This window comes from Haliotis rubra, unplaced genomic scaffold (genome assembly GCF_003918875.1).
Source record: "Haliotis rubra isolate DU_JTF1 unplaced genomic scaffold, ASM391887v1 Scf137, whole genome shotgun sequence".
In the NCBI taxonomy this organism is placed as follows: domain Eukaryota; kingdom Metazoa; phylum Mollusca; class Gastropoda; order Lepetellida; family Haliotidae; genus Haliotis; species Haliotis rubra.
In genome coordinates, this window is record NW_025765303.1 from 1,904,320 (window position 1) to 1,976,408 (window position 72,089).

The 72,089-nt window shown below is 39.4% G+C and overlaps 1 protein-coding gene across 2 annotated transcripts; it reads right to left on the minus strand.

The window, feature by feature from the left end:
• Positions 1-838: 838 nt before the first annotated feature.
• LOC124268231 (period circadian protein homolog 2-like) lies at positions 839-43,550 on the minus strand. Of its 2 annotated transcripts, XM_046703268.1 has the most exons (23): positions 43,439-43,550; positions 37,375-37,468; positions 27,380-27,445; positions 26,881-27,041; positions 26,552-26,646; positions 26,133-26,219; positions 25,691-25,802; positions 23,611-23,674; positions 22,523-22,692; positions 20,422-20,500; positions 19,796-19,902; positions 16,362-16,515; positions 15,441-15,558; positions 14,627-14,681; positions 14,090-14,154; positions 12,950-13,038; positions 12,028-12,152; positions 10,694-10,764; positions 9,085-9,757; positions 7,117-7,304; positions 4,829-4,969; positions 3,005-3,262; positions 839-1,996 (listed from the first exon to the last, which is right to left on the minus strand). In XM_046703268.1, exons 2-23 carry the CDS (start codon positions 37,446-37,448, stop codon positions 1,088-1,090), a joined length of 3,861 nt encoding a protein of 1,286 aa, XP_046559224.1. In that variant the 5' UTR covers positions 37,449-37,468; positions 43,439-43,550; the 3' UTR covers positions 839-1,087. The 2 variants fall into 2 exon arrangements, with proteins under 2 accessions (XP_046559224.1, XP_046559225.1); XM_046703269.1 differs by lacking the exons at positions 37,375-37,468; positions 43,439-43,550 and adding an exon at positions 27,591-27,596.
• Positions 43,551-72,089: the final 28,539 nt, after the last annotated feature.

A 72,089-nucleotide genomic window follows, 5' to 3' on the forward strand; every position in this document is an offset into this window, starting at 1 on the left:
TTTAACATATAAACTTGAAAACTGTTACAAATGAAAGTTCTAACAGAGGATATTTATTTTTAGTGTCACAAATATCGCACACATCAATTTTGAAATGGACGGATTAGAGTAATGTGCTCTGATTCCTATGTTCATTAATTTACACAGATCTTATCCAATCAATAGATCAATTGAAAAACTGTTTTCAAAATACAAGCCATTTTCTAAATAATTATTTGGCTGACTCTCTAACAAATAACGGCACCTACAAAACAAACCATGTTCCACACACAGACGCACAGTAACCATCGAAACACTTAACACAATAACAAACAACTTGGAGAACGAGTCAAGACGATTAAAACACAAATGAACATAAATAAGTATAACATGTACAACAGTTTGGCAATGTAATGTAGTTATTTACGTGGCAATGGTTGCCATGGAAATCATATTTACACACATACGTATACAAAGTACATAAAGTGTTCAGACTTCACGTTTCATGCTTAACTGCTAGCATGAGATCAATAGCGGGCAACTTCTCAACAATAGCTTAGGTGGTAATGGAATCCTCACAACACATCCGTAGTCACAATATCATGGAAGCTATTGCATGCACCCCGCAGAGTTCACAGTGTGTACATGGACATAGAAGCCCCACACGGTAGCAGTCAATGCAATTTTCAAGTTGATCATGTTGAAGAAACAGCATTAGCAGTCTTTGTGAATGCTCACAACCACTCATAATACATGGGGATTTTCAAGTGGACCATTTCATTTGTTGAAGAGATTTTTTATTTTGGTCAAGAGGGTTTGGTTTTGAGTTGTTGCTGGGGTTGTTTTGGGGTTTTTTCCCCAGTAAATTTCATATTGACAAAGGGTGGGTTGATATGGTACGTTTAACCATTCTGGGAGGGTGGATCATTATATTGTCACAGGATAACCATCACCATGTCCCCACATGAACAGGCCCTTGATGGTATGCTAATCCAAATGAATTACTTGAGCACAGAGCTAAATGGATCTTCAACAATGTTAGTAAGTTATTCACAATGCCATTAAGTTAATCCAGCCCAGTGTGCAGAAGAGAATATGAATCAAGTGATTAATCCAACATCATCAGTTCTTCCTCACTCAAATCATTTTCAACTGGCTGAGTGCCTTGTGAGGCTTCTGTATCACCAGTAAGGATACCTCCGGTTGGGAGGAATAGGTTTGCAAACACACTGACATCAATGTTAAATGATGGACCGTCCATTACGGTTTCCTGTGTCGCACCAGATGTGTATTCACTAAGCTCCTTCATTTGGTCAATCACTGTTTGCGGCTGTTTAAGATGTTCCAGTGAACGAAGGTCAAGGCCCAAAATGTCTGCCTCACTTTTCTCACTTAATTGATATGTCTTAGCTATGTCTTCATTGTGTTGGGTCTCTTGAAGCCAGAACGGTTCTGCAAGCCGCTTCTTTGAGCCCTTTTGTCCACTCATATGAGTTGGCAACTTCACAAACAAACGATCAATAAGTGCACACTCTGTACGGAGCTCTGTGTCTGACTCACATGAGGAATATTTTTTATCTTTGGATGAACAGTCTGACAACTCTTTGAATGAGCTGCTTGCTTCTTCCGAGCTTCGTTGGTCACTCAGTGTTATGTCACTCGTATCCTTGGAGTTGTTGGATACATTGGAGTCATTTTCACCCATTTTCTTCAAATCATTTTTATCATCATCACTTGAGTTGCTATCTTTGTACTCAAGCGGAGAAACAGACACCATCATTTCATCATTGCACTCTTCTCGCCACTGGCGATACACTTCTTCAATGTCTGGACTATTTTCCTTCTTGCTTTCTGTAAGCGTTGAACGACGCTGGTGCCAAGCACCTTTGGAGTTGCCAGGCAACAGTCCCAGAAGTTGGTCAGCATGGTCGGAACAACATGAACTTGACTCGCTGTTCACAGAAGCATTGTCGTCCTCTGTTTGGTTCTCGAAAAGAAGGAATCCTGCCTCTTCATCCTGTAAAAAATTAGGAATGCATTAGAAGACAAATACATAAAATCACATCTGTCTCAAGTGAGACCAAAATGAAGACTGGGTGGTAAAAATAAGTGATGTAACACATGATGGCATAGACACTGGCGTGGGTAACCAAGATTCACATATCTACAGCCACAAGGGCAACGATTCAAAAATCCTTCCTGGCTCAGATATGTTCCATTTTGCATACTTTGATCTGACGAACAACACCCAAATTCAAGTAAAAAAAAAACCCATTCTAAACAAATTCATGAATTCTCGATTCTAGTGATTGCAAAATAATAAAATGAAATCATGAAGGGAGACAGTTTAATTCACTGAATATGCGAATGAATTCATATATACAATTCATTCCTAAAACTGATTCATTTTGATTATCCCTTTTGTACGTTTTTTTTTTTTTTAATGTTGTTATTTCCCATTTGAATGTTGTACAATCACATCTCAGTCGAATACAGTTTTAACATTCTATAGAGTACATTTTTTTTTGGCGTTACACACCCCTTTCGTGCAGTATGCATATCACATGTTACAATATTGCCGCTGCTTTGCTGATACATAATAGGGACACTGTTTCGTATACATACATACACTTCAGCTTTTATACTTTAGGTGCATGTACATATACATTCTTGTATACTTCCACACACATACATATGTTCATCCCTTTAGTACATGCCTGTGTTTTATGCATCTTCAATCAAATTGTTATTTAATATCCCAAACCTCTTGAGTTAATACATTCATTTATATGGAACAATCTTTCAGAAATGTTTTTAAATTCTTAAATTCCTTCCTCTCCTTCAAAAAGCTTCTCTCAGGGAACTGGCTCATAACATAAACACCTTACCCACTGTCTCAGGATTTTTGGTATGTCCTACCTAAACCCACTATTTCATACTTACAGCTTGTAATTCTTTTTTCAAGCTGATAAAGTTCATAGAATGCTTTGCAAGAGAAAGTTCAAAGCTGAAAACGTTGCCTCACCATAACCCTATCATTCTTGGCGATATAGGTTACAAGTTCTTCCAGCTGTTCCATCACAGTGCCATTGCCCTTGTCCAGTTTCTTCATGGATTCCCGATCCGCCTTCAGAACATTTTTCAGGATCCGCTTTGGAAGTTGATACCGCATTTTAACGTCAGTCGTCCACTTGCTCTTAGCTAACCAGAATGGCTGGCTGTATCTCCTGTTTGCTTTCACTCGCTTTGGAGGAATCTCTCGCTTTAACTCAGAAGTAGGGTCCTGAAATGAAATTAGATGTTGGAGTTTCAGCTGGAGTGAGCAACAAGACTGGTTTGATGCAGGTTTGACTTCTACAGGAAATACTGCTTGGTAAGATCAAGCAATATCTTCAAGCAGGTATCACAAAAACTATTAGTCAGGATTGTGACATCATCAGTAACCGTGGTGTCACAATCAAATGACATAATTAATCTTTCAGTCAATAAAGTTATTAGCAGTACTTTTTTTCATTTATGATGCTCAATATTACTGTTCTCAAAGTGAAAAAGTTGGAAGAATGATTAAGGATGATAACATAACTCTCATCCTTATGTCTTTTGATATCAAACTTTCTACTCTGAGAAATATCAAGTTCTATTATCCATCACAAGTTTGTTGGAAGATTACCAACAGTGATAAAGCTCAGTGTACCCATATCAGCCATGCAGAGATGTATCTTTACCTAACCAGAGGGAAAATTTGATCCCAAAGCCAAAATGTCAGTTAAATCCCCAAATTTAAAACAAATTCCTTCCCAGTTCATGCTCATAAAGTTATCACCAACATATGCACTTGTAAAGACTTGTACTTTACTAATAACATGGCCAACACACATGACAAAGAGGTAGTGGTTGTGATGTTTAGATGCAGATTATTACATTGAAAGAAGTGCTGAGAATGCAAGATACCCTTGGATTTCAGAAGGAAACAAGTCAAAACATGTGAGCAAGACTCACTAATAACTCTGAGTTTGACTCCCAATTTCAGCTGAACAACAATTACTAATGATTGGCAAAAATAAACAAAGAAACCATTATGTAAACCTGAAAACAATCCACTAAATGATTGTAAAGTCATTAGTTGAACAAATTTGACTATTTTAAGAGATGTAATTTGTGATAATTCTTATAACATAAAATACCCAAATAAAATATTGCACTGCACCTCTCCTATAGATATTGAGCGTGGTGCCCAAATTTGAAAACAATCCATTCAAATATGTTGAAGTTTATTTTAACAAAAATTCCTTCTTTTTTTCCTTTTTTTAAAGTTAAAAAAATGTACATTGATGCAACTCTCTCAAAAATTAGAACACTGAAACCAAACATTGCACTGAACCTCTACTTAGACCAAGAAGGTGGTATATTGAAAACAATCCAACCAATAGTTTTCAAGTTAGTGATTGAACAATTTTTATAAGTTAAGATTTGTAAATTGATGTAATTGGTCATAAAAATTAGACAAGGAAGGTGGTCCCCAAATTTGAAAACAATCCAAAAAGTTGTTTCAAGTTATAGGTTGAACAAAAATATTTTGGACAGATGGAATTCCTTGGCAACACTATGGAATTCCTTGGCAACACTATCAATAAAAGCACTTCAGCAAATCACAATAGTGATCAAAGTAATGAATGTTTACGAAACTGCTTTTATAACATTTCATCAATATTATGGCAGGGGACACCAGAAATGGGTTTCACACATTGTACCCATGTGAGGAATCAAAGGTATGACCAGCTAACACCTTAACCATTAGACTACCACACAGGCCCAGAGCACATGTAGAAATAAGTGAAGTGGCCAGTACCTCTCTGGAGCTGTTGTTGACACTGCTTGATGCTTCAAGAATATACATCAGGGAGGAGTCTGTGTCGTTGCCAGTGCTGGAGTCGAGACGACTTGACTCCACACGACTTGACAGATCATTTTGTGCTGTTGCAGCTTCTCCCTGCAAACATGACAATTCATTAAGACATATGAAACAACATTCAATACTTTAGAAATGAATGTGAAGGAAATATATTACATACTAAGAAGGTTCTGGGCATGCCAGTGTGTGCTGTTGTAAGTGACAGTGGTTCTTCCACTAAACCAGATACTCTTGTGACTCATCAATATAACTGGCCTGTGAGTGAATGAGTTGGGTTTTATGCCGCTTTAGGCAATATTCCAGCAATATCACGGCAGGTGACACCAGAAATTGGCTTCACACATTGTACCCATGTGGGGAATCGAACCCAGGTCTTTGGCGTGACGAGCAAACACTTTAACCTCTAGTCTACCCCACTGCCCCAACTGGCCTGTGTGAAAAGTTGCCAGTCTGCATTAATATCTTGTTCCTCCAGTAAAATAAAGTGACATCTAGTCACAAATTGAGTGGTCTGGTTTGACACCATTCTTAACATTATTCCAGTATATATTATTCACACTTTCTAAGGATTAAATCATGGATTCAGCAGAAAACTATGACATGGGGTCAAATTTGGTTTAAATATCTGAGCTTATTGTAAGCACAGATCCTAGGTTTCAGTATGTCCTTTCATCTTGTGGAACCCATACCTGCTATTGACAGGTGTTGTGTACTTGTCAATGACTCGTTCCATGATTTGCAAAATGGTTGATTGGTGCCATGAAAACAATTTCTATGTTTACTCATGTATCAAGTGCATAAGGTTAGATTAAAGTGACTGTTTGCCTAAAGAGGGGTTACCATATTATTATTTATCCAATTTCAAATGGATACAATTTCAAATTATAAATCTACGTTTAAGTAAAGTTGTGAATTTTGGTGATCCTTAGCAAAGTTTGAGTAGTATATATCACAGCATGTCAGCTTACTGCGGGAGGAGAGTGATGCAGGCTATACATGTTTACTACATTGGTGTAACCAATCAGCATGGATATGGTGCTCATAAACCCCGAAACATAATCAGGATCATAATCATTTGAACACAGATTTATATGTTTCCGTCACGTCCAAAGGCTGCTAACACACTGTACAGCAAATTACTGGGCAACCCATGACCTCAGTTTAATAGATTCAGTGAGTGAGTGAGTTAACAGTTACCGTCACCTCGGGAATGTTTCAGCCTCAAAGTGACAAAGATTGAGTGAATGTTATATTTAGGATAACACTTTGCTCTAAAGTACAGATTCTAGCTTTTGAATCTCATCAAAATTCTTTTGAAAACTTCCATTTGATTGGTTGGTTGGTTTGTTGTTTAACGTTGCACTCAGCAATATTCCAGCTTTATGGCGTTGGTCTGTAAATAATTGAGTCTGGACCAAAAATCCAGTGATCAACAGCATGAGCATTGTTCTACGCAGTTGGGATACGATGACATGTGTCAACCAAGTCAGTGAGTCGGACCACCCGATCCTGTTTGTTACCTCTTACAACAAGCCTAAGTTACTGAAGATCAATTCTAACCTGGATCTTCACGTGTTTTGAAAACTTCCAAAAAGTAATCAAAGCTACACGGGTAAACTGTAGGGATGTCACGATACATAAGTTTAATGAATCGATACGTATCACAATACCCTGGGTAACCCATGTCAAGATTTGATATGTATCACGTTACCTATTTTCGAGGCATTATTGCATAAATTTAATTACATTTTGAACAGTAATATTTCATATTTTATAATTGTCCATGAAAAGATCAACATTTTTTATTCTCAGAGATAAAAAGGTTCTAATTTCCCTTCTTTGCGCAAGAAAAATAATCATTTTTAACTCTCAAATAACATAAAAAAACATGATACAATTGCTAAATGTGAACAATACATAAACATATTTAAACCGACACTTTCAAAACTAAATATCGATACAGTTTACACTGACTGAGTTTAGTTTTACGTCGCTTTTAGCAATATTCCAGCAATATCACGGCAGGGGACACCAGAAAATGGGCTTAACACATTGTGCCCATGTGGGTAATCGAACCCGGGTCTTCGGCGTGATGAGCCAACGCTTTAACCACTAGGCTACCCCACCGGCCCCGATACAGTTTAGAATGAATCGATGTATCGTGGCATCCCTAGTAAACTGTATCCGAAACTGATCTTAGGGTCTCATGATTGTAATGGGATTACCATGGGAAACTGAGGGTGTAGCTGTGCTCCTGTTTGCATGGGTGTCGCAGAAGATGTGGGGATTGGCACAGTAGATTGGCGCTGTGTTTCTGACATCTCCATGTTCATCCTTGGCATTGGAAACGGCTGGAACATCCCGGTGAGGGTCTGGTAGAATCCCCCCATAACTTGAGGCACAAATGACACACCTGGAAGAGTTGCATATACATACATATACACAAAACCTACGTTACAACACCAATGTCCGCTTATTACCTATCAAAATGACAAACTTATCAAGTCCAAACTTCAAACATAAGATACAGTACTGTCAACACGCCCACATCTACTTGACACAACAATTAAGTAGTGTGAAGTTATGATCAGCAGTAGACAGTTGCATTTACGCATGTTCAGAAGTCTTGAGTCATCCTGCTTCATGTATTCATTTTTTGAGACAGTGTAAAGGTTTTGCTGAGGTAACTACTACTTCATCACAAAGTCTGAAAGAACAAAGAATTGGTCCTCAGGCAATGGCTTTTGATAAAATGTGTGGGCAGGCTGCTTTTTGTTTTTGTCCAACCTTAAAAAGGGGCTCCCCACATAAATATTCCTTGATTAGTCCAATCATCCGTTCTGAAGCAGCTTGTCATTTCATGCCGAACAGCCAGATAGCTAGCTGTGTGTGTGTAGATATGAATGTCTTTTTGGTAATCTTTGCCAAATTTATATTCGAATATACAATGAATCGAATATCCAATGAATTAGCATTACTTTTCTTTACATTTTTGTACAATCACAATATAAAACTATGAATACAGAAATTGTGCTCATGAAAATACCTCCAAATACATATATTGCTTTTAATATTAGATTATAAATTCACAGGGATACTTGTCTAAAAGCAGATTACAATGTTGAGATATTTACGTCGAATATACCCGTAATCTTAATTTCTTCATATGATAAAGGCCTGGTATTCAGAACATAAACACTATTAAATTTGTAAATGTTCATATCTAATCATGTTTCATTGCAAATTTGATACTGAGTGAGTGAGTGTCATTAATCAAATTAGCGAACACCACAACTAGTTCAAAAAGCTACGGCTGCCATTACCTGAAGCTGGTTCACGTCTCCCTAGCATATATTGTGATATGACAGGCCGGGCCCACCTTAAGCAGTGCACATGTAAAAGGAAGTAATTGCTTGCTATATTGGATCCCCTTACTAATAGCATTGCAGCATTTCACTGCTGGGTTGTACTTTCAAAATGCAGCATATTTATCAAGTATATTTTTCAAAAATAAAAAATAACAAAAAACCTGTGCCATTTACTTAAAGTTACCAAGCAGTTATATTGTTTCCCCTTTGAGTGGCATTTCAGAAGTTGGGAAGTACAATACTGAGCAAACTGTATGGATAAAAGAAGTTGTTATCCATAAAGTTTGTTCAAAATTATATTGTTTGTTGTTTTCTGTAATATCTGCAACATTTCAGTAATATACACAAGAAAATATGAATTGTCTAATACAGTTGGTCAGGTGCAATTATGGCAACAGAGTGGCAAGAATGGTAATAAGAATATGAATACATGTGTTACAGAATGGTAACAGTGCTAAGAAGATATGGCAAGAATGGTAATAGTGCTGGTATCATATCCAATAAATAGAAACCCCCACTTCTCTCTTCCTTTGGTTATAACAGCATACACTGCAACCAATAAGTGATACATGTGGTCTCACCTTAGGCAAGAGAGTTTGTTCAAAATTGCCTCTGTTCACCCAGCAGAAAATGGGTACCCGGTGAGATAAGTCAGGTGACTTTTAACCTGCTAGCACCTCACAGGCAGCTTCGGTTATCCAGGGTAATAATAATCAGATTCTGATTACAGCATCCAGTGAGCAACTAATCAGATGGATACTAGGCGCTATATATAAATGAATTATTATTATTATTATTATTATTATGTACTGAAGCTGTTTTTACCTGTCTGCTGGAAGTAAGGCCACTGCATGCCCTGTGCTGAGCGGGGTTGTTCCATGGGAGCTGTGTTTTGGTACAATGGCATAACAGGCGTTGCCAGCCCTGTGTTGGGGTCCACCTGCATCATTGGAATCTGCTGCATGTACATGGGAATGTTCTGTTGTATCCCTGGGAGACCCACTGACAAGAACTCAGGAGGTGGGTTCTGTGAAAAGACCGGGTGCGACTGTGTTGGTGCCAGACTCGTTGGGATCATGTTCCCTGTGGAGATTGGCAGCATGGGGAAGCTGAACGGCGTTGGGAACACATCTCCAGATATTACTGAGGTGTCAACAGGCTTTCCGCGGTCCAATTTTGAGATCTTTGTTTGAGATGGCTCGTTTCCGTTACCCTGAGATGCAGAGTCTGAAAGGCATCGTTTCTTGTCTCGTAAGTCATCCTTTTCCTGCTTGCCTAGGAAGAGGATGTTGTCATCATGCTCGGCTTGTTGCAAGAGTAGCTTTTCCTGAAACTTTGTGTGTTTCTTGAGCACTTCCTGAGTGAGTTCCACCTGGGGATACTGGGGATACTGGGGCAAGATCATGCTGGGGACCCTCCATGGTATGCTGGGATCCTCCACGGCCTCCGGTTGGGGAGGGCTGGGAATGGTATCCTCACGGTGCTCAGACACATGCACCTGCAAACATACAAGTTACTTCATGATGTAATTTCTTTATTGCCTAAAACCACACTAATCAAATTTTCCACCTGTGGACTATTAATAAACTCGAGTGGATCAATAATCTCTATAAGCAACATCCCAGATTGTCAGGGTATAATGTTAACCAGTAGTGATACACAAGGTCGCACTGCGATACTTATATCTTGCATAATTAAGTGACTGCAATGTTCTTTGAGACTCGGATATTGTTGATGGAAGTGCAGGAATGTGCATGCTCATAAGGGAGGCAACTGATGTTAACTTCTTATCTTCACGCACTTGCATTTTGGAATAACAGAAACATTTCAAAATTGTTTGGCAGGTGTGTAACCTTAAACACATGATAAATAACAGCATTTAAATAAACCAATATACCAATCATTAAACAATAATATTGAGATATACATGATGGAAAGAATGAACCTCAATAAAAAGATATATACTAAGAACAATGCAAAACCCATGACAGATAGAGTTACCATAGTTAGAGCTGCAGACCTCGATTCGATTCAATTTATAAGTAAAAACATCAGATTTCATTTTACTCTCAGAGTCGGCTTTTTAGCATGAAATCCATCGTCAGCTTGGCAATGTCTATTAACAACAATTCTGATTGGATAATTAGCCCGGCATCAACCAATTATGTTTCGCCTTATTTCACAGCTCGAAACTGCTTGAGTTGGGGTCAAAATTACATTCTGGTTGTGTGGAAATAATTAAAATAGTTATTCAAATATCGAATCGAAATAATGATAATGGTTATCGAAAATCGAAACTAAGGTGTCAGATTTGATTTTTGATGAATCAAACCGAATCGTTCAGCCCTACATAACACAGTTAAGATTCTGCCTCTTAGAGAGGAAATATGGAAGATCAAAACATACCTGTATCATGTAACAAAAATCTACTTACAATTGTACTGCTGCCATAACTTGGAGGTTTTGTGAATTTGATGTTGACTGGGAAATCTGGAGGTTCAATAGCTAAAGGAAAAACAAAAAAATACCAATGCTGAAGTTTCAAATAAACACAATTCAGGGTTCAACTAACACAGTGGTTCATTCACCAAGTGCAGAGATGCCAACCCTACTTTAGCCCAATTAGTATATAGTCCAAAAACTGATGCAAAAATTAGTAAGACTTTTCATATTAAATAAAAAATATATAGATATTCTAAGAACCTGTTATTAACATTGTACTCACCTAAATCAGTAGTAAGTATCAACGTATAGTTTGATACTGAATAAAATGTGGTTGTAATTGATTGTGTCTGGTACATAGTGTATTTGATATTTTAATGTATTTTTTTTTACATTTGTATATTTTTACTGCTATCGCAGTCGCATATTTTGTGCTTTTTCGTAACGAATACGATAAAATCGTACAGGTTGGCATCTCTTAAGTGTCTGTCAGCAATAACAATGGTCAGTCAAATTAGTATGGAGGTAGATGGCATGAAGCACTCTGTCAACCCTGTGAGAAAACACATACTCTCAGCTGCAAGCATGCACACATGTATGCACACGCACAGACATTCACTCTTTTATACTCCCAAACTTTCTGACAAAGCCTGAATCTTCCTCTGTACTGAATTGCAAACTTCATCCAACTAAACATGTATCTATGCAGACTTGCAAAAGGGATTTTTTTTTCTTTTTCTTTGTACGTTTACCATGTAACAAACGACAGATGTAACCTTTTATGAGTGAATGTATGGTTTCACGCTGCTTTCAGCAATATTCCAGCAATATCACTGCGTGGGACACTAGAAATGGGCTTCACAAATTGTAGCCATGTGGGGAATCAAACTTGAGTCTTTTACGTGATCAGAAACACTATAACTACTAGGCTATCTCACTGCCCTGTAAAATATCTAATATGAATATGACATTGAATAGTTGTCTGGAGAAAGTAACATAAGGTAATTATATTGTTATCTTTGTACATTCTCACACGTTGCATTGTGTAAACATGCTTTATCTACATTTTTACTCTGAGCACTGACTCAGGATTCACCTGATGAAGGAGCATAAATTAGCTCTGAAATGTCTTATGAAAATAAAACGTTTTCCATAAAAACGTGCCAAGTATTCAGATCATCAATAGTCACCCCTTGCAACAAACTGTGATATTGCTGGAATAAGCAGCGTAAAACTACACACACACATTCCCTTGCAACAACTGTGATGGACTGGGACCTATTCTTGTCAGTAATAATACCTGGGATGTTAAAAATTAAAACTTACCCTCAGCAATTGGAGCCATGCATCCTCCACTGACTTGAGGAATGGCCTCCGACTTGGGGAAGACGTGTGGGAGTCCTTCTGCAGGGTTGAACAGATTTGCTGGGACACGTTGGCTCATCAGATACCTGAAAAGTCAGTATTCCATTATGCTCCTGCATAATGCATCGTGTATTCTGGACTATTTTCACATTTACAAGATGTGTGTAATTAAGCATGAATACCCCACTCAGACACATAATACTGACTCCGAGCCGACCAGTCCTTGTTGTACCCATTAATGCCGAGAGCCAGGCAGGGACCAACAAGTACCATATTTTAACATCTTTTGGTATGATGCGGCCGGGGATCGAACCCGCGACCTTCCGCTCGCTGAGCGGACACTCTAACCACTACACCACAGAGGCGGTCCTGTAACCATGTGAGATACAATCATGAGTTATATTCCGAAAGGCTGTATATGTTTTACAATATTGGACTGTTAAAAAGACACATGACAAAGAACACATTTCTTGTAAGCTGGAGATGCATAGTATATTGTTCACGTGAATATTGACTGGCATATTCCTCGAAAAACGTAACTGCCTGGTATTATTCATATAATGTTGTTGGTTGTAATTGAAGATATCTGCATTTTGCTCTCATTCATTTGTTGTGGCTTTGAACAGAATCTTTCCACTTCATTTATGTACTCGTTGAGAAGACAACACTAAGTTGTTGTTTTCACTAGCTTTTATGTTGCAGACGTGTATGCGTAACATATTATCTGCTTATCAGCAATTCTTGAAATACTACAACATTTGTTCCTGTATATAGCTGATTGACTAAATTATTTAACTTAAAACGTTCATACAAAAATAACAAAGAATAACTGAGCCACGATTCTAATCCCCAAAATATATACAAATGAAAGAATGTACCCTACCTTTTGATGTTATGAGAGTAGTTGAGCTGGTTATAGAAGACAGTTGTATCCTCCTCGGACTCTTCTGTCTTCCCCGCTTCCTTGGGTTCCTGAATCACAACAGAAATGGACTGAACATGTACAGTCAACATAGCCAGTGTAGGAAACTTAACAGAAAATTCTACCAGACACCAGAACTGGTAATTCTCAAAACTTACCAGCCCTTTCCAAACGACCAACTTTAATTTCACATTACAGCTCAGTAATAACAGTGAGTGAATGAGTGAGTGAGTTTGGTTTTACTCCGATTTTAGCAATATTCCAGCAATATCACGGCAGGGCGACACCAGAAATGGGCTTCACACATTGTACCCATGTCTTCGGCGTGACGAGCGAACGCTTTAACCACTTGGCTACCCCACCGCCCCCTCAGAAATAATAAAAATACTATTAAGTATCTTTGCTTTCATATTTATTGAAATGCCCAACAAAAGAAATAGTTTCATCACAGTGCTTTGAAACTAGAATACAATAGTCTCAAAACTAGTGTTATCAATATTATGCCATTGTAGCGAGAATGTGTTATGTGTAACTGTAAATCATCCATAAATATGAGCCCGACCATCAGGCTGGTAAGATGTATTTTTGGCCAGCCCTCCACAGAATTAACTCGTCTTGGACTTTCGGGTGAGCAGTAGTTTCCTACACTGCCATAACACAGCCAAGGATTGGAATAAGGCAAAAGCCCCAGTTGTTATAGTATACAAATAGTTGCTATTATGTAACACTATTATGTGTAGCAAAGACCTGAGGACCTAATCCCTAATCTTTACTTTTGCAAACCGACCTCATCAAAAGTAATAATCGTTTTGTAGCACCAAATTCACTTTCAACCTATTGAGGCAATTCAGTTACCACCGACACTCCATTTTGCTTTCTAGCATACACCTAGATATTCAAACAGGGCATCACTAATTATGTGACAAGTCAATATTCAAGGTTTGTGAAAGTCATTTCAGTGAAGATATGGCAAAGTACTGACCATAAGACATTTCAGTTTTCAGTCTAAAGTGCAAATACTGAAGGTCCAAATTAAACAGAATGCAAAAACAACAACATATATTGAGCCTAACAACTAGCCCAGCATCTAAAGAGGCTTACCCTGCTCTTTATAACCTCTTTGTCTGGCACCAAGAAAGTCTTATCTTGGGTATGTCGATCAACCGCTGAAAAACAAAAAAAGAATTGATTAGTCTTGCATACTGTATGTATTCAATAGTCTTAAGGATATTGAGGGTAGCCAACAACCTCAGCATTTCTTAAACACTGCTACCCTCTCGCTTGCTCTCAATACCTTGATTCAAACCCAAATCATAGAATACTGACATTTATCAGGGAGGCTGCAACCTGCAGCCACTCAGACATGAAATATGGTTGGTTGGATGGTTGGTTAGTCTTTTACGCTACACTCAGCAATATTACAGCTATATGGCGGCAGTCTGTAAATAATTGAGTCTGGACCTGACAATCCAGTAATAAACAGTATGAGCATCGATCTACGCAATTGGGATACAATGACATGTGTCAACCAAGTCAGCGAGCCTGACCACCCGATCCCGTTAGTCACCTCTTACAACTGGCATGGGTTACTTAAGACCAATTCCCAGACTATCCCTTATCAAAATTAACTGGGCTTACCTAAGTTTGTAATTTGGGGTTCAATCTTGATCTCCAGCGGTTCAGTTGGTGTGTTCTGAAAAGTAAGAAGTGACTTGTTAATAAGGCATTACTAACATACTTTGTTCACAGACCATCCAGAGTATGGATAGTGGGTTGAACTGATATAAAAAACATGGCCACATGATTGTGTGTACTGAATACACAATTGTAGATGTAATATAAACACAAACTTATCAGAATGAGGTCCAATTTCAAAGACAACATGAGATAATTTTCACTGGTTTCAGTAATACAAGTCAACAGTGAGATAAACTTTAATGGCAAGAACCTATGGATGACAACTTCTTTATTTTGAGGAACACAACGATTTGCCTTTATGTGTATCACTTCTAAATATTGTTTAAAGACTTTAAAACAAACTTTGTTCTGGTCATCAGGGTGTTTTGTTTGTGCATCATTTGAGAGATGGTAGGGGATATCAAAAGACTGCTGCAAATGTATTACTGATTGGAAAAGATATTTCCAGGTTATAAGCAGTGTTCCAGTAGAGGTGCCATAGCTGCGAGCTTCAATTATGAAAGAACATCATGACATGACTGGGTTGAAAGCATTGCGTCTTCCGAACAAAACACTGGCATTTGCTGGATCCTGGGTCTCGATCCACAAAGCATTCATAGCGTTACAACTTGCCGTAACTCTATAGATTATCACAGGCTTACGAATGTCGTAGCGCTATGAATGTTTTGTGGATAGGGACCCAGAGTACTATCATAAAACAATGAAAAGACAATACACATGATCACCAAGGCTGGTTCATAGTCACAACACATACCTTTGTTTGTAGAAGGTTACGGATCATCTGTTGATATTTGTGAGCTTCTGAGAGTAGTTCAGAGGACAGTCGGCGATTAGTGCAGCTTTCCTCAAACACATCAATATCAGCAGGGCAACTGAGGAAAAGTATAAGTTGATCATTCAAATAATCAAGTCATGTCCAAATGCCAATCATAAGGCCAGACCAATTTTATTTCTTGTTTTATGGATTTTTGTCCTCAGAAAATCTCAAGGCAGGAGGAGAAAAAAGAAAAGAAGAAGAATCACCAGTCAACGTAATATTCCTTTTAAATACTAAAAGTATTTTACTTTTGAGTTCGTATCATACAACTGGTACAATATGCTGTAATTTGTTTTAATTCAGTTATAAATATGAATAATCATGATAAAGGAACAGTGTTGTTACAAAAGACTAAAATTATGCCAATGACTAACAGCACCAGTTTACAATTTAGAAATTCAAAACAACTAGTTCTGGAAAAACACATTCCTATTTTTAATTTTACGCCACACTTAGCAATATTCCAGCTATATGACGGCGGTCTGTAAATAATCGAGTCTGGACCAGACAATCCATTGATCAACAGCATGAGCATCGATCTGTGCAATTGGGAATCGATGATATGTGTCAACCAAGTCAGCGAGCCTGACCACCCGATTCCGTTAGTCGCCTCTTACGACAAGTATAGTCCATAATTAAATACGAGCAGAGGGACAAGCTGATTACAATATCACCCTATTCTTTTAGAATGATTCACATGATTGGTGCATTTACAATATTCTGTATTTTAGGCATGTAAATATTTCATGAAATTATTTGTAATAGAATCATATTTTGGCAAGGACAAGCATAATAGCACATATATTACGCCAAAAGCATAACAGTTGGCATCTCTGAAAAACCTTGAACAAGTCTCACCTGATTACTGTGTGCTGTCCCATGATAAACTCGAGCTTCTTGGTCCAAGGGTCAACAAAGCTGGACCACTTTGTCTGCACCTCAACCCATTCACCATTCCGAGCCTTAAGCCTCATTCTGCTCTCTTTGATTGGGTTGCCTTTAGACTCCAACACTGAAGTGATAATATGATACATTCAAGACTTGCCAAGATGATGTCTACGTTTCACAAAGGGGATAGTTTACCTTCGAAACCTTCACAATCAGAACAAGAAACAATTTACGCAAAATATGTACAATCCCAAAATTGTGCAAAGTGTAGACATTTCACACTGTGGTGTAAAAAATCCTGAAAGTAAAGGGAGATGGGTTGAGATCCTGGAATCAAAGGGAGACAACTCTTCATAACTTAAGGTAGGCTTGAAATGTAAAAAGTCTTTGCTTTACGTCACCAACACTTGTCATTTTTTTTAGACTTCTTTAGGCAGAGTGGGAAAACACCATAGAATTAACCAGCTAACTAGTCAAGTTCATTTTAGCAGGGGTAGAACAGGTCAGATCGACGTATTCACTTCCAGTTCACTGGACTGTATCATGTTGTTTTAACCTGTAGGCAGTTTGGAACTGTAGACAGTAAGGGAATACACCATGGTATGTGCCCAGATAAAAAAGACAACATTTAGGTATAAGTACAGTTTTATCAATTATGTAATGAATCATTATTTTTAAATTAAGGCATATTGCATCAACATATATTTGCCAGATCACATTTACTTGTGAATATTATCAAAAGCAATAATTTATATACATGTACTTATCAAACATATGCGACGATAGCAACTCACACTCAGTTGGGTATTTTGCCATTTTCCATTAATTGTAAAAATATAATACAGTTTAAATGTTGGTTTACGTGTTTGTTATTTATATTTGATCTGTGATATGAGAAACGATAAGAAAGACTGCAAGTTGCCAAGTGCTGAAATAGAACCTCTCAATATGCCTCAGTTATTTTATCTTTTTTTGTTTATACGCACGTAAAAACAAGTTTATTGAGTATTTACAAAACTTCAAGCGTACTTGTACGCAATAGACTTAATAGGAATTGGGTTTTCACATAAACATTTGCGTAATTTACGCAGATATGGAGCTTATCTGTACCGCTGATGGTTGATAGCTTGGGAGTTAATGGCTAAACAATAGGGAGGTGAAGAGTAGCTTGGGTACAGGAGGTCGGTTTAAATAGTGGACAGGGCAGTAATTTGTACAGTCAGCCAGAATCAGGATCTCGTGTACATTGAGTTAAGAAATTCACTGATATTGAGGAAACATCTCATACTGGTTGGTGGTTTCATACAACATTGAGTGTATCTAAGAGAATTTTGTATTATTTCTAGATTATATATCTTCTTTTTATTCTTTATACCAACTAATTTGGTTAGTTGTTTTAGCCTTTTTTAGAATTAGTTAAGGGACATAATTTAGATGGTCAAGCGACAATACAGTCAGACCTCGTTAATATGAACACTTTGGTTTTTAAATAAAAACGCTCGGATAGTGAAACGTTCGAACTGCTGAAACCACAGTATATGCACCGAGTTACTTCACCTTGATATAATGTTATTCAAATAATACAACAATAACTTAAAATAAAATTATTTTTGAATGAAAATGCAAGCTTACATTTATAACGTCCAGATAAACCACGAAAGAAGCAAAAACTATGGCGATTTTTTTCCATTTGTGACATGTCATAACATGCCAGTGCCTTTTTCTTTTATATTTTCATTTTTACGGCATCAGAAAAATATTATAAAAAAGATTTCTTAAATAATATGTATGGTCGTCTATTTCCCGATATCTGTGGCTTTCCGCTCGGTAACATGACATAACAACGGAAAATACCTCCGTTTTCGAAGCGTCGTATGAATAACATGGGAGGCGAATCGTTTGATGTCGGGTATCGTTCGAAAGCTCTGAACATCAACAACATCACTAAACCCTTGCCGAGAGTATTTTCACAGTTGTAAGAAGCGATTTTATTGGATAAAAATTGGTTTCTAATGATGCCTTTTCGCTGCAGTCTGCTATAAGGGTCGTGATTGGTCAAAATCAGACACATGACCTAAGGCAGCCAATCATATTACGGCAATGGATACCGTCCTCGTAAACGAAAACTTTTAGATTTAGACGAAAGTTTTGGGGAAAATAATGCTATTTTGAACATATTAAGCAAGAAATCGCTACCTATACGTAAATTATGGAACTTATTGGACGTATCGTGCTAGGTTATGACCTGTGACAAAAATGCTTCATGTATATATTTTGTTGATTTTATTCATTAGTTTATTCAATTTATTTAATGAATTCCTCGAAACATCGTTACTTTGCTCTTTGACAATGTTATTGTGGACCCGCTGCCGAAGCATGTGTCCGAGAATCGTTGTTTTCAATAACATTGCGAAAAATAGTTTATAATTCTAATTCATGTTGAAACGGTACCGAGCATATATTTCTGGATTGAAGTCTTTCCCCAAACAGCGTGGTTGTCGAAATTTCCCTATCACTATGATAAAGGGATCAAAGGGATGAGTCGCTAAGTCGCTAAACAAACAAACGTTTCACTTTGGGTGGACCAGTCAGCAGCGTGGTCAACTTCAATCGTTCGGATTAACGCAGCTGTTTATAACTTAATTAGTCCAATCCGTTCCGACTGACCAGCATTCGGAGGCGGAAACTGAATCATCGGACTAACGAGGTGTCAATTATATACAATATATAGGGAGATGATTTGGTGCCCAGTGAGTAGCGTTCGGAAGTCGGTGAATTCGGATTAACAAGGACCGGATTACCGCGGCCTGACTGTATATACACATGTACATCTTCAAATTTAGGGCTGGTTAACTGGCTGGAAAGTATGAATAAATTCTTGTTTACTCATAAGAGTATCCTTTGGATATTTCACATATCAGTATTGTACTAATTCATGCAGGTGTCCCTTGAAACACGTTTGTCTGCCTGCACTATTTTTGTCAAAAGCTATTGTCTGAGAACTACTTTTTAAAATCTTTTCAAGCCTTAATTAAACTTAATGTTTATTGACCGAACAGGTGTTTATTGCTGATTTTAACACGACAGAATTCTTTTGAAGCTGTAACAATGGACCTTCTGGATATATTCATTCAAGACACAGAACCAATGTGCAAAACATTGTGTCCAACAGTTTACTCAAGATGGGTCTTTTTTCAATACTTTGAATCTTCTCCATAGGCAACATAGGGAGTTCTGAATTTTTACTGGAACTACAAATGCACGGCAATGCAATATTTACTTGTATTATACATGATTTATTTACATTCTGTTCTACAGTGTCTTGTTATACTATTACACTATTATTTGTACAAACAGATCCTAGTTATACATTGTGTAAAATCAAATGTCATAAATGTCATTACCTTGTTGGTGGACTTGGAAAAGTACTGGCAAATCTTCTGGGTGGAAGACTTCAAAGATTGACAGCCCAATGATGTCTTGTGGTAGATACCCAAGCAATGGAATAGCACTGTAATATATGGAGAGACATAAGATCTGGATACATTCAAGAATACAATCTGTAACTATAGTTTGAGCTTTTTTAGCCATATAATAATCTTTGTATTTAAAAATATGAAATAAACACACCTGTAATGCCGATCTCAATGGGAAACAATTCTGAAGGCAGCCTTATGTTCATTCATGTTTCTAGAGACACCTTCCTAGTGACAATGACATTTTCTCTTTGGTGCTTCCACCATCTTTCAACCTCTTTCAGTTGGGCATGACTCGGCACTCTAACCAAATTGCATGGCTGCCACAAATGACTTCACAATACCGGACCAAGTGTACAACCATGCTCGGCTGTCATAGCTGTTGACAGTTATAATAGTTGACTAATTTGGGGACCATTCGAAAAGGTATGAAACATTGTTTGTCACAGGAAGTACTAAGGTCTCACAAAGTGCCATGACGGGCCCTATGTTTACGAGTTTGGTAGCACTGAAACTCTGTGGGTGACAATTCTGATGAAATGAAGTGTGCTTACTTGGAATGGATGTGAGAGACTGCACAGAACATTGTGTGCCTCATGCAGAATGTCCTCTGTTCTGGCAGCTGACCATACACTGGAATAGAACATTAAGATGTAGGAAGGCTTGGTAAACAGTCACTTTTATGATGCTGTCAGCAATATTCCAGCAATATCAAGGCTCAGGAAACTGGAAAATGTTGTACCCATGTGGGGAATTAAACCAAGGTCTTCTACGTGATGATCAAAGACTCCAATGACTAAGTCAGCCCGCTAAAGCTCTGCAGTCAGATTTAATCAGGGTTCCTATACCCCTATTTATCCATAACTTTCTGCTTCATATTTATCAGCATATCTCCATCCCCAGTCACACTATGCCCAGATTCCTGGTGTACAAACTGACCCAGCACTGAGGTGGTCCTAACTGCCAAACTTAAACACAGGCTTTGGTTGTGAAGTCTTGCCAGGCCTCTTGCCTCCCTTGTTCTATGAACGCTATTGTGTATACTACTGGTTGTCTTAGTGCTAAGACCGCTTTGTGAAAAACATTTTTTGTGGGGGATTTTGGGGGATACAATCCAAAACTTGATTTCACTGACCATTTGAAAGACTTTATATTCTAGTATTCTAAATGCTTACTCCACTTGAATATGTGCAATTTGCATGATTTAATATTTGTCCTTCCAGCTTGTGAACCTTTAGAAGCTCCATACCTTAAAGGGTTCTTGCTTCAACACTGTGCACATAACACTGGAAATTACATCAATTCAGACACAGACACACTGGATGATAGTGGATCTATACTCTGCATCAATATTACAAGCTTTTAATTTACTTGAATGAATTTAACTTTATGCCACGTTTAGCAATATACAAGCAACTGCACAACGGGGACACCAGAAATGGGCTTCACATATGGGGAATCAAACGCTTTAATCCCAAGGCTACCACACCGCGCCTAATTTACTTGAATATATTTTAGTAGTGAAATCAGTCTTATAGCACCTTATGGACCTGAGATGGATGTCATAGAGAGGGATGACTATCAGATACACCAAGTTGGAGTGAGTGAGTTTACTTTTACGCCGCACTCAGCAATATTCCAGCTATATGGCGGCGGCGGTCTGTAAATAATCGAGTCTGGACCAGACAATCCAGTGATCAACAGCATGAGCATCGTATCTGAGTAATTGGGAACCGATGACATAGTTGCCTTTACCAAGTTGGAGAAACAAGAAGCACATGTATTGTCTTGACAGTAGTGGTGGTTCAATTAATTGAAATAATCGAAGATTGATCGCAATGACTAAATGACCAAGCAATCGATCATGTTTTCTCATTATGGAACACCAACCATGCAGGAACACTTGTTTTCATTACCAATATATTTCTTACAAGGTTGGTTGTGTCTGTTACATTTCATAAGCTCTACTAGCTCGTTTCAAGTCATGATTGAATTTATCTTAAAGATTCCAAGAAATTTATGTTCCTAACATACTAGTCATCCTTTAAAGATGTGAAATTTCGCCCCCCAAAACCCCTAAAGAACTACATGTATTTTTCCTTATTTTTTTTTGTGCACTAACAAATCTCATAAATGACGCTAACCAATTATTTTCAATGATTGATAGGTTGTAATGAACCAATCATCAATTATGAGATTTTAACCAATTCCCAACACTACCTGACAGGCCTAGAAACATACTCAGGGCAACTTGGAGATCAAGCCCCAAACCAAAGGTGCCTGACTTACATGCCTGAGGGACATGCTTTTGATCATACATTTACTTGTACACTGTGAGTATTTGTTATTGAACGAAATTATTTTTTCTCCACCCTTATTGACAAAATGGATGCTTATAGTTGAACTTTGAAGATTTAGATGACAATCATATGATTGCACTACTTTGGGGATAATGATACAGATGATAATGATAATGAATTTATATAGCACCTGCTCAACGGCTCAAAACACTATCTTTTCATCTGCTGTGCCATGGAAATCATACAACAAACAGTAAAAAATATGTGTCTGTTAGTCATGTCATTTCTTTTTAAAGAAAATCAGAAATGCATCCATTTTATCTGCAGAGGCAAATGTATGAGCGAGGTGTCTCACCTTTGTAAGGTGATTCCAGTTCAACTAGTTTTAGCATCATCAATCTCCTGTGTTTGGGTGCCGTGTCTATGCCAGATTTGCTTGCTGAAGTAACAGAAATGTTCACTTGGAATGGCTGGAAACTGGCTGGTCGCTTGAGATTGTACCCTTTCACAATTGTCTTAAAGCACCTGAAATAAACATATATTTAATACAAAATTAAACTGCAATCTCATCAAAATCAAATGTGAGTTACCACTTTATCAAATTTCATTGGCCCACGCTCAAAGATAACATACATTAATTGAATGACAAGGTGCAAGAAATTCACTTTAACACAAGTCATTAATCATTCAAAAACATTTTTCTTTTTAACGTGATTCTTTAATCAGTTTTTCACAATTGTTGAGCAAGATGATATTTTCAGATGTTAGTAGAGGATTAAATTTCCCGATAGTGGTTTGTTTCATGATCTTTTCTTGTGCATTGGTTGAATAAGCCCAGTTAACCATTCCTCCTGAAAATACCCTGCACTTAAGATTCAATTATAAAGTATGGAGATATAGCTTAGTAACACGGTTTCACAACACTTCAGCAAAATTACGTCAGGTCCAGCTGATATTCTTTTAAATTTGTGATTTGTGATTTCATCATCACTTATGTTATGGTTCAGAATATTATTTATTATTTACAACCACTGAAGAAACATCCATAAATTGTTTGTGGAATAGGCCCTTGGGACATACCGTTACAATTCATAATCAGAATGAATTGCTAATTTTTACTGATCAATGAAATGACTCATAAGGAGACATTAGCCAATTAGGAAGCAGGTTCCTGCAAGAATACAGCACTCATTTCAAATTTCCATTCCAGACAATGTTTTTAAAAAATATTTTTATGAAGGTCTAGATTCAAAATTTGGAAAGTGAGCTAAAGAAATTTAGCCAAACCCAGCGGGGTAGGGGTTTTCAATTCTTTGAAGAGAGTCTTCCTTGGCGTACATATATGCATTTTCTGCGACTGAAAATGTCCTGTGATAGTTGTAACAATGTTTTATCAAATTGACAGTGCTTTATAAAACAAGCTTGTTTTAAACATTTGCTTACCGAAACCTTATGTAGAATGTTTTTGAGGGATTCTCAACATCAGCTTGGCTGTCTTCTGTTGTCTCTGAAATGTACAAAGAAGTCATGCAATAACAGCGTGAAGTCTGAAATTCAATAACATTTGATTAGATAACAAATTTTCTTGTTTGTGGTTTTTAGTCGAACTCACATCTTCGCTGAAACTAGTGGTTTTAGAGTGTTAACAAATGTTAGTGGGTGTCATCCAGTTGTCATTATTATCTTTCCCTTGACAATCTACAGGTATAATAAAAATGTTTTTATATGAGTCACACTAGATAGGTAGTGAGCAGTAGACAATGATGTCACAAATAATAAGTGTTGCATATCAATACACCACTCTGATCATCATATGACAAAATATAGGTTTTAAAATTTTAATGCTGAATACTGTCTATTTTCTGGGTGCGTAAGAAACAGATTAAGTTCTTAAAGTTCTGCCCTTCGTCCCACAACTCGGTATTTCAACACTTATAACTTCTTTCTTCTTTCTTGCTTTCAATCATCAGACACATTTTCATGAAGCCTGTTGTCATCTAAGATACATGGTACGCCACACAAAGATCTGTGAGCATCTAACTACAGGTCACAACAGATTTTTGGCAAACCCTGGTGACGAGTGAAATGACTCACAAGAAATCAACATTAGCCAGACTGAAAGGAGCTTTCTCAACCAGTATAGATCTAAATCCAAACTGGCTACTTCCATTCTAGACTTCTTCATTAAAATATTCCAACAAAGTTCTTTATTTAAAAGATTAACAAATTATATTTATATTATATGTTATAGATGGCTGAGATTGTATGTTGTACCGCTCATAACATGTTAGGAATATCTCATCTAACCAACTCGAGGTTACACAATCAGTGAAGACATTCGGCTTTCACTTTCTCAGTCAGGTAAGTGATGCTCTGATTGATCAGATGAAAGGTCATTCTGACATAAACCATCCTAGGATGTCCTCAGATCTTTGTTTACCTGTAGCAAGAGCTCAGATCTCATTTTAATGAGGTTGTTGTTTTTCACTTTGACAAAACCAACACGCGCTGACATTAACTGCAAGGGGAGCGTAAGCAACTCGACATTGTTTCTGCACTGCACACGATTTGCTTGTAATGAAATGACTGAGTGAGTGAGTGAGGTTAGCTTTCAGCAATATTCCAGGAATGTCACGGTGGGGGACACCAGAAATGGGCTTCCCACATTGTACCCATGTGGGGAATTGAACCCGGGTCTTCGCATGACGGGCGAACGCCTTATCCACAAGGCTACTCCACCCTCCAGCTGATGATAAAAGTCAGCTATACAAAGACACTGCTAGAACAGTGAAGCAGACTGTAACCATTGTGGGGAATCCCACAAGCATGTGTATGTTGCACACAAATCAAGCATTTTCACTTGCACCCCATAATACACTCTTTGTCAGATCTCACAATACATTATTTTTCTGAACATCCCATATTACACTATTTGTTAGAACACCCCTTAATATACTATTTGTCAGAACATCCAAGAATACACTTTTATTCAGAACACCCTTCAATACACTTTTGTTCAGAACACCCTTCAATACACTATTGTTCAGAACACCCTTCAGTACACCATTGTTCAGAACACCCTTCAATACACTATTGTTCAGAACACCCTTCAATACACTATTGTTCAGAACACCCTTCAATACACTATTGTTCAGAAGACCCTTCAATACACTCTTGTTGTTAACACCATTTAATACACTATTGTTCAGAACACTCTCTAATACATTGTTCAGAACACCCTTCAATACACTATTGTTCAGAAGACCCTTCAATACACTATTGTTCAGAAGACCCTTCAATACACTATTGTTCAGAACACTATTGTTCAGAAGACCCTTTAATACACTATTGTTCAGAACACCCTTCAATACACTATTGTTCAGAATACCCTTCAATACACCATTGTTCAGAATACCCCAAAAGAATTTTTAACGAGTGGCCTTGAAATGGTGCAAATGTTGGATTCAAACTCAAGATCAGCAGACCTTGCACAACCACGCTTATATTGGTCTATCTCCCTTACCTGACTGTTGGGTAAATTCATCATAATCCAAGTCCACCATCATGTTACTGTTGAAGGTCAGGATATCACGTCTGCAGATGAAGTCAGTGATGATACGTCCCTTCCAGAAATCCTGGAACAAACCATTTCTAGGTATCATACAGGTGGTTGAGCAAGACATTTCTCAAACAAATGAGTTAGAGACACATGAATTCTCGCTGACCATTATCATAACCAAAGTACATCTTGCAATGCTGGCCTCTCTAAGTGAGTGAGTGACTTATATATATATTCCAGCAGCATTCACGGCGGGAAACACCATAAATGGACATGTGGGGAATCGAACCCGGGTCTTTGGCATGACGAGCAAATGCTTTAACCACTAAGCTACCCCACCATCCCTGAAGCTTGTGAAAATACACATATTGTACACTCATAATATATTACCCTCAGTTATACTTACAGTGGGGTATTCCAGTTTCAGCATCAAGGCAGGAGTTACCTGGTGGACAACATGCTTCTTCATTGACATCAGGATGATGAGGCCATGCTGCAAAACAGAGTTAGGTCCCTTGCATAACGTTTCATTAAAAAAAAATCATCCCAATCCCCACCCCATTTATATTTAAAAAACTTTCCAATCCTTTCTTACAAATTTCATTCTGCCAAATTTTACCATATTTGTATTTGGTATGTTGGGAAAAACTTTTTCCTGTCTGATCCCCTGAGAAACATACATAGAAACAACAAGTGCCATCTTTTGATGTCTTTCAATGTGATGAGGCCAAACGACTGAATCCCTGACTTTCTGCTTTCCCTGCAGATGTTATATCAACAAGCAACAGAGGCAAATTCATGGAGTTGAGAGTTTGGGGTACTTACATCAGATTTTGCAAGAAGTCTGCTGTCAATCTTTGGAGTGGGCAGGATGATATGTTCATTCTGACACATCTGGCTCGATGGGACACTCTTCATATCTGAGACGCATATTTATATATCAGGTATATATATAAAAGTATCACAGGAACACACAAATACAACATACAATAGTCAATCTACAAACCATACCATTGTGTTTCAATTTCCTATTGATTTTCAGTACTGACATGGATGTGGTCTGGTGAAATGACACAAGGAAGATAACTGGGTAAAGATGGTCAAATTATAGGGGGAATAACTCATAGGGGGACAGATCAAGGGACGTAACTCACCAGTGATCTTGCGGACACTGTCTACTACATGCTGTAGTGTTGAGAGAGTGCCCATCTTGCGGTGGTTAGATGGGCCAACCATGGACACGAGTGTTTTTAAGTACTGTTTAACCTTCTCCTTCTTCATCTGGCTGTTGCGCGCACCATATGCCATGTCGCTGCTGTTGAAGGAACAAGCAGTACTGAGAGAATTGTTTCACATGCATTCAACAACATTCTGGATTCATTAAGGCACGCTGCAGAATCAGGAATGACCACTTAGTGAGCCAGGACAGACATCAAGATCCTCATATCAGACATGCTTACATGTTTGGGATATCGTAAATAATTCTGCTTTTAACATGAGATATCTGAAGCCTCAAGAACATTTTGAACAGTTTTTTAATTGAATGACAAGTATACAGATGGCAAGGTAGACACAATATACGCATAACAACATCCTTAAAGCAATAATAGAATTGTTATGACATTTTGGCATAGATTCTTTCTGTTGTCTTACCTGCAGCCGCTTGTAGAAGGTTGGTCGTCCATACTGCTGAAGGAGAAACTTAAGCTGCTGCTACTACTGCAAGAAAGAAAATATAGACGTCAGTATCAATCGAAGTGAGCCAGTTTGTTTTTCCAACAGTATCACAGTAATATTGTGTACATTTCAATCAGATGTGAGAGGAAAGCCCTATGTGATACAGTCCTTACCATTTTCATAAAACCCATTGTGCCAACAAACTTTGAACAACCCGGATTCACAACAATGGTCCTTGGTGTTTCACATGCCACAGCTCTGCTTGTTGTACTGCTTGGTTTTGTTGCAATATCAAGACTAAGACAATGTCTAACACTTGGCCCGAATAATTCTGGATCCAGCTCAAAGTGATAAACAGGAACAATAACCATTAGCATGATCATGTATATCCTGGTTTTGAAACATAAATCATCTTTAGCACTATTTATCACACTAACTCTTCAAAATCTAAAAACCTTCACATCACAAGCTGAAGCAACTGAATACAGTCAGATCCATTATTTATTAGACCTGTTGTCTCACATGTACAGATATGTTGAACTTATTCTACTGTCCCGACCACCTCATGGTATATATACACAAAAATGTGACTGCTTTTCCTTAATTTGAAATAAAAATACATTGTTGTTTCTTGAACCTTGATTGCCCAAATTTTGAAATAGAATCTCGAAGTGGGCATTTGTCACATGAACAGTTTGGTGAAGCACATCTTCACTGAGTGAGTGAGTTGGGTTGGGTTGCATGCCCCTTTTAGCAACATTCCAGCAACATTCCAGCAACATCCCAGTGGGGATCACCAGACCTGGACTGACTGAGTTTTACGCCGCTTTTAACAATATTCCAGCAAAATCACGGCGAGGACACCAGAAATGGGCTTCACATATTGTGCGCATGTGGGGAATTGACCCGGGTATTCGGCGTGATGAGCCAACGCTTTATCCACTAGGCTACGCCACTGCCCCACCAGACCTGGACTTTACATAGTCCGCATGAGAGGAATCGAACTCGAACCCAAGCCTTCAGGGTGACAAGAGAATTCTATAACCACAAGACTATCCAACCACTCCCTCAATATCTTGAATATCCAAATACTTTTAAGGTGTACAAATATATTTATCAGCTAAATAATTATTGGGTGATAATTATTTGAGAATTGAAGAAATCTGTGTTCATGCAATTTGGTCGCTGTTGAATAATTTTATGCTTAAAAACACCAAAAGCACTATGGTCTCCTAAAGACACTGAGCCCCAAACATTGAAAGGATATCTTTGTGATATCTGTTCAGTGTTGTTTTTGAGGAGTATTATATTGAAAATTAACATACATTAAGGTAAAATTGAAGAATTACACTTTCATTTCAGTGAGCAGTAACGTGAAATTGAATTGCACTTGTCCTGTAACTGTAAACGGCATGTACTAAACGCGCAAAAAAGCAGTTGTACTCCAAGCAGCATTGACTAAATGCGCACACCACCAACCCAGGCTCTGCATTGTGGGACAGCATATGTTATCATGCCGATTTGCATATCTAAATAAACACAGTTAACTAGGCCAAAGAGGTAGTGCAGTCACATCCGGTCATATCTTAACAGGTCACAAAATGCTTCGTAAACAGGCTCAACTATGACCTGACCGACTGCGCATGTTTTCATTGATAAAGGTCAGGTAAATATTAACTCGGGAAACGACAAGGAATACCTTCACTCCCCAGGCGAATTGAATTTTGTTTTTCAAAGCAGTCTAGATTCCTTTTATAAAATGTTTGGAAAGATATTGTTGACTGGCAGTTCTTTTTCTGTCTGCGTGAACAGCAATGTGGGTAAGTTTTCAAAATGTGTACTATAATGTCTGCTGGCTATAAAAATAGAACACCTTTACATTTCGAGGTCAGCTAGAGTACAGAGTTTTTTGGGCAGTGTTGTGGGTGATGAGGGGCACTGACGGAGAGGGACAGGTTTGCTCTTTTTTCCTTGTGTCATCCCTAAATTTTAAGTGATCCATTCAAATAATTTTCAGAACCCTTTTTTCCTCTATAATCAACGGAGCAATAGAGTCAACAGATTATCAAGGCTCTTTATTCAATGGTGCTGACATCTATTTCCGATAGAAATGTCAACAGAAAGGTTTGCTAATAAAATAATGGCTTATCTTTGTGGTCTGGCAGTAAATGGCTTCAATTTGTCAAAGATGCCTCATTTTCACCAAAAGCATCAAACGCTGGCCCAAAAATATGGCATGTCAGGTAAGCGTGTAGGTCCACAATTGTGTATGAGCTAGTGTCGGATGGCATCTGATGATGATTATGACTGAGTAGAGAAATATAATACACAAAATCAAAGGTCCACTTAAAACCAGTTCTTTGAGTGAGAGAGCATGGTCTTACGCTGCTTTTAGCAATATTCCAGCAACATCATGGCAAGGGACACAAAAAATCAGCTTCACACATTGTGCCCATGTGGGGAATCAACCCTGGGCCTTCGGTGTGACGAACAAATGCCTTAACCACTAGGCTACACCACTGCCTCATCAGTTCTTTGAATAAGCATGGTGTACTGCCTATTCTGCACTAGAGTGGGTGATAGAGCTCTGTTTTACACTGCTTTGGACAGTATTCCAGTAATACTATGTAGTCGGCTGAATGTGGAAGGAAAGATCAAAACAATTCTGGTCTTAGGCTGTGGAAACCTCGGACACATAAAAAATATGGTGTGGTTCTTAATACATCAATTTTAAAATTAGTTAGGTTTCTTAACTTTCATTGACAATTTAGAATTGTTCCAACAAGAAAACAGTTATTAGTATTCTAAAACGTAATACTGTACTGTGTCACCATAAAATAGTGTGATTTTCATTGATGACGTCACGAGTTTACATTGTGTGGACGAGTTTGTAAACAAACGTGGTTGCCCCCATTATCAAAATTGGTGATTCTGAAAAAATTGATGAAAGAGGTTCTGGAGTAGTTACTACAGTAATTGACTTTCGAAATGAAACGGAGAACCTTGTTTAAACTAACAGATTATGAGGGACGAGTGACAGGCTATCGTCTAAAAAAGGTACCGACCAAGGATTTTTATCTATCCATCACAACAAAGAAGTAGACGAATCGATTCTGTCATGTATCAGAAACTGATGTTGATGAGGTGATAATCCTCAATAAAAATAGAAACACTACAAAGAAAACCCTCCCCGATTTTGTTGTTCTTTTTAGACAGAAAGATCTTATTTTAGGCATGAGTTATGTTTGCATTGTATTAGTGACTAGTCACAACACTACACCTTGGTGTACCGCTAAGTATTCTTACACAAATGCTCAATTCCCTTCATATATATTCACATACGATTTGCTTCTTTTTTAGAGTAATTTTAAGAATGACATTATATGATAAAAAGATTATTAACCATCTTTAATATCATATATTAGGAATAAAAATTGTATTATGCGAGGATTTGGCAAGCATAATACATATTTTTCATTCCTAATATATGATATTAATGATACGAAAAACACACTCGTTTAATAATCTCTATGTATCACTTCATGAATTTCAGAACCAGAAAATGAGGCAGCTTTATAATATATGTGTGTGAAATATATGAAAAAGAACTGTAAGATGTGTAAGTCTTGGAATTATACTCAAGCCATGCACACTTCATTAGACCTTCCCTTCTTTCATTTCTATTTCACAAGGATCAATGGCGATTTACTTTCCAGCAGTCACAAGGAAGGATGGTTTCACCATGTCTTCATTGGCATCCATCAACGCAGAATCACGCCCACGAGAACAGTACATACCAATGCATGTCAGTCACCATTGTTTTCCGCTTTGGTGAAATGATCACATTTTAGCTTAGCAAAGATGGAAATGTCCCCTTGCAAGATGTCAACTAAAAAAACAGTACACATGTCCAAAGTTCATAAATTTGCTCTTCATACACAAAAATCATCCAGTGTAACCAAATCCATGTGCCAGTGAATGGAGATGTAAAAATGCTCAATGAAACAGTGAGTGAGTAAACAAGTTCAGTTTTAATCCGCTTTTAGCAATATTCAGCAATATCACGACAAGGGACACCTGAAATGGGCTTCACACATTGTACCCATGTGGGAAATCGAACCGGGGTCTTTGGCGTAATGAGCGAACACTTTAACCACTAGGCTACCCGACATCTCCCTAAATGAAACAAACAATTAGTGCAGTAACATGAGTCTCATTATTACTGTGGAATTCATTTTGGAAGAGACAGTGACCAAATGCGGAGAAGATAGAGAACAAAAGAAATCACCTTCACAAATTGTTTAGGCTGTTTAGATGCCATTACTCAGCAGGTAGTATATACTATAGATAATTGATCAGCTTGCTACGTGACAAATATACTTGCTGATGTGAAATGTGACTGACTTTGTTTGGTTTTACGCCGCTTTTAGCAATATTCCAGCAACATCACGGCGGGGGACACCAGAAATGGGCTTAATACATTGTGCCCATGTGGGGAATCGAACCCGGGTCTACGGCGTGACGAGCCAACACTTTAACCACTAGGCTACCCCACCGCCCTGATGTGAAATGTGAACAAAAGAGGAAGTTACTTTACTTTGGGGTGATATGGGATCATATTTTATGGTATAACAAAGCACTTTTTATATTCCTTACTCTGTTTTTCTTTCTTCATTTAGGGGCGGTGGGGTAGCCCAGTGGTTAAACCATTCGCTCATCACACATAAGACCCAGGTTCGATTCCCCACATGGGTACAATGTGTGAAGCAAATTTCTGGTGTCCCCCGCCGTGATATTGCTAAAAGTGGCGTAAAAAACCCACTCACTCACTTTCTTCGTTTAAACAGAACATACACTGACCATGCTGACAACTGTTTCAAGTAAATGATAAATAATACCATGTAAAACATCGATAATGACACTGAGTTTCAGCACCTGTAGCTTCCTACTTTCTCAATAAGCAGCAAACAACATTATTCCTCTAATATCAATGAGTAATTTCTTTAATACAGACCACAAAATTTAAAGGTAAAACTAAGAACAAGTCCATTCATTTTGCCTCAGGTTCTCCAAATGAAAATTCATGTTGCTGTTATTGTTACCAAGATCAGTTGAACAGAGGCCATTCAGTTTGGTTTCTCACTTCTTTTGGGGGTGAACAACACTACCTAACTAAGCTCAAGTGTCTATGAAATCATTTAAGGTTAACCATCATATTTCCATCTTATCCTACTGGGTACCCATTCAATTTTGGGTGAACCAAGGCACTTCGATAAAACACCTCATGTAACAATTGTTTCAGATAGCTCAGGTCTTGAGGAACTCGGGCCTCTCAGCACTTATGCTGACAAAACATGTGTACTGCTGTTAGCATATTTACTCAAATAAATAACTATCCTTTGAAAAAGGACTTTAATAATTTTGCAATATTAAAGCTGTGATCTTTTTGAATGACATTCAACCTCATTTCATCCCCATTTGAACAGTCATTTTAAAAAGGCTTTTGGCAAATTGTTTTCCCAAGAATATCAACATGAGTGAGTGAGTGAGTATGGCTTTACGCCACTTTTAGCAATATTCCAGCAATATCACAGCGGTGGACACCAGACATGGGCTTCACACATTGTACCCATGTGGGGAATCGAACCCGGGTCTTCGGCGTGACGAGCGGACGCTTAAACCACTAGGCTACCCCACCGCCCCCTATCAACATGAAGGTGACAAAATATTTGTAAAGATTACTAACATCAGGATCACCATCTTGGGAGCAAATACAGACAAATTATACAGGCAATTGTTGGTCCTAGTTTGAAGCACTATACAGCTGCTACAAGCAATGACATGGAAGCAATGCTGGAAAAAACAAACCGGTCAAAACTAACACTGCAATGTACAACAGAAACTCAAAGGTGGTAATTGATAGCATCTGAATTTGTCTTTACTCCTGACAATCCAGATTGGCTTGTAACTCAGAGATGAGAGTAGACAATGTAAGCAAGTTACAGGCCCACGTTTGAAACCACATGCTTGGGCGAGATAATCAATATAATTTTTCTGCTCTGTGCCTTTAACATTTACAGGCTTATGACAACAATGGAAGCTCTTGCTCTCTTCTTAATGAATCAGTAGCATGTGACCATCTGATTTGACATTTCCAGTTTTAAAAGGGAAATTTTTAAGCAACAGTGGGGCAGGCTGAAATAAATTACTTCAGTCCTGACAGATATGTTCAGTGCCATGGAGAGCTAATTCACAGATAGATAATCTTACCAGGAATAAGTCTTTTTAACACCATTTCATGTGTATTTAAAACCTATGACATCAATCCATTTAACAGCTCATGATCACTTTTTCAATCCATTTAACAGCTCATGATCACTATAAGTACATACTGAAAATGTTTCAGTTTAAGACAGGGCACAAATTACAGCATCAATAATTTCATAGGAAATATCGACATGGCAGTGGCACGTGATCTCCTGAGGTTGAAGCCAAGAAGGGATGTTTCAGTGTTACCTGATGGAATAGTCGGAGTAAAAACTCCAAGATGCTGAATCTTCGTGGTCGGAGAACACCCTCTCCAATAGGTCAGTCATCATCAATTGTTGAAATGTCACACACCAAGGTAATATTTTTGTGATCCAAGTAGAATGACAGTTGACTGGGTTCAAGTTTCACAAATATCCAAGTCCAAATGAGGGTTTCTTTTCAAAAGGCAACTCCAATGGAAACACACAAATAAGTGCAGAAAGCACTATCCGAGTAGCCATTACAATAATGGATAACAAACTGTCACAAATTTCTTGAAGAATACAAGTTGGGGAAATTCAATAGTTCAACTCAACATGGAACCAATAACATCCTTGGCTGCTGGGACATTTGTCATTTCAAAAAAAGAAAATAAGTAGGTTTCCTTCCTGGTACAATGCTTCACAATAACTGATTTCATGGAATAAGGAAATCTTGACAGCCTTTTTGTGGTACACCTTTCCCAGTATACAGGCTTGTGACTGACATGACTGAAGGAAGATAGACTTCCAGGCTCAAAGAATGGGCTGAACCCACCCAAACCCCACAAGACAATAGGTGCAAGACCGTCTGACTAGTGCAGTCTCCGTGTATGTCAATATTACAGCTTAACCAGGCTTCCATGCCTCGGACATTACAAACCATTACGGTAATTTCCTGTCAACAACTTCTCTCGACCCTATTGGTGTATTTTCAAGAGGTTATCTCCCATTGGTTGCAACATGTTGGTCGGTTTCAAGTTTGTTTGTGAACTGGGGTACATGTAAACAAACATGGCTTTGTCTTCGACTGACAGAAATATCTGAGGGCTGCAAACAGCACAGTTTATGCAAACAGCTTTGTAGAATTTGGACATGACTGGTTTGCTTTTGAATTTGTGTCATACGTTTCTTGCCGTCTGCTTCCGTACACACCTGTGAGGAGATTCTCAACGGCTGATTAACTGTAGAATTTCTTTGCCATATATCAACCAAGAAACTCTCCTGAGGGACAGATGTGACCAAACGATGTTACCCAAACAATCTACCTGTGAAGCCTAAAACTCACATTTACTAAAATATTAAAGCATGCAGTCTGTGCCAAAAACCTTTGCATCTGCTATTTCAAATAGCATCTTGACAAAATTTCCAGTGTACTTTAATGGTATTATATGGAAGATTATTTAGGACTGAAATTATACACCAATGCATCAATCAGTACATTGTGAGTTTGCATGCAAAGATACTAGTGGTGTTCCGTTCACATTTTCTCATACTTGAATACAAACGATTTTGGAACTACTGTTTTTAGTGTTTGAAACATTTGACGATGGAACATATCTGTGAAGTTGTGAGCATGTTTAATTCTTAGAAAACTCATTTCACTTAATGAAAAGTCATGACTTGAAGGCTCCAGAAAGTTTATGTTCATGATATATTAGTCATCACTTTAAAGTAGCAATTTGCATCATGTTATATTTATCTGCAATAATAACCTGAAATTTTTTTTATTTTTTTGATGACTGTTTACTGGTGATGAACCAATTATCAATTGTGACATTTCAACCAATTCCCAACACTAAAAGATACATAACACTACACATGTATGTTTCTGTATCAATACAAAACGATGCACATGCTAAAATACTAACTGTTCATTTGATGACACTCCCCATCCCATGTTTTGTCTGTCAACTATCTCAAAATAAATTCTAACAAGAAGACAAAGCCATCAATATCCCCTGCAATGGCAAAATACTCTTCATGAATATGTCTACGAGTTATGATTATGTCAAATGTGTTGGCATGTATATAGCTAAGTGGAAGGAGAGTACTGATAGGTTTCAAAGTTCTGCTCCAGAAAGGAGCACTACCACCAAATTCAGTTGAAGCCAAAATTGTTGCCATGGAAACATATTTTATTCAGAAATCCCAAACTACCAAGAGGCACCAGTTCACTACTAGACCTACCGCAGTTTATGTAGAATCCACAGAAAGAGTCACGCCGCACTCAGCAATATTTCAGCTATATGACGGCGGTCTGTAAATAATGAAGTCTGGACCAGACAAGCCTGTGATCAACAGCATGACCATCGACCCATGGAAACCGATGACATGTGTCAACCAAGCCAGCGAGCCTGACCACCCAATCCCATTATTCGCCTCCTACTACAAGCATGGGTTACTGAAGGTTCATTCTAACCCGGACCTTCATGGGTCTGATGTGAACAGAGTCTATCAGCTGGAAGAATGCAATCACCAGATCCAGGATCCTGATGAACCCACCTAGTTGATGTAGCACACCTCCATTGAGTTGTCTGATTGAATGATGACATATGGCTATGAATAGCAGCAAGGGGTTTCAGGCAAGGGACCAAGCAACTTGTTAACTTGTCTAATAATATACCTACTGAGCAATGGCTGAGCCTGGGGATATACAGTACTCATTGAGGAGGATCGACAGTAAGGAAGGGTTACCCTAACAACTGCAGATGAAAACCCTGAAGAAGCATGGTGGTGATGAAGGTGTCTTCCAATATGGTCCAGTTGCTGACAAATGTTTCAATCCTTTTGCCTTCTAGCAAGTCAAAAATAGACATGACTGGAGGTATAAGGCTCCAGATGTGTGATTGTGACAAGCAGTCATTGTTTACAGCGATCAGCTGCCCCAGCTGACTCCTTCCTTTCTGTAGGGGTGATACGGTATTCCACGGTATTAGCAGAACCGCGGTATCTTGCCTTCTGTTCAGTATACAGTAATGCAATCCAAAAATAACGTATTCTCGGTTTTTGTACCGTCATTTTATTAACCTTTTAAAACCTTTTCTAAAATGTCTGTTCTTCTGTCTAGTCATCAAACGCCAGTTTTGTTTATTCAAAATAACAAAGATTATGGTTATATTTTTCCATGTTATTAAACAATGAAAGGTTTGGTATTTGTCAAATTTCTTCATTATGATCATATCTCATATACCGAGCCGAAACGGACAGAACTGAAGGCCTTGTACCGCAATACGTACCGTACCGTGGAAGAGCGAAACATTTCACCCCTACCTTAATGCTGTCTTGGAAAGGGTGACTTTCATAGAGCTGGTATAGGATGATCTTGGTTTTGACCTGTAACCTTCCTTTCCACGAAAAAAATCACAAAGGTGAGGACTGACCCGTGTTTAGTGTGCAAGAGGTAATAAGTCCTGCACCTGCGTCATTTGAAGCTTTGAAAGTTCTACCATCACCTATAACAATTTTTGTAGTCCAGGACCCCTGAAATCTAAGAGTAGGAGTCCCAGGGACCCTCAAATACAGGACTCAAGGTAAATCCCTGGTGGTGATGACATCTCAAGCTTATTTTTTACAAAAGGTGAAACAGACAAGTCAAAAAGCTATTCTTAGTAATCTTAGAAGATATTTTTTTTTTTATATTTCAGGCATATATTATCAACTTCTAAAAGGTATATAACTTACCCTTGTGCCAAGGAACCATAGTTTGAAGAACTTTGTTTGGATTTGTCTTCAGGTGGTTTGTCACCCTGGTACATAATGGGACCAGGAAAGTGAACTGGAAAAAACAAACAAAACAACAATTGTTAAAGTGACCATCAATAGATAATACTAAATAGGATATTACCAGTATACCATGTCTCTGCAATATACTTTTCAAATGATAGTATTGCAATATGTTTAGTCTGAGAATCGGTATATTGGGTAAAAAAGATACAAGGTTGAAATATTTGTGATTATATCTATGGTTAAAATCTACACATTTGATGATGTTTCATTTTGACTACCAAACTTCATTTTGAGACTGATGTTATCAGGATAACATATATGGTTTAATATTGTTTATGACCTAATTGTGTAGAAAATGCTTCTGCATCTGCTTGTACAATCAGTGTCAGTCTCTGTCAAATTCTCCAGCTCCCAATATATCACAATACAGACAGTGTTCATTCTAGCCTGCACCATTGCGTCATTCGCGCGCTAACATTTAACATGGTTCACTATCCAGGTAACAGCAGGTCGCGTCGGCGCATCCGTAAATGTAAATCTGAAACGCAAGCAAGCAAAACTCCAAACTAAGCAGGTCTGGGGAAAACCAAAACCAAAAAAATGCCTGAATTGATTGAAAGCTATAAAAAAGTAAGTGAACTCATGCTAGTAATTAGAATTGTGTAGCTGCAATTTGACATGACCATAATATTTTCTAACTGACCCATATAACAGAGCTGGTGGGCCATGGACCCACTTTTTGGAAAGGCTGGATTGAACGATGTACTGTGTACAGGTAATTTATATCGGAATGAATTTAGCCCTGATAAACAATTTTAAGATTACAATAATAAAGAAAAAAAATGTATGATAGCAAATAGCAGCAATTAAATTAGATCAAAATAAGTGAACAAAGAAAATGAATATTTATAAAAATGAATATATTGAAAAAATAACAAATAGATTATTGTTGTCCATAAATGACAACAAGAAAAAATTATGAAAAAAAGCAAAAATCAATAAACAAAATTATGCAAGCAAAAATCAATAAACAAATATAAGACAACAATAAGAATTATTTACCATAAGCCAGCAGCTCACTTCTAACCAAACTCAGATTTTTCAACACAAAGTAGCTGGTTGTTTCTGTCACAAAATTATATATTTTCAGTGACAAGCATTACTGGTAGTTAAGGAAAATGTCTGCGATTAGCCTTAGGTAACCACTAAAAAACTAAAAATTGTATTCGTATCAATGGTGATGAGGCCTCTGTAAAATAGGTCACAACAACCTGATACAGAGTTGTCATGATCTAGTCCATCAACATAGGTAGTTAAACATATGCGCATACTACACACTAGCCTTGCACCAAGGCTGTACTGAATGGTATGCCCATGGATGTATTAATTGTATCCTTTACAGAGGCAAGTCAAGATAAGGTGACAGTCTAAGGATGCCAGTCTGTATGATGTATATTTTATATTGTTTAGGAATTTTCATTTAAACTATTAATTATTACCTAAAAGACTTGTGCAAGTCTAACTACACACCAGTCTGGTAGGAGGAAGAGATAGTCAATACATGCACCAAAAATAGACTAGCTGTGCTAGAAATAAGTGTACAATCTCAAACTTAATGCACAAAGGCCTTAGTTAGTCGGTCTCACAGTCCCTCGGTGACATTATTTTCCTTTCTGCTCAGCCCTAAATCAGTAAATGCAACTGTATAGTCTGAATAAAGCAGCACTTGATCTTCCAGAGTTTTTTTTCAATGAGGTTCCTCTTCATTTTAAATATATGTGCTTGTTACTGTTTAAATGGTAATTTACATAGACTAAAACAAGTACATTTGCTGTGAATTGCACTTGGGTAAAGACTCAAATATTTGCTCAAAGATTTTATTCTTTTCAACAGTGTTGTGGCCTATCTGTAAAATAGGTCAGAACAACAGAATGGCTATGATCTATCTTATCAGAGATTATCATGAGAACAATAGATGGGCTTGATTGGAGGATAGAATAATCATATACCTTAAAATAGATATGCTGTGCTTGAAATAACTACACAGTGAGTGAGTTAAGATTTAATGTCACATCGGCAATATTTCAGCCATATCGTGACTAAAAACAAGTAATAATTTTAGAATAAATAATGATAAATGTTAAAAAGCCTGTCGGTGCAAGACAGTAAAACAAGCTAGAATATCACAGAAATGGATATAAAACTAGTTTGTAAATCTAAAACAGTTTAATTACAGAAGACAATACAACATAAAAACAGGCTATATATTGCAAACAACTGAAGGTAGATCACCATAAAGGAGTAGGGATCATGGGGGATTTACATTTACAACATCCCTTCCCATCAAGCTGGATTTACAACATCCCTTCAGCTATTAGCAATGTTTGACAATCCAGCCATAAAATGACATATACACTGAGTTTTGGACTTACGTACCCACTCAGGAGGACAATAATTTCAGGGGACAAGGTGGATGAGCTGTAAGCCACTGCGCTAGTTAGTGCAAGGTACCTTGATCAATCATCCCCACTTGTGACATGATGTAAAAACTTTGGTGCAAACATTTCTTGCAGACTCTTTCAGTGATGTCACAAACCAGTGTGGGCTAGTAAAAGAACCCACTCATCTTCACCAAGCTGCAATGGGTACTGTGTGAGGATGAGGCTGTGTGATAACTTGCTGCGCCTAACAGGCTGCATGAGTTGAATACTCCCCAGGGTGTTGGTTAAAAAAGAATGCCAGAAAAAAGACATCCATTGATCAATGGAACACTCCAGCACCTTGAGCATGTACTAGTTGTGTGGATATGTGCGCCATATAAATATCCTATTCTATCCTTCCTAATTTTACAGCATTTTAACGCCCTTTGAAAATACAGCACTTATAACTGCAGAAAAACAAAAATATTATGCACATAGGCAACACTTAGTCATAGTCCCTGGACAGTGTTATCCTCACATCTCCTACATCACAGGCACACCTTAATGCCAACTGAGTTTTTGTTTCTATCTGAAGTCAATCCCTGCACAATCAGATCCTAGAGCACAATTTTTATTCTTCAACTGTAAGCAAACGTACATGCAATAAAGGCAGGATACTTTAGGGATGACAATTTTTATATCACTTTATTATATCATGATGTAATGTTTCCACATAGATTCATATACTCTCTGTACACTGTTGCTTGACAAAGGTATAGGACTTTTAGGAGCCTTTACCTAAGAAGTTATCCATAAACTATCTTGCCCTAATGTCCCTCACCAACTTCTAAAATGTCAATCAAACTGATCACAGTTTACAGGTGTAAACAAAATGTTTAAGAGGCATTGATCTATTATGGGGTAATAATGCATACAAAAATTCATTATTAATTATTACCACAACATGCGATAATTCAGATATTAGGAAAATATAAATACAGAATATTAGTTCCATCATGATCAGTAATAGCTTAGAGAAAGACACCAGTTTAAAGTAATAAACAATCAGGTATACTATACAAAGACAACATAGTTTTGACTGAGATGTTTTCAGATAAATCCTAGCCTATGGTAACAAGGGCCCGCCTCTTGGACACACCTTTCAGGAAGACAAAAGCTGTTTACATTTTTTTATTAGTCATTAGTCAAGTATGCTCGGAAATCAACATGGTACCTATGTATGAGCAGAAGGGAAATTAATGCGGCTCGAGGACTATGAGGCTAAAAGAAAAATATGTCCTTTTCCGGTAACCCGACCGACCCGACCCAAAATCATGACTGGAGTGCATCTTAACTCATCATTTTCATCCAAATCAAGTATGAAATTTTCTCAGTGTACATAGGGCTAAAATGGATTGCATTGAAATGGCATAATGGGCTCTGACTGACAAAACCTGCAAATAAATAACACAAACAATGATTTGATATAGAAAACTTTCAATGTTTCATCACAAGGCATTGTCACTACATGATATGGTACTCCTGAAGACCTCAGGTGCCCACCTGATACTACTAAAAAATAAACAAAACGTAAAACAAAAAAACCCCATAAAACCGACCCACCTACGCTATTTTTAAAAGCATATAATAGGAAACAGACATATATTTTTTTTGGGTGTGTGTGTCTGAGATAGACTATGCAGTGAGCGTACATGTCGTGGTGCTTGAGGTGAGGTGAAATTGGGTTTAACGTCGTGCTTGAGAATATTTCGCTCATATGACGATGTGCATGCGTGTGTATGTGCGGCTGCTTGTACTAGCCCAGACTGAAGCTGGTTTCATAGTGCTAGCCCACTGAGATACCATGCCGCAATGAAGCATGAATACCCCACTCAGACACATTATACTGACTCCGAGCCGACCAGTCCTTGTTGTACCCATTAATGCCAGGCAGAGACCAACAAGTACCATATTTTAACGTCTTTTGGTATGATGCGGCCGGGGATCGAACCCGCAACCTTCCGCTCTCCGGGCGGATGCTTTAACCACTACACCACGGAGGCGGTCTTGTGGTGCTTGAAACCTGTCTTTTGACAAACACATTTTGGGGGCTTGGGGCTTGAACGCCCACCCTTTCTTTGAAAATGACTTCTGGACCTATATTTTCATTTTGGACTCCTTGCATTAAACTGATAGCATTAAAATTACTGCTGCATGCATCAACTTTCATGGATCACATTTTCCAAGATATATTTGCACAAAGACTATAATAATAACCCCAAAATATAAATACAGACTGTTAATGGTTGTGTCAATAAAATCTGTTGGTGACAAATTAGAAGAAAAGGTCCTAACTTAAGTATGTTCGTATATATTTGTCTGCTGTATTCATGTTCCCTCAATATTCCACATAATTTATCATGTGTTGCAATGATATTGATATGAATGGTATGATAAAAATAATCAACACAGGGTTTACAAGCAAATGTTCAGTTGATAGCATGATTGAAGGCTCTTGCCATTGTAGCAGACCGACCATGGAGTCATCCTTGTGATAACATCCTTACCATGTCAGCTTGCTATCAGCACCTCTTAATCAAACCACAACATCGGTTAAATATAACAAAAAAGTGTTTTCAAATTTATTTCAATCTGAAAAACGTTTGTAACATGTGGGAGTTCTTTTTAATATTGATACGGTGAAGTTGTGAATTCTAAGAAGTCCGCCACTTACCAGCTGCTTACAACACATTATTTGGAGATTACAGTAAATTATATATATCATTGGTTTTTAAACAGCAAACATGCCATGTTTATGTCTAGATATAAAAGAATATGAAAGCGAAATCGGCATAGAAACTGACTCAAAGGTGCACAATTTCATCACCTGTGTCACCAAATACTAACAATACTCCATAATCATAAACAAAATATTCTGTTACGATAAGCCCAGAAGGTAACCGTTGACTCCCCACCAGTTCATAGTCTCACGATAACACACTATTTTCAAAAGAATCCCATCCTATTAAGAAGTAAGCCGAAGTGTATACGCGAATGTATGTATGTGTGTATGTATGTATGTATGAAAGATCGTTAATTAGGTCAAGGATTTCCCGTTCTAAAATGGCCGCTTGAAAATAACACCATATACTGCCATATCCTTCAAAATATCAAAAATCCTCACAAACCGTTGCCAGTAAGATAAAATACCACCTACTTGTTTAAATCCGACGATATAATTATACCATAAGGGAATACATAACCCCGTCAGAGGTGAAAACATAATGGAACGAGTGACACTTTTCTATACAAATTCTCACCTGTCCGTGAATTTGACAATAATGCTATTGTCACGGCCAATGCGGGCCCGAATTGTGCCTCAGTACACCCATTTTATGCAGAAATGGTTTAGAGCATGTTCATGTTGCTTCCAAACCAGGAACCATCGAACACAAATACATCCCACTTACTTAACATATCTGCACGATGTTGTCAACGTGACTTCTGGCTACATACATTTACCTCGTCACACACAAACAATATATCGTGAATATGTTACACATGAGCAATTGTAATGGAATAAAAACGTGAAAACTTACTTTACAGACAGCAAACATGCAGGGAATATGTAATTTGAACACAAACACTCTCCAAACGAAGGTTATTTCACCGTTATAAGTCCGCGTGTATCGCGTACGTCGTACGCTCAGGGGTCACAATCTTTATATTAACCTTTATGCTAATCGCGGGAAAGTGTTTCCCGAACGACTGAGTATACATGTGTGATAAGACCGCGTTGTTGAACGAAAGGATGCTAAAATGCTAGTACTTGTACAGTGTTGTTTGCGTCAATTTCAACTAAGCCCATCATGCTGTAAGTGCAGTTTAGATATCAATGATCAAAATGATTATTGAAATTGCATGTAAGGCCGGTAATATGGCTCAATATCTAAAGAGTACGTCGGGATAAATTTCTGTTTTGCTCTGTCCTTCAGAATTTAGATCTATTGTTCCAGTAAGACAAGAATAACTATGTCACTGAGCATTGTGCTCTGTATCACTGTAAAATCATGCATGTGTCATTTCATGAAATGTACTGGATCATGTGGGAAGTTAAATATATTTAATATCAAACATTCCCAGAGTGACGTGAAAATGTGTTTATTTGTACTGTTTTAAGGGACCGTTCATAATTCATGGCAAGGGGGGTGATATGATGATTTTTATGCAGAGGCAATGTGAATGCCCCCCCCCCCCTATAATTTACGTACAAAGTAAGTGATCCCCTTGCATATCATGTACAAAATCAATGCCCCTTCCCCTCCCCAAAACTTTTAAACATTATATATGACATAATAATATTTTATGTACAAAATTGCTTACCCCACTAATACACGTGTAAAAATTGCTGGACCCCCAACCAGAGCAAAATGGATCATCATCTCTTTCTCTTATTGAATGCACTCTTTAAAATAATACATGTTGATGCGATGATCTGGAGATTTTACGCGCGCTTTACCATGTGCTGCAAATGCATATGCATTTTTATCTCCCCTGATTTCTTCATGGGCTTCACACATTGTACCCATGTGGGGATTCGAACCCGGGTCTTCGGCGTGACGAGCCAAAGCTTTAACCACTAGGCTACCCCACCGCCCCCTGTGCTATCATATGAAGATGTCTCCTCTTGTTAAAATTTATCTTTTTACACAGGAATCCCAAGATTTACACATCGTAAATAGAATCATAATTTATAAACCTGGGAAATTAAAAAAAAAAAGGTTAATTGAGAACAAGTAGACACATGTGATCACGTGTGCCACATGAAAAATGTAATGACCAAAAAAGGATGCCATTAAGTAATTTTTTACATTATTTTTGTTAGAATAAGCTGTGTTTATTAATATAAGGTTCCCGCACAAATCTGGAGCTTGGCGCCTGACGCACGTTAAAGGGAGATAACTCCTATGTATAGCGCTTGGGGCTGATCTCGTTATCTTTAATAACGGTATAAATGCAAGAATTAATCCTGGAAGAGAGTCATTCCGAGATTTTCGGACAGTGTCGATGTTTACCGAAGGGCGACCAGACGTTTGTTCAAAACGGAGGGTAGTGCTAATGCGAGGGTCAGTGGTCAAATATGAAATGCAGTTAGACAAACTGAATAAGAAGAGCAGAAGGCCAAAAGAATAATCTACAAGCTCAACACATTGGTTTTTTGGAAAAACGTAAGGTTTGATTGAACGCGCGTTCAAATAGTCGGGCTGTCCGGTTTTCGATAAGGCTTTTAGCACCGTGAGTGTCACCCCTTGTGTATTTTATGCAATGAGTGTAGCCCCAGGTTGTTGTTTTTGTGTGGTGTTTTTGTTGTTTGTTCTTAACACCACACTCAACAATATCCCAGGTCTATGGCGGCGGTCTGTAAATAGTCTGGACCAGACAATCCCTTGAGCATCGGTCAGATGGCATACGATACCACGTGTCTGCGAGCCTGGTTATTGTTGTCATTATTTTTGAAAGTCCATTCTTGTAAACGTATGTTATTGTTGTTGAAGGAAATTCATATCAAATTAACTTTGTACTTTCAGCTGGGATTGAGACACCAAATGATATTCTTAAAACCAGGAATATAAAATTTTAAAATTTTCACCTAGACTTACAGGAAGAACGAAGCGGCTTCAGTTCGTTATGGAGAAAGGAAGCTTTTCTGAAACCAGACTATTAGACGAAAGGAGTGAGTGAGTATGATTTAACGCCGCTCTTAGCAATATTCCAGCAATATCACGGCGGGGGACACCATAAATAGGCTTCACACATTGTACACATGTGGGGAATCGAACCCAGGTTCTTACTTCTTGCATAGATTTTTAGAGAGAAGGAGGGGGTGGGTGGGGGTTGGGGTATCCACTGTCCGGCAACAGCTGTAGCAGCGGAGGTGTACTCAGATGACACAGAATAAACGGTTTTGCTGTGTTGGAACCGAGAAGGAGTTGTCAAGTTAATACAGGAATTTGAAATGGTACAATGGTAACCGGAACAATCCGTTGTGTTATACTGGTATTGCAGAGAATGATACTATATTTATAAACTAATAAGAAACCTTTTGATAAGTACTTGTAGAATTGAAAATACATTTTCGGTAAAGACCAATCATTTAAACTACTGATTACTGCATAGGCCACGTGTAAGCATGCATTTTCCACCCACGTACTATAGCTATACTCTCCACTTTTCTTCTCACACATCCTGTGCAGCTAACATGTAATTGTCTCTCCTATCTACGCGCTGCTTCCCGTGGGCATAAACAAAATAAAACGTGTTTGAAACAATGTTGAAAAATTAGACAATTCAAACAATAAACCCATAAATTCATAAAACATGTAATCAACTTTGTCACAGTATTGAGAGGGAAACACAAATTACAGTGTGAACGACAGCTGCCTGTCTATATAGCACGTCGCCTGGGACAGCTTCCTTCAGCTGATAGGAAACTACGAGGGAGGTTGACAACGCATTTTTTACACTCAGGGGCGGATACAGCTTTTTGAGAAAGTGGGGGTGTACACTCTTGAGAAAAGAGGGAAGGGTGTACACTTCATTTTCACCCGTTTTCAATGGTCATTTAATAAATTTCAGGACAAAGGGGGTGCACACCCCTGCACCCCACCATCCCCACCCCACCCCTCTGGATCCGCCTATGACACTAGAGCTTTTACAGAATCTACAGAATCCTGTGTTATTATCCAAAAACAACCCACTAATCCCGCTCAAAAAACAACAATCAGCCATTTCGTGACCCTTTCAATATTCACTGTAAGTGCTTATGTTGACAAGCATGGAAAACACGTACCGTATCTAGATGCACTGGACACTTGACACACATTTTGTAAAAATTGTAAAATCAATAGAAGAAATTTTGTTGGCCAAAGCTGTGCAGGGTATGATTAAAATATAGGAAATTGTGTCCAAACACTTTCAGTAGAGATGACGCTATGGGTGTGTAATAAAATATTGCTTCAAACATTTTAGAAGGAATGTTAATGGAGATCCTGAAGATGACAAGAAACCCGGCGGTACATAAAGAGGCCAGTGCGTGCGTGTGTCTGTGATTTGACGTCATGAGCCAAGATTCAGGAAGGTCATCTGAACCAACTGGCGCTATTATGGGTTATGCTTCAGACCACAAGCTCATATAGGAGGATTGGCTTCAGTGAGAGAACAAATCGAGCCAATCAAATCTTACTCGTGCATATTCCAAAATGTTTTTGTTTCAAAATATTCCACTGTTGATAGAAATACACAACACCACAGAACCAGAGACAGAAGTGCATCAGATCCTGAATCGGTGTCTGTGGTGTTGGCAATGGCTTCGTGGTAGGAAACACGCACGGCTGTGGAATTGTGGGCGTTGTACACCGTTACACTTATCATCCAATAGCGTTTCTATATAAGGTGAACTACGCACGCAGCGACTCTAAGACAGCTTCTGTATCGATTATTGCACAGTCCGGATCCTATTCCTCCAGGCTCATGTTAACCAACATCTGACACAAATCTCTGTACATTCAAAGGGAGATAAATGTTATTTCTCAGCAGTAGAAACGGTAGCTCAGTTTCAGACCTAGACTTGCACAAGTCTCTAAGGTAATAATTAATAGTTTAAATGATAACTTCTAAAAAGTATAAATATCCCTCTAACATACCTGCGTCCTCGGTGTACTGTCCATTCATTACTGTCCACAGACATAATCAAAGTGTAGGCAGAATGAGAAATCTCAGGCCACCCCTAATTTAGAAATGAACTTGCCCATGACAATTACATAACACAATATTTATTGTGTTCAATATTATATTTATAGTAGATAACATGATATATATGAAATATAGACATTTTAGACCAGACATATTACCTGAAATTTTATATTTCCCTGTCACGTAAACCAACATTAAAACTTTATTATATTCTTACAATTAATGGAAAAGGCAAAATACCCAACTGAGTTTGAGTGAGGTGGGTACAATGTATTTGGTTACTCAAAGGAAAATTAGGATACCCAACTGAGATGAACACAAGCGAGTACATAACTCAATGACCCAAAACGTTATCTGTAGCTCTGGCCATGCCTGGTCATGCGTCGCTGAATCTTACCTGTTCCCATAGTATTACCGAATGGTATCCTACAGGGTGTCCCCCCCATTACCCCTACACTCTCAATTCACGTACACTTTTTGGGGTCGAAAAGGGTTCACTCCCAAAAGACAGACCACCCATAAGACAGACTCACAGAGTACACTAATTAGCTGAGCCATGCTGTCCACCCCTATTTAATTACTGAGCTGATCCAGTCACTACAGAGTACAGTAACATATTACAAATCCTTTTGCAGAACCGAACCGAAATTTTATCCACAAAAATCACATATAGTGACACAGAGAACACACAGCATACTGATTCATATTAAAACATCGAACAAAGTCCAGTTTGGATAAATTTGGCAACTTTAGAGTTAAGTGGTGAATAATCACATTTCATTAGATATACATTTTTTTCAATAGAAGGATGTTTACAGAAATATTGGGGAAGAAATTGATTTTTGAGGGCATTTAGTGTTGGACAGTATAATAAAAAGTGAAGTTTATCACTGACATCTAAATTCACAATATGTTTCCATTCTTTCAAAACTGGTCAAACACATTCAAAGATTTTCGCAATCCATCACTTGTTTCAGCTTATATCACAGTATCAAACAGTAAACAGTACGAAACCTTGGAGTTTGGCTGGACCAGCAGCTGACGATGCATCTCCACGTAACACGTGTATGTCAGAGAGATAATTACCACCTACGTTACATTGGAAAAGTCAGGCCATATCTCAACAAAGATTCGACTGTCAAACGTACCGTTGCAATGATTCTACCCAGAAATGACTACTGCAATAGCCTCTTTGTTAATATCAACAAAGACTAGATAGAAAGACTTCAAGCCATTCAGAACTCTGCTGAAAGAATTATCTTCAAATCTTCAAAGTTTGACCATATAAGGCCATTACTGAAAGACCTCCATTGGCTCCCTATAGCTCCATTGCATAGACTTCAAAATTCTTCTGACTGCTTACAAGTGCTTCCACGATCTTGCTCCATCTTACCTGCAAGAACAGCTGCACACATACTCTCCATCTAGATCTCTTCGATGTCAGCACAAGCATCTGTTCACAGTTCCAAAGTATAAGACAGTCACATTTGGTAAAAAGAACCTCTGCCTACGCTGCCTTAACCTTATGGAATAAGCTGCCTGCATCCCTCAAAATGGTTGAAACCGTGCCTTCTTTAAAAATATTCTAAAGACTTATCTGTTTCAAAAGACATTTCTTTAACAATCACCTTGTCTGAGCAGCGCACAAAGCATACTATTGTGTGAATAGATGCGCTATAGAAATGCACATATTATTATTATCGTCAGCGTGAAGTAATATCAACAATTTCATAAAGATACCAAGTTGGTCCTAAATAAGCTAATTTACATGTTCGAGGCCAGATACATCATGTTCATAAAGAAAACTGTCAAGATCATACAAGTATAAATAACTGGAGCATAGGACGTTTTTATTACTCAAGATTATTTGAAGATGAAACTGAAATAGTATTTATAAAATTCAGTATAAACAAAGTATATAACTGGAGAACAGGATGTTTTATAATAGTTATTTGTTCCCATGAGTTATTTTGCCATGACCTTTTCCCGATCACCCTTCTAGATGACTACCTGTATGACAAGAACAAGGTGAAAGGAGAAAATGATGATGTTCAAGTGACTTTCTATCAAGTGTTATCTGTGCACTGACAAACATGTGATGTAAAACAATATGGTGCTTGATTACACAATGCAACTAACCATAGAATGTGTTGTTTTAAGCTGTCTGTCTTTTAAGCAGCGTAGGCAAAGGTTCTTTTACCAAATGTGACTGTTTACCAAATGTGACTATCTTTTTTCCCATAAGGAAGATACAGTAAAATGTTCACTAAAAAACAACAAATCAATTCATGAACACCGTTCACCTGGACAGGGCTAAGTAGTGTCCCCTACCAGGACCAAATTTCAAAGTTGGATAAGTTGGATAACTTGTCCCCAATCCCTTTCACATTTATTGTCAGAAACAACCATATTGTTTAATGGTGGTCTTGTCCTGGAGACTCTTACCTGCCTTACTCATCTTGGACTTCCCAATACATTTGGAACCTGTTCCCACGGCAACCACTTTCATACTGAAGCCAGTCTCTGATACAAAAAGTGAATGAATGAACAATTGAATGAATGAATGAATGTCCTGTGATCACTAAAATTGCAGGCCATTAACATATCATATTTTGAACAAATAAAACAGCAGTTAAAAACAATTAGCAAGCACATGTATCCATGATATAGAACAAATAGGAATAGGAATAAAGTTAAATGGGAGAATAATCAAATAACAATGCAACAATTAAGTAATGAATGAATGTTGTTTTATGTCAAAGCTGGCAACATTCCTGATTTATCACAGTGGCATTAAATACACCAATCTCGGTGACCCAAGGCCGTGTTCTTCACTAGAAGTATGTGTATGTATGTCCAGTCATACAGAAGGAGCCGCCACTGATGAACTTTACCTGACAAGACAATGACTTATCTGTTTAGCATAATATACCTCCTGCATGACCTAATGGATAGACAAACAGGGCTTCGTTTCACAAAGCTATCGTAGTGCTACGAATGTTGTAAGTCTATGTTACAGTACAGGATATACGAAAGCTACGAGAAACGTTACGAGATCTTAGGCTTACGAGAGCTTTGTGAAACGGGGCCCAGGTCTGATGTTTATATCCCCGGCTGCTCAATACCAAAAGATGGTACTTGTTGTTACCCTGGCTGGTATTTGGAATTAAGGGGAGATAACAAGGACTGGTTGGCTCATTACACTTTTTAGCGCAACCACGATAAACTGTGTCTTGGCATTTCCAAGGGCTAGCACAGTAAAACTTACATTGTTCCACACTGGTCCACACATGCACAAATGCTCGTCACATTATAGTGAGTGAGTGGGTTTAGTTTTACGTCACTTTTAGCAATATTCCACCAATATCACCGCGGTGGACACCAGAAATGGGTTTCACACATTGAGCTCATGTGGGGAATCGAACCCGGGTCTTGGGCGTGATGAGTGCACGCTTTAACCACTAGGCTACCCCACCGCCCCCTCTTCACGCTATAAATGAAAATAATCATAGACAAAACATAAGAAAGAACTGAGATCGATAAAAGTTCACTATTGTCCCTTTGATTTTGGTTTTGATGCAATTATTAGATTTTGTGTTAGTGAGCAATTTATTGGTCTCAAATGAAATCAAACGGACTGTAAACATCAATCAGTTAAATTAGTGTTTCCCCAAGGATCTAAAAATGGAAGGGAGACAGAATTTAAAAGGGGCACCATTATTCCAATAGCGGCTTGCAATGATGGTATTATGTTATCCATGCATATGGTTCTTAAAGACTCAATACAATGTGTGAAGCTCATTTCTGGTGTCCCCCGCCGTGATGTTGCTGGAATATTGCTAAAAGCGGCGTAAAACTAAAACTCAGTCAGTCAGGCAGTTAAAGACTCAAAGAGCACAGTTATTTCATTTAACTTCAACATCTAAAAACCACAAAGTGTTAAAATCAGTTATTGTATTAAAAAGAAGGGCAGTATGCTAAAAACACAAAGGGCAGGGTGCGGCTCCCTGCTAAAAATTCAAGAGAAGTAACTTGAAAGAAAATGCAGAGTGTCTGAAAGAAATCAACACATATGTATTTTATGTCTCAAGATGATCAGTGACACGCTTATGCATGAGTTACTATCATAAACATAATTTTAAAATGGCCTTTGAATAAAACTTTACTTTGTGTATTGTACGTGAAAACTAAAACTTTATTGCATCACAATAGTAATGTAGGATATTATCAATGAAACAATTTTCATATCGATAATCAATAATATTTTTTTCCCATCTACAATTTTTCTGATCATCGATCAGTTTTGCCATTTTGCCTTTCATCTCACATGTACGATAATGTATGTACTGATATGCCATAACGAGAGACACATAATGACTGACTGACTGAGTTTGGTTTTACGCCGCTTTTAGCAATATTCCAGCAACATCACGGCAGGGGACACACATTTTACCCATGTAGGGATTCGAACCCGGGTCTTCGGCGTGACGAGCCAACGCTTTAACCACTAGGCTACCCCAACGCCCCTGACACATAATGAGGTTAAATGTGTGTTTGTATAACTTCAGTCTAATTTCGGCCATTTTGAGTTACAGAATGGTCCATGACATCTATGATCTGCATCACCTTTAGCTACCTACAAACATAAACTTGTTTTGATACAAGTCATGGTATGCTTAGTTAGATGTAAAGTCACACTCCACAATATTCCAGCTATATGGAGATATGTCTGTAATCCATACCACACAAACCAGTGGCTGATTAATGAGCATCAATATAGAGCAAGATGACATGATATGAAATAAGTCACCAAATCTGACAACCTGATACTCTTAATGCATCAAACAATGCATCAAATCAGTAATAAAACAACAATAATATAAAAATAGAATTGCTTCATTATTGATCCATCTAGCTGCCTCTTATAAAGAGTGAGTGAGTGAGTTTAGTTTTACGTCGCACTCAGCAATATTCCAGCTTTTTGGCGGCAGTCTGTATATGATCGAGTCTGGACCAGACAATCCAGTGATCAACAGCATGAGCATCGATATGCGCAATTGGGAACCGATGACATGTATCAACCAAGTCAGCGAGCCTGACCCTCCGATCCCGTTAGTCGCCTCTTACAACAAGCATGGGTTACTGAAGACCTATACCCTGGATCTTCACGGGTCAGCTGCCTCTTATATCAAACAGAGGCTGCTGAGACCTCCTCCAAGCTGGAAGGCTTACTGAGGTCACTATGTCCCCATGTACCTGTTTGTGTAGTCATGAGAACAGCAGACAACAATGTCCACTCTCGCCCCATGGCTGGTTTTCCAAATTTGGGCAGACTTTTATAGTAACCATAGCAACACCGGGCTACAGAGTCAGCGAAGTTATTCGGGGCACAGAACATGTTCCTCTGCTTGAATGAAAGTATCTATAGTGATATAAAGCCGATCTGTATGCTGGGAAGCTGGGGCTTCTTATGTTCTAAAATGGTTCATTCATTCGTGGACTGAGCCATGGGTAGCCTGCTGTTCCCTTGCCATGCCGAAGACCCAGGTTCAATTCTGGATGTTATACAAAGACAAGTACACTCATGTCTTTTTTAAATTTTTATTTCAGTACTGAGGAGGCCACAGGCCTATAGTACATTTCATATATACAATTTTCTAATCAATGGCTTGATAAATGAAAACTGCAACATTTTTAATTACAAATTCATTTGAAGAATTCAATAGAGAAGAAAATTTATCGCTTGATGGATGGACAAAATAGAGTTCTTTAATATATTTTTTACGTATAGTATTATATGCTGGGCATAGTAGAAGAAAATGATATTCGTCTTCCATAGCAGTATTATTACCTCTACAGATTCTATCTTCTCTTTTGATATTCATAAACCTACCTTTTTCAATTAATAAATCATGAGATTAAAGCTATTCTATATTTCGTAACATAAGCACATGATAAATAAAGTTCAGTATAAATGTTTTAAAGATTGGGTAATAATTACATTTTGTAGCTACTGAAATCGCTTCCAACCATTTTTGCTGGAAAATATCTTTTAATCTTTGCGACAAGTACACTCAGTGCTGTATGTACTAAACTCATCATACTGTCAGGTTCAGCAAGGAAGACTGGATCTACAACCAGTTTCAGTTTGAAGGCTGGAACTACAACCAGTTTCAGTTGGAAGGCTGGAACTACAACCAGTTTCAGTTTGAGGAATCAGGATTCACGACTGCGGTTTTAGATACCGGCCTGTCGTTCTGTATTTTGATTTTGGTTAGGGTACTGTTCATATTTATACGCCAAAAAGGTTTGTAGGGTATATATCTGTAGTGTGTGTGCCAACAATCCCTTCAGCGTTACAAGGCTCAGATATCCATGATCGAGGTAGAGTTGACCTGTTTAAACCAGAATTCCCATCTCCATAACAACATGTCAAAATACAGACAAAACAATGGCTGTTCAATGAATAAGTATTTGATGTTCCTGCTTGAGAACGGTACAAGAATCTGTATGAAAATGTCTATATTGTACTTCCCACTTCTAAAATGCCACTCAAAGAAATTCCTGGGTAATTTGGCTAAGTCTCATGCCCATTTACCGCCTCCGTGGTGTAGTGGTTAGAGCATCCGCCCTGAGAGTGAAAGGTCGCAGGTTCGATCCCCGGCCACGTCATACCAAATGACATTAAAATATGGTACTTGTTGGTTCCTGTCTGGGGCTCGGCATTAATGGGTACCACAAGGACTGGTTGGCTTGGAGTATAATGGGTCTGAGTGGTGTATTCATGCTTAACTGTGGCATGGTATTTCAGTGAGCTAGCACTATAAAACCAGCTTCAGTCTGGGCTAGTACAAGCAGCCGCACATACACATACACGTCATCATATAAGCGATTGTTTCTTAAGCACGACGTTAAACCCAATTTCTGAAATTAACCTCACCACAGCCCTTTCTGTAGATTAACGCTTAGTCTCCGAATGTATCTAAAATTTTGATAGCAACAATAATTCCCATTTGAATTGAAAGGGCCCCCACCCCCTGGGATGGATGAGGACGAAATGTAGACTTGCTTCATTGAGGGCTCTAGATTGCAGAAAGGACTGGGCAGAAGGGAAAAGGTGAGACAGACTAACCTTTTTCATGTGAATAGGTTGCAAATGTCGCCATCTACCTATTTATTTGGGGCCTCGTTAATGTTAATGTTGTGTTTATCGTAGTTATTATAATAATTACACACAAAATGCAAAGAGACTAAAACCCAAAACTGCATGTTTACAAAACGCGACACGTTTAGCTTCCCATTATCCAATCGCGTGTTTGTCGGTAGAGTGATCGCTTTGAATGCTGAATTTAGGAATTAAAGTATTCTGTGATGAATATAAATATATTCACCACAATCCTTTATGTCAGTTTGTCATACGATCTTAGCATAAATACTTATATATATATTCCACTTACATGAATTCTGAATCAGCGGTTTAACGACACGGAAAGGGGCGGTGGGATAGCCTGGTGGTTGAAGCATTCGCTCATCACGCTGAATGGTTCGTTTCTCCACATGGGTACATTGTGAAACCCATTTGAGGTGTCCCACGCCGTGATATTGCTGGAATATTGCTAGAAGGGGTGTAAAACCAGACTCTTAACTGGGCAGCAGCAAGCTGAAGGGGGTTCGGTATTCTGGTATTCACAAATACCCTTCTCGTGTATTTTTTCATTTATCTCTACAATTTATGTAGTTGATATGTGAAAGTGTGAAATATCTGTTAAACTAAGTTCGGCCTAACTACAGTCTCGGTGGTAGAGAGATAGGAAACGGAGAAAAAAGACTTTACTGAGGGGAAATGGCTTTATGCAAATTAGTGTGCGACGATATTGTATTACAAAGGACACTTTTTAAATGCCCAATTTGAAATTAGACGTAGATTCATTATAAATGATAGGCGAAACTATTAAGGATGTAGCTACATAAGATAATCCTTTAGGGCAATTATACTGGGGAGGTACACGGCACGTCATAACAATTTACAAATAATATCCAGTCCAGTCGATCTTCGGGTGGTCATGCCACCTATATACTACGATGCGTTTCTATGGTTTTCGGGTATCATACTCTCTTACATATCTCAACATAAACTATATGAAACTATAAGAAAGAAAGACACGAAAGATGTTAATCAATAGATGAGACATATTCAACACACTTGAAAAAGAACAAAATATCTTTGAGATGACCCCTTGTGCCTGTAGGCAGCACGTGCATTTCATGCCAGGTGAGTCGACGGTCCGTCGTCATAACTGGCTGAGCGACCTAATTGCCATCTACAGTCTGATCTATTGGTTTCAGCAGCTATTCGTATTTTTTCTAAGTTTTGCCCGATTTTACGAGTAAACATGCGTTTCTGGATATCGTATTACGCATCCCACTGAACGCCCAGTTAGGCCGAAGTGGGTTATTTCGACATATGCTATTTACAATTGTGTAAATTTTAGGGATAAAGTAACAGCCTAAAAACAGTTTTTTTCTATTTCCGACAGTACTTTAGGTTGTAATATTTCAGCTTGATGAATACTCGGAATGTTTCAGCTATAGGAATACTCAACAATACTTACAAATAGTATTTGCCAAACGCAAAGGACATCTTATAAAATCTGTCTATTTATTTAACATGATTATGAGATTATTACGCCACTACCATACTCATGTATGTACATTTATATGTATATCGGCTCAAAACTAAAAACTGAATAAAGTATTGATTGAATGGATGACTTATCAGTGATGACACCAGGTGTTCAAAATAGTCGAAGGAATTGCTTGATTGTAAAATTTGTTGGTGTCGAACTCGTGTTATATTTGGGGACGATTTTGGGTTTGTTGGGTTGAGAGGGGTACACATGCTATTCTAGGTTTGTTAAGTCGAGAGGGGGTACACGTGCTATTCTAGGTTTGTTGGTTTGAGAGGGGGTACACCAAATACCTGCAGCAAAGGGGCTTAACGCACCACTGATAAAGTCGGTCGGGCTTTTAATAGGGGTGGGTATTGCAGAGAATTTTCATATTGCGATATATTGCGATGCGAAAGCATGTATTGCGATATGTATTGCAATATATTGCAATAAGTTTTTTTGTAACAATAAACTACTTATAATCGAGTTAATGCTTTATTTATAAAGCAGGAAAGAGTTCCTTACGTACCCCCCGCAAATTTTATGCATCCCGTCTTATTGTGAACATTCTCTTACATTCACGCTGAAATTAGGTGGGGGTACGTAAGGAACTCTAACCAATATAAATAATATTTGGCACAAATGAAACAAGGAAACCATCAACACAGTGGTTTCTAGTTTGAACTACTTTCTCCACTCTCAAAAAAAGCCCTGAGATATTAGACAGCAACTTGACCTGGTCAGGACATGTCAGAGATCATTGGCCATTATAAGCATTCAGATCCAAAACATTGCGAAACACTTGAACAAAATTTAAGAACACAACTTCAAACCGAACTTAACAATGCAGTTAAATGTAAAATCTTTGAAGGGCCTTTAGAAGTGGAATGCATAAGAAAAGCAAGATTTATGGATGTCAACTTCATTCGCAATATAGAAGTTGACATCCATGAATCTTGCTTTTCTCAGTTAAATGTAATTTTCACCACGATCATTCCCACCACCATTACCACAATTGCACCAACCATCAAGGTTTCCGAGTGTTACGAAGCTTTCCGAATGCTTGTCAAAATACCGGATTCCATCAGCGTATCGCAATACGTATCGTTTTCATGTCTGAACCGGTTAATACCGGTAAACCAGTTGTATTGCGCAGCCCTAGCTTTTAATAATGACAATGGATTGCAGTATGTCAAACCGAACGTGCGTATATGGTCACTCACTAGTCTAAATGTAGCCGGGTTAGAATATTGACCTTCAGTAACCCATGCTAAACTTAATACTACTGGATGGTTTTTTTGAGCGGAATAATCGTGTGCGTGGAGGTTCAGAATGAACACCTGGTGTCCTTGTTGCCACCATTAAAACTCTACATCTGCTACGGGGTTATAAGTTTGAATTTACAAGAGTGTGCAGAAAATGTTGACACCATTGACACAGATGAGGAGGTTATTACGTTTAAAGACTCCGTGAAGGTTCGGGTTCGAATTGGTCTTCAGTAACCCACTGTTCATAGACTTTGCTATTTGTAAGAATGTAAAGCGGTATTTACTAAAGTACTGTCGGAAATAGAAAAAAATAAAAGTTTTTAGGCTGTTACCACCATCCAGAAAAGCATGTTTACTCGTAAAATCGGGCAAAACTTAGAAAAAATACGAATAGCTGCTGAAAACAATAGATCAGACTATAGATGGCAATTTGGTCGCTCAGCCAGTTAGACGATGGACCGTCGACTCACATGGCATGAAATGCACGTGCTGCCCACAGGCTCAAGGGGTTATCTCAAATATATTTTATGTTTTTTCATGTGTATTGAATATGTCTCTATTGATTATCTTATCTTAGCTAATATCTCAGTTTCCCAGCCCGACCCCAACCACCGTCTGCGACACCCGTCCTGGTTTTGCTTTTGAGACGATCCCTCCTCCCGTTTCTTTATAGTGATAGTGAGACGCCATGGTAGCTACATCAGTTATAACGAAGCCAAGTCTACTTTCAAAATGATCATTTAAAAAGTGTCCTTTGTAATACAATATCAATATATTTAAGCTGTACATTTGAAAACGGTCGAAGGTAGCTGAAGCCCGACACGTAAAACCAGAGATAAAAACAGTTTTGAGAATAAGCTCTGGAACCGTGTTCCCTCAACGAATGCAGCACTACCTATTCTACTGGAGGGTTTACAGTAGCAGACACTTGTAATATATTGTCACAAACTATATCAACAGTTGGTATTAGCTACACATAATGCAGCCAACGAAAATACATACATGAGAATTATAACGGCTCTGCAGCCAAACAAAATACACAGGAGTATCATAACGGCTCTGCAGCCAAACAAATTACACAGGAGTATTAGAGGGTACAGACCAAACGCAGGTTGTTATTGCGGGTCAGCTATCCCAATACGGGAGAGTCCATGCATAACAGCCTGAATCAAGGCATTGTCATCCTAACCATTGGACCGTTCCTTGCCTGCAACATCCGTTCCAAAAGAAGCACCTTGCATCCGCGGCCGTTTGCCGAGATGTTGGCGCAGGAGGGAGGGACGCAGCGTGCAAATAAAACAACAGGGTTCCTGTGTCTGAAAGAAATGAGAGTCATGGATTTCTCTTATGTAGACGTGTTACAGTGAGGAAGTTCTGTTTTTAGCAGTATTCCAGCAATATTATCTCCGATAAATAAGAAAATGAGGACGTTAAAACCTTTAGATGTTTCATAAAATTAGCCGGGAAACGATATTACTACACACATTTTCTTCCAGATCTTCCTGTCATTCAGCTAAAAAGCGTAATAACAGAAGTGAATTTTGTGTGACACTGAAACGTAACAATACTGTTAACAAGCATACTTTTCTTCTTTCTTTGAACGATTGTCCAGGAGAGTTAATGGTCCACTTCTGTCCATGGGGTGTCTTCTTGGCGGCAGCCGTCCTGCCTCTTGGGGACTTCTTGGTCCTAAAAGTAACGGTAAAGCATATTTCATACCATTCGGATCTTACTATTCAGATTATGAATGTGAAAACCAATGCTAAACGAAGGAAAACAATATGTTACTCATACATCTACTTGTAAGTAAAAAAACTTCCAACTAAACACCGATGGGACTCAACCCCAAAGGTACTAGAATCAAGGCATTGTCATCCTAACCATTGGACCGTTCCTTGCCTGCAACATCCGTTCCAAAAGAAGCACCTTGCATCCGCGGCCGTTTGCCGAGATGTTGGCGCAGGAGGGAGGGACGCAGCGTGCAAATAAAACAACAGGGTTCCTGTGTCTGAAAGAAATGAGAGTCATGGATTTCTCTTATGTAGACGTGTTACAGTGAGGAAGTTCTGTTTTTAGCAGTATTCCAGCAATATTATCTCCGATAAATAAGAAAATGAGGACGTTAAAACCTTTAGATGTTTCATAAAATTAGCCGGGAAACGATATTACTACACACATTTTCTTCCAGATCTTCCTGTCATTCAGCTAAAAGCGTAATAACAGAAGTGAATTTTGTGTAACACTGAAACGTAACAATACTGTTAACAAGCATACTTTTCTTCTTTTCTTTGAACGATTGTCCAGGAGAGTTAATGGTCCACTTCTGTCCATGGGGTGTCTTCTTGGCGGCAGCCGTCCTGCCTCTTGGGGACTTCTTGGTCCTAAAAGTAACGGTAAAGCATATTTCATACCATTCGGATCTTACTATTCAGATTATGAATGTGAAAACCAATGCTAAACGAAGGAAAACAATATGTTACTCATACATCTACTTGTAAGTAAAAAAACTTCCAACTAAACACCGATGGGACTCAACCCCAAAGGTACTAGAATCTGTACTTTATTAAGAAAGTGAAATCTCAAATATAACATATGTTACATTTGACCACTTACTAACATGGCATTCTTTATTTCATGATTTCTACTGTTAATTTGGAATATTATGGATATGAAGAGGAATGCTACACCAAGGAAAACAATTTGTTACTCATTAATCTACTTGTAACTAAACAAGTTGTAACTAAACACAGACCAGTATTGTGAATAAGCATACTTTTAATGTTTTCTTTACATGTCTGTTTGAAAAGTTTACCTACCTGGTCCTGTGTCCGGGAGTGGAGTTCTTGGTCCACTTCTGTCCTTGGATGTCTTCTTGGCAGTCGTCCTGCCTCCGGGAGAGTTCTTCTTCCTCTTCTGTCCATGGGATGTCTTCTTGGCAGTCGTCCTGCCTCTGGGGTTGTTCTGGTCCACTTCTGTCCATGGGATCTCTTCTTGGCAGTCGTCCTGCCTCCGGGAGAGTTCTTGGTCCACTTCTGTCCATGGGATGTCTTCTTGGCAGTCGTCCTGCCTCTGGGGGACTTCAAGGTCCACTTCTGCACCCCAGGATGTCTTCTTCTACGGCCCATGCCTCCAGAGGTCTTCTTGGCCCTAAAAGTAAAGGTAAAGTATCTTTCACACCATTCCGACCTTACTATTCAGAGTATGGATATGAAGAGGAATGCTACACCAAGGAAAACAATTTGTTACTCATTAATCTACTTGTAACTAAACAAGTTGTAACTAAACACAGACCAGTATTGTGAATAAGCATACTTTTAATGTTTTCTTTACATGTCTGTTTGAAAAGTTTACCTACCTGGTCCTGGTCCTGTCCACTTCTGTCCGGGCAGTCGTCCTGCCTGAGTTCTTGGTCCACTTCTGTCCATGGGATGTCTTCTTGGCAGTCGTCCTGCCTCTGGGGTTGTTCCTGGTCCACTTCTGTCCATGGGATCTCTTCTTGGCAGTCGTCCTGCCTCCGGGAGAGTTCTTGGTCCACTTCTGTCCATGGGATGTCTTCTTGGCAGTCGTCCTGCCTCTGGGGGACTTCAAGGTCCACTTCTGCACCCCAGGATGTCTTCTTCTACGGCCCATGCCTCCAGAGGTCTTCTTGGCCCTAAAAGTAAAGGTAAAGTATCTTTCACACCATTCCGACCTTACTATTCAGAGTATGGATATGAAGAGGAATGCTACACAAAGGAAAACAATTTGTTACTCATTAATCTACTTGTAACTAAACAAGTTGTAACTAAACACAGACCAGTATTGTGAATAAGCATACTTTTAATGTTTTCTTTACATGTCTGTTTGAAAAGTTTACCTACCTGGTCCTGTGTCCGGGAGTGGAGTTCTTGGTCCACTTCTGTCCTTGAGATGTCTTCTGGCAGTCGTCCTGCCTCCGGGAGAGTCTCTTGGTCCACTTCTGTCCATGGGATGTCTTCTTGGCAGTCGTCCTCCTGTTCTTCCTCCCTTCTGTCCATGGGATGTTGTTCTGGGGTTGTTCCTGGTCCACTTCTGTCCATGGGATCTCTTCTTGGCAGTCGTCCTGCCTCCGGGAGAGTTCTTGGTCCACTTCTGTCCATGGGATGTCTTCTTGGCAGTCGTCCTGCCTCTGGGGGACTTCAAGGTCCACTTCTGCACCCCAGGATGTCTTCTTCTACGGCCCATGCCTCCAGAGGTCTTCTTGGCCCTAAAAGTAAAGGTAAAGTATCTTTCACACCATTCCGACCTTACTATTCAGAGTATGGATATGAAGAGGAATGCTACACAAAGGAAAACAATTTGTTACTCATTAATCTACTTGTAACTAAACAAGTTGTAACTAAACACAGACCAGTATTGTGAATAAGCATACTTTTAATGTTTTCTTTACATGTCTGTTTGAAAAGTTTACCTACCTGGTCCTGTGTCCGGGAGTGGAGTTCTTGGTCCACTTCTGTCCATGGGATGTCTTCTTGGCAGTCGTCCTGCCTCCTGGGGGTTGTTCCTGGTCCACTTCTGTCCATGGGATGTCTTCTTGGCAGTCGTCCTGCCTCCGGGAGAGTTCTTGGTCCACTTCTGTCCATGGGATGTCTTCTTGGCAGTCGTCCTGCCTCTGGGGGACTTCAAGGTCCACTTCTGCACCCCAGGATGTCTTCTTCTACGGCCCATGCCTCCAGAGGTCTTCTTGGCCCTAAAAGTAAAGGTAAAGTATCTTTCACACCATTCCGACCTTACTATTCAGAGTATGGATATGAAGAGGAATGCTACACCAAGGAAAACAATTTGTTACTCATTAATCTACTTGTAACTAAACAAGTTGTAACTAAACACAGACCAGTATTGTGAATAAGCATACTTTTAATGTTTTCTTTACATGTCTGTTTGAAAAGTTTACCTACCTGGTCCTGTGTCCGGGAGTGGAGTTCTTGGTCCACTTCTGTCCTTGAGATGTCTTCTTGGCAGTCGTCCTGCCTCCGGGAGAGTTCTTCCTCCACTTCTGTCCATGGGATGTCTTCTTGGCAGTCGTCCTGCCTCTGGGGTTGTTCCTGGTCCACTTCTGTCCATGGGATCTCTTCTTGGCAGTCGTCCTGCCTCCGGGAGAGTTCTTGGTCCACTTCTGTCCATGGGATGTCTTCTTGGCAGTCGTCCTGCCTCTGGGGGACTTCAAGGTCCACTTCTGCACCCCAGGATGTCTTCTTCTACGGCCCATGCCTCCAGAGGTCTTCTTGGCCCTAAAAGTAAAAGGTAAAGTATCTTTCACACCATTCCGACCTTACTATTCAGAGTATGGATATGAAGAGGAATGCTACACCAAGGAAAACAATTTGTTACTCATTAATCTACTTGTAACTAAACAAGTTGTAACTAAACACAGACCAGTATTGTGAATAAGCATACTTTTAATGTTTTCTTTACATGTCTGTTTGAAAAGTTTACCTACCTGGTCCTGTGTCCGGGAGTGGAGTTCTTCGTCCACTTCTGTCCATGGGATGTCTTCTTGGCAGTCGTCCTGCCTCTGGGGATGTTCCTGGTCCACTTTTGTCCATGGGATGTCTTCTTGGCAGTCGTCCTGCCTCCGGGAGAGTTCTTGGTCCACTTCTGTCCATGGGATGTCTTCTTGGCAGTCGTCCTGCCTCTGGGGGACTTCAAGGTCCACTTCTGCACCCCAGGATGTCTTCTTCTAATGTCCATGCTTCCAGAGGTCTTCTGGACCCTAAAAGTAAAGGTAAAGTATATTTTAAATCATTCGGAACTTACTATTCAGATTATGAATGTGAAAGTAAATGCTAAACCAAAGAAAACAATTGCTTACTCATACATGTACTTGTAACTAAGCATCTTGTGGGATGTCGTCCTTGCAGTCCTATGTGCTAAAAGTATATGTAAATGGTAATTAATATTTTATTGCTGATATTTACGCAACAGATTATGGATGCGAAAGCAGTTGCTTATTAGTGAAATAGCCGTTGCGACAAGAATATTGAACTGAATTATTGCAATACTTTACCAACATGGGGTCTCATTTGGACAGCACACTGCCCCCGAAAGTTGCCAGCTGGGATTCGTTCTGTCTGGGAACTACCTACTGAAGGAATAAATGGTGGGTAAGCACTAAGTTATGCCATCTCTATGACAGCACCATGCAGGACATGCATGGGGGGGCCCTATCTATCCTATCACCTTAAATCTACCAGTCAAGTGCAGTCAGCATTTGGCCTACAGGGGAATGCTGAGAAAGACTGGGAGCCACAGAGTGTAGCGACTAACTAGCTCGACTGTTGCTGCAACAAGCCATCCTGACGCGACTTTCAGGCCCTAGCACCGAACCTGCTCCAGAGTACAATCGGCGGGACCTAATTGGGAACCGATCAACAGTGGAGCCACCATTAGACAAAACTCATCCCATTGGTCTCCCGGAAAAGCAGTGTGCTGAAGTCCATGTAGAAACGGGATGGAGGAACGCAACGCCAAAATCCAGAATGTACCAGGGATCCTGCGCCTGAAAGAAATGAATCATTGATAAGCATCTTGAAATACTCTTCTCACTTCTGTGGAGTTGTTTTAATATAGTGAGTAAGTTTGGTCTGAAGCCAATTTTAGCAATATTCCAGCAGTATCATGGTCGGAAATATCACAAATGTGCGTCACATATAGTACTCATGTAGGGAAAGGAACCCGGGCCCTCGGCATGACAAGCCACTTTAACCACTTTTCTCTACCACTGCCTCGTTTGTAGGCAGGAAACCAGTGCCCATATACTGGGTGAAAATATTGCTGAGTGAGGCATTAAACAACAAAGTAAAATCTTGACCTGTGACATCTTGTGCCAGTGTATTGATATATTTCACCATATATTGTTAATGTACCTTCACCTCTTCGTGCACAGTTTGAATGGGACAAACATAGGTAGACTTCCCCCCGTATCACCCCTAAATTATAATGATGAGGACAATATATATTTATATATATATAGTACAGTATCACAGTACAGAAATACACAGCTCAAAAACAATTACTTGTACAATGTGCACCCACGTGAGCGAAATATTATTTGGTGCATTGTGTGTAGTATCGCATCAGGTGAAAGAGAGAATATGTTTGGTGGAAAAAGATGATTTATAATTTCTGCTGTTTTACCCGTTATGTGATTGCAAATACAACGACATTACAATGTTTATATGGTCCATTACTTATGCCGGAAATTGGTATTATTACTACACACATTTTCTTTCATATCTTCCCGTCACTCAGCAAAAGAAGCATAACAACTGAAGTGAATTTGGCATGAAGACTCTTATTGAACAAGGAACAATACTACACTTTACGTATGGAGCAAGAATTATAACTTACAAAGAGTCAAAGTATGGGGTTATAATTATGAACACATTATGTGACAACTGAGGTTCGTTTTAGGCAAGGTATCATTAATCTGTAAATACCGATAAATTGGTGCGAATTGCCAATTAATTCACACATGAATTCATCATTAAGTGCCTGAGGGTGCTGGATCGGACTCAACCCAAAAAGTACTAGAATCTGTACTTTATTAAGGCTGACTGAGTTTACTTTTACGCTGCTTTTAGCAATATTTCAGCAACATTACGGTGGGGGGACACCTGAAATGGGCTTCACACATTGTACCCATGTGGGGATTCGAAACCGGGGATTCAGCATGACGAGCGGATGCTTTAACCACTAAGCTACCCCACCGCCCCACTTTATTAAGAAAGTGTAATCACAAATATAACATATGTTACATTTGACCACTTTCTAAAATGGCATTGTTTATTTCATGATTTCTACTGTTAATTTGGAATAATTTCAGTAGAAATATCTGAATCTTAGGTCAAAATAAACAATGAACACCTTCGTCAGCAGCTAGCGTAATAACAGCACCCACTTGCCATCCCCTACATCCCCACCTGGCTGGACACTTGAGCATGCACTATACACATTACATTACTGTTAACAAGAATACATTAGATGTTTTCGTCAAAACATTGCTTGAAAGACTTGCCTGTGCAGTCCTCTGTCGACTTCACGGCAGTCGTCCTCCATCCAGGTGAGTCCTTCGTCCACTTCTGTCCATGGGATCTCTTCTTGGCAGTCGTCCTGCCTCCGGGAGAGTTCTTGGTCCACTTCTGTCCATGGGATGTCTTCTTGGCAGTCGTCCTGCCTCTGGGGGACTTCAAGGTCCACTTCTGCACCCCAGGATGTCTTCTTCTACGGCCAATGCCTCCAGAGGTCTTCTTGGCCCTAAAAGTAAAGGTAAAGTATCTTTCACACCATTCCGACCTTACTATTCAGATTATGAATATGAAGAGGAATGCTATACCAAGAAAAACAATTTGTTACTCATTAATCTACTTGTAACTAAACAAGTTGTAACTAAACACAGACCAGTATTGTGAATAAGCATACTTTTAATGTTTTCTTTACATGTCTGTTTGAAAAGTTTACCTACCTGGTCCTGTGTCCGGGAGTGGAGTTCTTGGTCCACTTCTGTCCTTGATATGTCTTCTTGGCAGTCGTCCTGCCTCCGGGAGAGCCTCCGGAGGATCTCCACTTCTGTCCATGGGATGTCTTCTTGGCAGTCGTCCTGCCTCTGGGGTTGTTCCTGGTCCACTTCTGTCCATGGGATCTCTTCTTGGCAGTCGTCCTGCCTCCGGGAGAGTTCTTGGTCCACTTCTGTCCATGGGATGTCTTCTTGGCAGTCGTCCTGCCTCTGGGGGACTTCAAGGTCCACTTCTGCACCCCAGGATGTCTTCTTCTACGGCCCATGCCTCCAGAGGTCTTCTTGGCCCTAAAAGTAAAGGTAAAGTATCTTTCACACCATTCCGACCTTACTATTCAGAGTATGGATATGAAGAGGAATGCTACACCAAGGAAAACAATTTGTTACTCATTAATCTACTTGTAACTAAACAAGTTGTAACTAAACACAGACCAGTATTGTGAATAAGCATACTTTTAATGTTTTCTTTACATGTCTGTTTGAAAAGTTTACCTACCTGGTCCTGTGTCCGGGAGTGGAGTTCTTGGTCCACTTCTGTCCTTGATATGTCTTCTTGGCAGTCGTCCTGCCTCCGGGAGAGTTGTCCCTTCTGTCCATGGGATGTCTTCTTGGCAGTCGTCCTGCCTCTGGGGTTGTTCCTGGTCCACTTCTGTCCATGGGATCTCTTCTTGGCAGTCGTCCTGCCTCCGGGAGAGTTCTTGGTCCACTTCTGTCCATGGGATGTCTTCTTGGCAGTCGTCCTGCCTCTGGGGGACTTCAAGGTCCACTTCTGCACCCCAGGATGTCTTCTTCTACGGCCCATGCCTCCAGAGGTCTTCTTGGCCCTAAAAGTAAAGGTAAAGTATCTTTCACACCATTCCGACCTTACTATTCAGAGTATGGATATGAAGAGGAATGCTACACCAAGGAAAACAATTTGTTACTCATTAATCTACTTGTAACTAAACAAGTTGTAACTAAACACAGACCAGTATTGTGAATAAGCATACTTTTAATGTTTTCTTTACATGTCTGTTTGAAAAGTTTACCTACCTGGTCCTGTGTCCGGGAGTGGAGTTCTTGGTCCACTTCTGTCCATGGGATGTCTTCTTGGCAGTCGTCCTGCCTCCGGGAGAGTTCTTCCTCCACTTCTGTCCATGGGATGTCTTCTTGGCAGTCGTCCTGCCTCTGGGGTTGTTCCTGGTCCACTTCTGTCCATGGGATCTCTTCTTGGCAGTCGTCCTGCCTCCGGGAGAGTTCTTGGTCCACTTCTGTCCATGGGATGTCTTCTTGGCAGTCGTCCTGCCTCTGGGGGACTTCAAGGTCCACTTCTGCACCCCAGGATGTCTTCTTCTACGGCCCATGCCTCCAGAGGTCTTCTTGGCCCTAAAAGTAAAGGTAAAGTATCTTTCACACCATTCCGACCTTACTATTCAGAGTATGGATATGAAGAGGAATGCTACACCAAGGAAAACAATTTGTTACTCATTAATCTACTTGTAACTAAACAAGTTGTAACTAAACACAGACCAGTATTGTGAATAAGCATACTTTTAATGTTTTCTTTACATGTCTGTTTGAAAAGTTTACCTACCTGGTCCTGTGTCCGGGAGTGGAGTTCTTGGTCCACTTCTGTCCTTGAGATGTCTTCTTGGCAGTCGTCCTGCCTCCGGGAGAGTTCTTCGTCCACTTCTGTCCATGGGATGTCTTCTTGGCAGTCGTCCTGCCTCTGGGGTTGTTCCTGGTCCACTTCTGTCCATGGGATCTCTTCTTGGCAGTCGTCCTGCCTCCGGGAGAGTTCTTGGTCCACTTCTGTCCATGGGATGTCTTCTTGGCAGTCGTCCTGCCTCTGGGGGACTTCAAGGTCCACTTCTGCACCCCAGGATGTCTTCTTCTACGGCCCATGCCTCCAGAGGTCTTCTTGGCCCTAAAAGTAAAGGTAAAGTATCTTTCACACCATTCCGACCTTACTATTCAGAGTATGGATATGAAGAGGAATGCTACACCAAGGAAAACAATTTGTTACTCATTAATCTACTTGTAACTAAACAAGTTGTAACTAAACACAGACCAGTATTGTGAATAAGCATACTTTTAATGTTTTCTTTACATGTTTGTTTGAAAAGTTTACCTACCTGGTCCTGTGTCCGGGAGTGGAGTTCTTGGTCCACTTCTGTCCTTGAGATGTCTTCTTGGCAGTCGTCCTGCCTCCGGGAGAGTTCCTGGTCCACTTCTGTCCATGGGATCTCTTCTTGGCAGTCGTCCTGCCTCCGGGAGAGTTCTTGGTCCACTTCTGTCCATGGGATGTCTTCTTGGCAGTCGTCCTGCCTGGGGTTGGGTCCACTTCTGTCCATGGGATCTCTTCTTGGCAGTCGTCCTGCCTCCGGGAGAGTTCTTGGTCCACTTCTGTCCATTGGATGTCTTCTTGGCAGTCGTCCTGCCTCTGGGGGACTTCAAGGTCCACTTCTGCACCCCAGGATGTCTTCTTCTACGGCCCATGCCTCCAGAGGTCTTCTTGGCCCTAAAAGTAAAGGTAAAGTATCTTTCACACCATTCCGACCTTACTATTCAGAGTATGGATATGAAGAGGAATGCTACACCAAGGAAAACAATTTGTTACTCATTAATCTACTTGTAACTAAACAAGTTGTAACTAAACACAGACCAGTATTGTGAATAAGCATACTTTTAATGTTTTCTTTACATGTCTGTTTGAAAAGTTTACCTACCTGGTCCTGTGTCCGGGAGTGGAGTTCTTGGTCCACTTCTGTCCTTGAGATGTCTTCTTGGCAGTCGTCCTGCCTCCGGGAGAGTTCTTGGTCCACTTCTGTCCATGGGATGTCTTCTTGGCAGTCGTCCTGCCTCTGGGGGACTTCAAGGTCCACTTCTGCACCCCAGGATGTCTTCTTCTACGGCCCATGCCTCCAGAGGTCTTCTTGGCCCTAAAAGTAAAGGTAAAGTATCTTTCACACCATTCCGACCTTACTATTCAGAGTATGGATATGAAGAGGAATGCTACACCAAGGAAAACAATTTGTTACTCATTAATCTACTTGTATCTAAACAAGTTGTAACTAAACACAGACCAGTATTGTGAATAAGCATACTTTTAATGTTTTCTTTACATGTCTGTTTGAAAAGTTTACCTACCTGGTCCTGTGTCCGGGAGTGGAGTTCTTGGTCCACTTCTGTCCATGGGATCTCTTCTTGGCAGTCGTCCTGCCTCCGGGAGAGTTCTTCCTCCACTTCTGTCCATGGGATGTCTTCTTGGCAGTCGTCCTGCCTCTGGGGTTGTTCCTGGTCCACTTCTGTCCATGGGATCTCTTCTTGGCAGTCGTCCTGCCTCCGGGAGAGTTCTTGGTCCACTTCTGTCCATGGGATGTCTTCTTGGCAGTCGTCCTGCCTCTGGGGGACTTCAAGGTCCACTTCTGCACCCCAGGATGTCTTCTTCTACGGCCCATGCCTCCAGAGGTCTTCTTGGCCCTAAAAGTAAAGGTAAAGTATCTTTCACACCATTCCGACCTTACTATTCAGAGTATGGATATGAAGAGGAATGCTACACCAAGGAAAACAATTTGTTACTCATTAATCTACTTGTAACTAAACAAGTTGTAACTAAACACAGACCAGTATTGTGAATAAGCATACTTTTAATGTTTTTTTCTTTACATGTCTGGTTTGTCCGGGAGTGGAGTTCTTGGTACTTCTACCTGGTCTTCTTGGCTGTGTCCTGGGAGTGGAGTTCTTGGTCCACTTCTGTCCATGGGATGTCTTCTTGGCAGTCGTCCTGCCTCCGGGAGTGTTCTTGGTCCACTTCTGTCCATGGGATGTCTTCTTGGCAGTCGTCCTGCCTCCGGGAGAGTTCTTGGTCCACTTCTGTCCATGGGATCTCTTCTTGGCAGTCGTCCTGCCTCTGGGAGAGTTCTTGGTCCACTTCTGTCCATGGGATGTCTTCTTGGCAGTCGTCCTGCCTCCAAGTTGTAAACTAAAACAGAGTTCTTGGTCCATACTTTTAATGTTTTTTTACATGTCTCTCTTTATTTACCTACCTGTTCTGTGTCTTCTTGGCAGTCGTCCTGCCTCTGGGAGAGTTCTTCGTCCACTTCTGTCATGTCCATGGGATGTCTTCTTGGCAGTCGTCCTGCCTCTGGGGATCTACACGGCCTAGTGGTCCACTTCTGTCCAGAGTATGGATATGAATGGCAGTCGTCCTGCCTCCATGTAGAAAACAATTCTTGGTCATTAATCTACTGTCTGTCTAAACAAGTTGTCGTCCTGCCTCCATGAGAGTTCTTGGTCCACTTCTGTCCATGGGATGTCTTCTTGGCAGTCGTCCTGCCTCCGGGAGAGTTCTTGGTCCACTTCTGTCCATGGGATCTCTTCTTGGCAGTCGTCCTGCCTCCGGGAGAGTTCTTGGTCCACTTCTGTCCATGGGATGTCTTCTTGGCAGTCGTCCTGCCTCTGGGGGACTTCAAGGTCCACTTCTGCACCCCAGGATGTCTTCTTCTACGGCCCATGCCTCCAGAGGTCTTCTTGGCCCTAAAAGTAAAGGTAAAGTATCTTTCACACCATTCCGACCTTACTATTCAGAGTATGGATATGAAGAGTAAAGAATGCTACACAGAGTATGGATAAAGGAAAACAATTTGTTACTCATTAATCTACTTGTAACTAAACAAGTTGTAACTAAACACAGACCAGTATTGTGAATAAGCATACTTTTAATGTTTTCTTTACATGTCTGTTTGAAAAGTTTACCTACCTGGTCCTGTGTCCGGGAGTGGAGTTCTTGGTCCACTTCTCCTCCACTTTCCTTGGGATGTCTTCTTGGCAGTCGTCCTGCCTCCGGGAGAGTTCTTGGTCCACTTCTGTCCATGGGATGTCTTCTTGGCAGTCGTCCTGCCTCTGGGGTTGTTCCTGGTCCACTTCTGTCCATGGGATCTCTTCTTGGCAGTCGTCCTGCCTCCGGGAGAGTTCTTGGTCCACTTCTGTCCATGGGATGTCTTCTTGGCAGTCGTCCTGCCTCTGGGGGACTTCAAGGTCCACTTCTGCACCCCAGGATGTCTTCTTCTACGGCCCATGCCTCCAGAGGTCTTCTTGGCCCTAAAAGTAAAGGTAAAGTATCTTTCACACCATTCCGACCTTACTATTCAGAGTATGGATATGAAGAGGAATGCTACACCAAGGAAAACAATTTGTTACTCATTAATCTACTTGTAACTAAACAAGTTGTAACTAAACACAGACCAGTATTGTGAATAAGCATACTTTTAATGTTTTCTTTACATGTCTGTTTGCAAAGTTTACCTACCTGGTCCTGTGTCCGGGAGTGGAGTTCTTGGTCCACTTCTGTCCATGGGATGTCTTCTTGGCAGTCGTCCTGCCTCTGGGAGAGTTCCTGGTCCACTTCTGTCCATGGGATGTCTTCTTGGCAGTCGTCCTGCCTCTGGGGACTTCAAGGTCCACTTCTGCACCCCAGGATGTCTTCTTCTACACCCCAAGGATGGCCCATGCCTCCAGAGGTCTTCTTGGCCCTAAAAGTAAAGGTAAAGTATCTTTCACACCATTCCGACCTTACTATTCAGAGTATGGATATGAAGAGGAATGCTACACAAAAGGAAAACAATTTGTTACTCATTAATCTACTTGTATCTAAACAAGTTGTAACTAAACACAGACCAGTATTGTGAATAAGCATACTTTTAATGTTTTCTTTACATGTCTGTTTGAAAAGTTTACCTACCTGGTCCTGTGTCCGGGAGTGGAGTTCTTGGTCCACTTCTGTCCATGGGATGTCTTCTTGGCAGTCGTCCTGCCTCTGGGGTTGTTCCTGGTCCACTTCTGTCCATGGGATCTCTTCTTGGCAGTCGTCCTGCCTCCGGGAGAGTTCTTGGTCCACTTCTGTCCATGGGATGTCTTCTTGGCAGTCGTCCTGCCTCTGGGGGACTTCAAGGTCCACTTCTGCACCCCAGGATGTCTTCTTCTACGGCCCATGCCTCCAGAGGTCTTCTTGGCCCTAAAAGTAAAGGTAAAGTATCTTTCACACCAT

Coding starts and splice junctions, on each gene's coding strand:
- LOC124268231 (XM_046703268.1), bottom strand. CDS start 37,448: ATGTACCAGGGTGACAAACCACCTGAAGACAAATCCAAACAAAGTTCT. Junction 19,903..20,421: donor GTCTCTCACATCCATTCCAA/GTAAGCACACTT, acceptor CATATATTACAG/TGCTATTCCATTGCTTGGGT. Junction 14,155..14,626: donor ACCCCAAATTACAAACTTAG/GTAAGCCCAGTT, acceptor TTTGTTTTTCAG/CGGTTGATCGACATACCCAA.